At 40.3% G+C, this 72,089-nt stretch overlaps 3 protein-coding genes across 6 annotated transcripts; 1 reads left to right on the top strand and 2 right to left on the bottom strand.

Moving 5' to 3' along the window:
- Positions 1-13,198: 13,198 nt before the first annotated feature.
- On the bottom strand, positions 13,199-22,373 carry LOC115681810 (E3 ubiquitin-protein ligase SP1). Of its 4 annotated transcripts, none has more exons than XM_056314497.1 (12): positions 22,001-22,373; positions 21,746-21,798; positions 20,821-20,945; positions 20,632-20,727; positions 20,263-20,400; positions 20,079-20,144; positions 18,329-18,441; positions 18,138-18,248; positions 16,225-16,268; positions 16,043-16,151; positions 14,377-15,394; positions 13,199-14,300 (listed from the first exon to the last, which is right to left on the bottom strand). In XM_056314497.1, the coding sequence occupies exons 1-11, from the start codon at positions 22,072-22,074 to the stop codon at positions 15,292-15,294; spliced, it is 1,032 nt and encodes a 343-aa protein (XP_056170472.1). In that variant the 5' UTR covers positions 22,075-22,373; the 3' UTR covers positions 13,199-14,300; positions 14,377-15,291. The 4 variants fall into 4 exon arrangements, with proteins under 4 accessions (XP_056170472.1, XP_030461748.1, XP_030461753.1 ...); XM_030605888.2 differs by having other exon boundaries at positions 15,055-15,394; XM_030605893.2 differs by having other exon boundaries at positions 20,821-20,940; positions 22,001-22,089.
- A 10,430-nt stretch (positions 22,374-32,803) lies between these two features.
- LOC115682950 (elongation factor Tu, mitochondrial) lies at positions 32,804-36,998 on the top strand. The gene is made up of 12 exons (XM_030607320.2): positions 32,804-33,084; positions 33,966-34,041; positions 34,172-34,264; positions 34,393-34,467; positions 34,711-34,815; positions 34,933-35,023; positions 35,115-35,320; positions 35,618-35,701; positions 35,853-35,918; positions 35,995-36,057; positions 36,334-36,574; positions 36,683-36,998. The coding sequence occupies exons 1-12, from the start codon at positions 32,903-32,905 to the stop codon at positions 36,751-36,753; spliced, it is 1,353 nt and encodes a 450-aa protein (XP_030463180.1). The 5' UTR covers positions 32,804-32,902; the 3' UTR covers positions 36,754-36,998.
- Positions 36,999-45,242: 8,244 nt separating this feature from the next.
- On the bottom strand, positions 45,243-46,136 carry LOC115682459 (uncharacterized). Its single transcript, XM_030606690.2, has one exon. The coding sequence runs from the start codon at positions 46,038-46,040 to the stop codon at positions 45,537-45,539; it is 504 nt and encodes a 167-aa protein (XP_030462550.2). The 5' UTR covers positions 46,041-46,136; the 3' UTR covers positions 45,243-45,536.
- Positions 46,137-72,089: the final 25,953 nt, after the last annotated feature.

The raw sequence follows: 72,089 nt of genomic DNA, 5'->3' as shown, positions 1-72,089 counted from the left end.
AACTTACATTTGTTATGCTTGGGAAACATATATGCTGAGATGCATCATGACCGACGGAAATTAGTGCAAATTCATTTAATAAAGTATGACATCATAATTCAATATTAGTGGTATGACGAACATGCCTGTCACCGTGACGCCAAATATATATGACATTGTCTTGGACCCTTCTTCTTGGACATCCTGAAAATAGACTGCGCAATCCAAAGGATTAAAACTTCTAAGCTTTGGACTATTATAAGCATGTTATCGCTGCCATTTTCAGCCGCAAAGATAAGTTAATTGATCACAAAATTGGGTGGAAACTTTGCCCTTCCTAACTTAGTTGCTGCTGCTTTGCGAGACAATGTCCGCGAGGTTAGGGATTCTGAGGTGCACCGACGTTTATCATGCCTTCTTTTAGCTCCAACCCATTGGTAGATATTTGAGAACTTTTGCAGTGATTACCTTTGGAGCGGTCGTTCAATTATATCCAAGAATATAAAAGTTAATAAAGTGCAAGGATCAGACCGATCAAATAGGTGGGTCGGATCGGGTTTTGATGGGTCGAAAACAGGGTAGCCCAAATTGACATATGTAACGTATATTGACCCATTTTTACGTAATACAATTTCAACGATTTATACCCAACCCAAAAAATAAAAACAAAAAAGAAGAAGGAGAAATGTGATTCGATCTAAATCGGCTTTGAAAGGTGCTGAGCTCTGTTTCATCAATTTTGCATTCGATGCTCACCCATCCCCATCAATGGAGCTGCACCCACAAATAAAATAACACCTACTAGCACTAGTCAATTCCACAGTCACAAACGTTATCTTTTTCTTTTTCTTTTTTTGGACCTTTTTTCTTCGATAAATTAGAGAATGTTGTTTAGTTGTTGCCAATTCGGACACTGCAGCCATTGACATCAGCGTCCGTGATGGAAGCATGAATATAATATGAACGGTTTCTGGAACTTTAGTATGTGTACGTCTGAAACTGGACTCGTTCACTGTTTGAGTATTGCAATGCCTCATCTTCTTTGTTTTAAGGGACAAGAAAGTGTTTCTTCTCTCTCTCTCTCTCTGGTGCCATATCTTTGGCTGAAGGGGTATGGGGGAATCTCAGTCTTCCACCATTGAAATTGCTATCAATCTCCAAAGAATCTTAGCATCTCTCTCTCTCTCTCTCTCTCTCTCTCTTCAACTTTCTATTGTGACTTTTATTCTATACAAGTAGATTTTAGAGAATGACACTTATATTATCTGAACAGCAGAAGAAGTCCTCACGACTCTTTGGGACAGCGATTCTATCGAACATGTTAATTTCCCCTTCTTTGGAAAGGGCGACCAACCACGTTCGAATATGAAATTGCGAAAACAACCGAAGGGTGTGTTGTTCAATATACGCGTGTTTGTATGTACATATAAAGTAAAGTTGTTTGACAAACCTGAAATGAGTGATCCGAATTTGACGTTTGATCCGAGCCCAACGAATTCACGTTGTGTCCTTAAGACAATTTGTCCCCTCTACCGGTACCCAAAGGTCATTGAACAATTGCCTCCCAGGATAGAACGGATCGCCTTTCCTATGAAGCGGTACTTCTTCAAAGGAAATCTTCGAACGTAACTTTGCAGAAATAATCGCACAAAAGATGACAATATGAAGAATGAGAGTGCAGCAGAAAGCCGCGAAAAAAAAAAAATGTCAAGAGTACATGTGTTAATGAATAGTCACCAAGGAATTTCGGATATAGAAGGATGAAACCGAAGAGTCACCAACCGAACAATTTCGTTCGGTCATGTGAACAGTCACGAGCCGAGCCTTAAACCGGTTTGGTTCGTGAACAGGTCTTTCGTTCGGGCGAACCGAACCTCACGAACAGACATGTTTGTTTGTCCAAAAATAAATAAATAAATAAATAATTTCTAAACAACGTGTCTGTTCGAAAAATAAAAAAAATAAAAACTTGACGTAGGTCCTCTCTCTTCCACAAAAGTGGGGTACCCCTTGGGGCCCAAACCCATTTGTGGCTCAACTATTCAACCCATCTCCCATCTCTCTTCACCCTATGTGGACACTTTCAACCACACACTTCTCATTCAATTCTATGGTATTTTGTGCCAAAATCCCAACAATCCCCCACATGAATGAGAAGTTCAGATATCATGACTCTGCATGTATGCATGAGATGCAAGGTGCGATTATTCCATGAGAAAACGTTGCATCAGGATAAGTAGTCTGAGACTTTGAACTTTCCTTAGTGAAACCTATCGGACTTACTCACAATCGAGACTTGATGTCTTTGAACTGTCGACCTTTGGTGTAAGCCTAGACAATAGAAATCACACAATTTTTTTTCTCGAACAAAATTGGTTCTCACTGTTGTGTTCGTTTTGGCCATGAACACCGCCTGGTCTCATGAGTGTTTTAGAGAATTCAGCCTTTTCAATTCTCACAGAAGCGGCCCTCACTTCACACTCACATAGGTGATTTATGAACATATAGTATATCACATACTCAATTCAGAATCATTAAAAGCTTTTGCTTAACCTTCACATATTAGTACTGTCTTCATCCGGGAATGAGTAAAAATTTAACAACTCTTACACTCGTCTTCATAACTTAGTTGTCCCTTTGAACCTAGATCTTGGGATCTCCAAATCAACTAGGTAGGGTTTCCGCTATGATGACTTGTTTATAGGCCTTAAACCCATTCCCCTTGATGTTTTTGCAACCATCTCTCTAGTTAGGCCTTTTGTCAATGGATCCGCAATATTATCTTTTGACTTCACATAGTCAACGGTGATAATTCCACTAGAAAGAAGTTGTCTTACTGTGTCATGTCTTCGACGTATGTGTCGAGACTTACTGCTATACATGACATTCCTTGCCCTTCCTATTGCCGCTTGACTGTCACAATGTATACAAATAGCGGGCACTGGTTTAGGCCAATTAGGAATATCTTCCAAGAAATTTCGAAGCCACTCGCTTCTTCACCGGATTTATCCAAAGCAATAAATTCTGATTCCATAGTGGATCTAGCAATACAAGTTTGTTTGGATGATTTCCAAGACACTCGCCGCTCCCCAAGTGTGAATACATATCCACTTGTCGATTTTGTGTCTTTAGTGCCGGTTATCCAATTTGCATCACAAGATCCTTCAAGTACCGCTGGATATTCTGTGTAATGCAAAGCATAATCTTGAGTATGCTTTAAGTAGCCCAATAAACGTTTCATAGCTTTCCAATGATTTTCATTTGGACTAATAAATCGACTTAGCTTGCTAACCGCACAAGCTATGTCCGGCCTAGTACAGATTCATGACATACATTAAACGCCTAGTATACTAGCATACTCATTTTGAGCCTTACTTTCACCAAGATTCTTTGAAAGATGTAAATTAACATCTATCGGAATCTTTATCGGTACAATATCTAAATTCTTGTACTTTCCAAGAATCGTCTCGATATAATGGGATTGTGATAGAGCTAATCCTCCATATGTTTTATGGATTTTAACTCCTAAAATAACATCTGCAACCCCCATATCTTTCATATCAAATTTACTTGTGAGCATGCGTTTGGTCGCCTTAACAACCTCACTATCGCTGCCCATTATAAGCATGTCGTCTACATATAAGCACAAAATGGCAAAACCATTATGAGTGTTCTTAACATATACGCATTTATCACACTCATTGATCTTGAAACCATTCGACAACATGACTTGGTCGAATTTAGCATGCCATTGTTTCGGTGCTTGTTTCAATCCATAGAGTGACTTGATAAGCCGACATACTTTCTTCTCTTGACTTGGAACAATGAACCCTTCGGGTTGTTCCAAATATATTTCTTCTTCCAAATCCCCGTTTAAGAAGGCCGTCTTAACATCCATTTGATGGATTTCAAGCTTATACACCGCTAGAATTAGCATCCTTATAGATGTAATTCTAGTAACAGGTGAGTAAGTATCAAAATAATCAAGACCTTCTCGTTGCTTGTATCCTTTTACTACAAGCCTAGCCTTATATTTATCAATAGCACCATCTGCTTTCATTTTCCTCTTGAAAATCCACTTACATTGTAGTGGTTTATTACCAGGAGGAAGGTCAACCAATTCCCATGTATGGTTTGACAATATGGATTCAACTTCACTATTGATGGCTTCTTTCCGTAACGGGGCTTCGCGAAGTCACGCTTCTTTGAATGTCCGAGGCTCATTCTCTAACGTATACGTTAAGAAATCAGTCCAAAAGACGTGGAAGTCCTTTGTCTTTTACTACGTCTAGGTTCATCCTCCATTGGATCACTTCTAGATATAGTATCTCGAGGCCTCTTGTTATTATCAATTGGCTCATATACTATGTTATACGGAAATATATTTTCAAAGAACGAAACGTCCCTTGATTCAATAATCATATTAACATGTATATCCGGGATCTCGACTTGTGAACAAGAAAACGATATGCATTGCTATTCGAGCATATCCAATAAAGACACATCAACGTCTTTGGTCCTATCTTAACCTTTTAGGCTTAGGAACCGCAACTTTAGCCAAACACCCCCACACTTTGAGATAATTCAAGTTAGGCATTCTGCCTTTCCATTTCTCATAAGGAGTTTGTTGTGTCTTTCATGGGGTACTCTATTTAAAATAAAATTCGCCGTCAAAACACTTCCCCCACAAATTCTGTGGTAAACCGGAACTATTCAACAATGCATTCATTGTTTCCTTTAAAGACCGGTTTTTCCTTTCCGCCTACTCCATTAGATTGCGGCGTATAAGGAGGAGTCATTTGGTGAACGATACCAAACTCAAGCACAAATTTCCTCAAAAGGAAATTCATATTCACCTCCTCGTCACTTCTTATCATTTTAACTTTCTTATTCAACGAGTTTCAACTTCGGACTTATAAATTCTAAAAGCATTCACAGCCTCATCTTTGCTACTAAGCAAATAAACATAACAATACCTCGAGCAGTCATCTATAAATGTGATAAAATACTTATTACCACCTCTTGACGGTATTGATTTCATATCGCATATATCCGTGTGTATCAAATCTAAAGGTTCTCGAGACTCTATTGTCTACAGAATGAAAAGGAGGCTTAGAAAATTTAGATTCAACACACACTTGGCATTTCTCACTAGAACATTCGAATTTTGGCAATAATCCCATGTTCATTAATTTCTTTATCGACTTATAGTTAACGTGTCCTAATCTAGCATGCCATAAATTAGAGACTCAAGCACATAAGCAGAAACAACTTTATTCATAACATCATTGGGTACAACATTACATTCAACTTGAAAAGACCATCACCGAGGTAACCCTTTCCTACATACATCTCATTCTTAGAGAGTACAAACTTATCGGATACAAAAACCAACTTGAAGCCATTCTTGCTAAGAAGAGATCCGGACACTAAATTCTTGCGTATGTCTGGCACATGTAGCACATTATTTAGTGTCACAACTTTCCCAGATGTCATCTTTAGAGCAACCTTTCCAACACCTTCAACCTTAGAGGTCGATGAATTACCCATGTAGAGTTTTTCATCACCTTCCATAGGCATGTAAGATGAGAACATTGATTTATTGGCGTAAATATGACGAGTTGCTCCAAGATCAATCCACCACTCCTTGGGGTTTCCCACCATGTTACACTCGGATATCATAGCGTTAGATTGATATCATCAACACCATTGGAAATTTGTTCCACCACATTAGCCCGAGTTTTCTGTCTTTTCTTGGCTCTGCGATCTTTGGCTCGATGTCCAGACTTGCCACGTTGAAGCACTTGCCAACGAACTTCTTCAGGGCCTTGGGTGAATCCTCTCCGACTTGCTAGGCATTTTCCTCTTCTTGTTGGGTTTTGATCCTTCTTCAACAACATTGGCTCTTGAGACCGCCAAATTGCTGCCAACTTTCTTCTCGGAATTCCTATTGTCTTCCTCTATCCTCAATCGAACAATTAAATCTTCAAGTGATAATTCCTTTCTCTTGTGTTTGAGATAATTCTTGAAATCTTTCCAAGACGGCGGTAACTTTTCAATGAAAGCAGCCACTTGAAAAGATTCACTAATCATCATACCTTCAGCATGAATGTCATGCGTGATCACTTGAAGTTCTTGAACTTGACTTAAGACGGTTTTAGAATCTACCATCTTGAAGTCCAGAAATTTGCCGACGATGAATTTCTTCAATCCAGCATCTTCCGTTTTGTATTTCTTGTCCAAACTTTCCCACAACTCCTTAGCCGTTTTTAGCGGACTATAAACGTTGTAGAGGGAATTGTCCAGACCATTGAGGACGTAGTTGCGACACGAGAAAATCAGAATGTTTTCATGCATCTATAGCAGCAACCTTTTCCTTGTTTGTCTCTCCTTCATCCAACTTCGGAGCATCCTCCGTGAGGAACCTTGCCAAGTTCAATGTAGTGAGGTAGAACAACATCTTCTGTTGCCATCTCTTAAAATCAGCCCCATTGAACTTTTCCGGCTTCTCTCCATGAGTTGGAACAGACGCAATAGGCGTCGTCGATGTTGTAGCCATTTCGACACGAAGACAGAAATGATTGAGAATGTAACAACAAACACGATAATAAGCAAATTGTCTTAAGATTGTTGTTCAATATACGCGTGTTTGTATGTACATATAAAGTAAAGTTGTTTGACAAACCTGAAATGAGTGATCCGAATTTGACGTTTGATCCGAGCCCAACGACACGTTGTGTCCTTAAGACAATTTGTCCCCTCTACCGATACCCAAAGGTCGTTGAACAATTGCCTCCCAGGATAGAACGGATCGCCTTTCCTATGAAGCGGTACTTCTTCAAAGGAAATCTTCGAACGCAACTTTGCAGAATAATCGCACAAAAGATGACAGCGATGAAGAATGAGAGTGCAGCAGAAAGCCGCGAAAAAAAAAAATTGTCAAGAGTACATGTGTTAATGAATAGTCACCAAGGAATTTCGGATATAGAAGGATGAAATCGAAGAGTCACCAACCGAACAATTTCGTTCGGTCATGTGAACAGTCACGAGCCGAGCCTTAAACCGGTTTGGTTCGTGAACAGGCGCGAAGGGCTTCGGTTTTCGTTCGGGCGAACCGAACCTCACGAATGACATGTTTGTTTGTCCAAAAATAAATAAATAAATAAATAATTTCTAAACAACGTGTCTGTTCGAAAAATTAAAAAAAATAAAAACTTGACGTAGGTCCTCTCTCTTCCACAAAAGTGGGGTACCCCTTGGGGCCCAAACCTATTTGTGAGGCTCAACTATTTGAACCCATCTCCCATCTCTCTTCACCCTATGTGGGACACTTTCAACCACACACTTCTCATTCAATTCTATGGTATTTTGTGCCAAAATCCCAACAGGGTGATCAAACAAAGGCATGGAATGCAACTTGTCATGTGTGAGGAGGTGCCGTGCTTCTATGGTCCATCAGGGTTATTGATACCCCGTTGGTGATAACGTGCGTTCTGTACATGATATCATGATACATAAAGTTTCAAGAGACTTAAAGCGCGAACGAAAACCATTCTCTTTCCCGACCTAATTTCTAGCCAGAAATGGACTTTTTTTATTTGTTTTCGCTAGACGAGTTTCTGAGCAAAAACTAGCATTTGATAACGACATAAAATTTATGTTCCATAAATAAAAATTCGTTTGATAGTTTATTTTCAAATTTCCGTTCACGGCAGACGGCAGCGGGCGGCGGCAAAATTCTATCTACATGATTATTTTGGATCCTCGATAACACTTTTCTGAAAAGAGGATTATATTAGACTCAATTAGTTGTCCTGAAACCTGACGGGAAACACGTAGGTCAAGCTATACAAGTACTATTGCTCTAGCGGTAGCCGTGAATGTAGATCTAACAACTTCTCGGCATATGGATCAACTTCGATCAAACATACCCATTGAGCAATGTGGCAGCCGATGATCAGCACTGTGTTAGCTAAACGAGACGAAGCCATCACTGCGGCGCATATCAATAGTGCATAGATGCCATTCCCCGAACTTGGCCTCCAGGCGAACTAAGGTCATGTTCTGATACCATTTATTACGACCAAATCCATAAAACACAGGCCAAATCCTAAAAAGTATACTCGAGCGAAAACCTTGGAGCGAGTGTTTGAGTGCATGTTACTTTGCACTTATCGCTGCAGCCCCAGTGGAGTATGAGGTATCATCACAGCTGCAACAAAGGCAAGACTAGATGTCCCCGATTTAGTACATCAACGTTCGATGTTTGCTATATTGGGCGAAAGTAATGAATGAAACTGTCGAGTGACAACTTGCGACTTTCTTTTAAATTTTCAGAGTTTGAGTTGGAATTCGTTTGTGCAAAGTAAAATAGTGAGGCAGGGATGATGTAAGACAGATTGTTGGACCAGATGGGTGGTGGCTCTTTCTAGTGTGTCATATTACATCAGTTAGCGTGAAAGTTAGGTTTTGTGGATCGAGAGTCATGCGCCGTTGGACTTACATCGAAAAGAAAGTTCTCTTTTTTTGTGAAATCTCTTGCTGCTTCCTTCTTTTCATCTTTGAGATCTTCATGGATTGGCCTAATCAACTTGTGGATCTGGTTCATCTTGATATTTGGGGAAAAGCACCACGGGTGTTCGAGAAATTGCTTTGTCTTTATGTAGCTTTCAAAGCGAAACTTACGTGCAAAATCTCTGTAATAATGGCCATAGTTAACGGGCAAAAACCGGCCTATTTATCTTTGTATCGAACAAATTTTATGATCCGGCCAAACCCTTTAAAGGGTTTTCTTTTCTTTTCTTTTCTTTTTGCAGCACGGAAAAGAATATTCAAAGTTGACCCAACTGGTGATGCAAGTCTCTACTTATAAGTATCTTGATGAATATGCTCGATAGACATTCTAGACCCGAGTTTTAACAATTATTTTTTAGACAAAACGTTGGAACATTTAAATATTAAATGACACCTTCATCAAACAGCCCATACTTTGAAAACAGCCGACGGTGATCCACAAAATCTTTCATGATACCAAAGCAAGAGCAACCGAGTTCAAATCTTTCCGGACCCTTATTTGCCTCCCTTTCATATTACATATCGTGAAATCTAACGGTTCCGATCTAAACAAGAGACCTTCGTAACAATTGTCATCGCATACCATAACTTCATTCCGAGCTCAAAATTGTTCTGCCTGGTCGTATTGCCTCTGTTTTCAATTTAGGAAGCATGATGAATGGCTATTAGTATCTGAAGAAGGCTTGCGCAAGTCGGTTGACTTCCGGTGTTTTTCCCCTTCCCCATGTTTTTCAAAAGAAAACGAGATTTTCCATAAGATGACGTTATTTTTTTTATAAAGGTTTAAATAATTTGGCTACGCGTGCCATAGATAGATCAAGTCAGAACGTATGAAAATGCAAGAAATAATATTGAATCTGATCTAAAAGTGTGAGATTGCATCAGATGCTTCTTGAAGAAACTGGAGAGAAACGCAATTTGACTTTAATCAAGAGCGGCTTTCACACCACTGAGATATTTGAAGAGCGCATCCGGTGACATTGATAGAAGAATAAATATTTATGGGAGCAAATCTATCGCACACTTACTCAACAACGCATTCTTTAGTTAAATTATCCATCAATTTGCAAGTGCTTTTGTTGAAGTACAAGCTAGCAAAGCTATGGCGGAGAGACATGCCGTTCGCACGTTGGTTAATTCACCAACCAGGATAGCTTTTCGCACGCAGTCGGGTCAAAGACAGACTACCCACACCAAATTAGGAAACCTCAACGCGATTGTTATTCGTCCTTAAGAGGTTAAAAGATACTCATTGGTAAGGAAAACGCATAGAGAGAGATTACAATTACAATACATCAACAATCATTTTTCGGTAAACAAATCATCTACTACCAAGTTAGATGTGAGCATGCATGTTTTCGAATATCTCACGGCATCAGAATCTTCCTCGAACTAGAAGTGCACGTTTGTACCAAAATTATGTTATAAGAATGCAACTTTCATATGATGTAAGGAATGACATCTTATGTTTTCCCATTAGCTTTTAAGAAGTAGGTGACTCAATAGGAGATTCTATGCTCCAGGCCCAAGCCAACAATATATGAGACCAGAGATTTATGTAATTTAGACTGTTTGATAAATAAAAAAAATTTCCACGGCCGAATAATTTTAGAAAAATAGTAACTAAGAATCATTTTAAGGAAAACCGCCGAGTTTAAGATTGTTGATGTTGCTATTGATTAAGGATAATTAGGACATTTGAATGCAATTGCTAACTAATAGGGTTTTTAAGTTTACGGACTGTGAAGGAATGTTACGATAAGTTACTAAGAAGAGGAAAAGTTGAGGATAAATATATGGTGGTTATGATTATCATGGAAAGTTACAAAGGTTAGGATGTTCAATCTTACAAGATTTTGAGATAAATTACTACATATAAAGGATGGTGACTGTCTTGTCATTTACAAGTACTTGTTGAAAAATTACAAATATTGAAAGCAATTACTAAGTATAGCTACCTTCACTTATGATGCGTTTGTTTCGCGAAAAAGGAAAGATTCAGAAAATATTTTCGTAAAAGTGATCACTTCTATTGCTTATAAAAATAAACGAACAAAAATATTTACATCGTCCATGAAAATATTTAGACATAAATTGTTATCGATAATGATGATATTTTTATTAACTAATTATTTCAAGTGATACAAACATTCACTTTTACAGCTGATTTGTGCAGATATTATAACCAAAGTATGGTGTTTCATGAGCTATACTCCCCATAGCCAAACCAAGATCAAACAAGAAATCATCAACTAGTTCATATGAAACAGGCTATAGGATGAAATCATAATTCTCATACCTAATTCTACAATCTTCGAGCTGCACTTGCCCCATAATTCTCATGGTATAGAGAAGGTAATTATGACAATTTCAGGAAATTGCAGCTGGTCCCCTAACTTACCGGACCTAGGTGCACCCATATCTTTAGCATTTACTTGTGCGTGATTAGCTCTGCTCCTTTATGGAGTGGGGTGGGGACGTTTAGTTTTACGTTTGAGGTCCGACTTCCACGCTCTGTAAGGTAGAGTAAAAATCAAAGAGAGAAAAAGGAGTTATGGTAGAACAGAAAAAAAAAAAAAAAAAACCTATGCTCCTTTAACCAATTATATGAAGCTCTAATTCAACTTTTGGACCACTTGCCCTATCTACTAATTCCACCAATCTTTTATTGATTTGTCATGGCGGTGATAGCAAAACTGGTATGTTACAGAGTATACATGATCTTACTTCAACTAACAATAGAAATTCGATTTAGACTAATATGATACTGGAGTTGCATGCTACAATAATGTAAATTCTACCATTCTGCACGTAACAATCATTCGATCCCTTATTGTTGTTATCGCGTTGTTATGTAAAACGTCAGAAGCTGAAATCGAGCAAGAAATAAACAAGGAAAAAAAATATTTTTTTTTTGTTTATCCTACTCTAACTCTCAACTTATTCTCAAACTTTTGTCCTACCTTTTACAAGACATGGGAGTCAAAACCCATATCTGAAACTACACGTCCCCACCCTTAACCCCTCCTGAAAAGGTGGGGATTCGAAATCCCCACCTTCCCCTTCTCAAGTAAGAAGGGTGGCCAAGATTCAGCTGTGTGCCAACTCCATGGGATAGATCGACGAGATATTCCACGATAGTCAATATGCCAAGATTACAATTATTGCTTGAACTCTCTAATACTTAAAGTGTTTCCCTTACCTTAATTACACCTAAGTGCCCCATAATAATTAGTCAATGAAAAGCAAGTTTTCCTCACGGGCTCTCCCAAACAAATTAAGACTTGGGACGTTTTGAGCAAGTTAAGTCAAAATCCATGTCGGAACATCCGGCCCATCAAAATCTCTCTAACTTTTCTCAACATCAGGTCGGATGTCCATCGAGTCATGGTTGGTTAGCTTTGACCGGACGTCCGATCCTCCTCCTTGTGCATCCGAATCCAAATTTCAGACCTACAATAGCTAAGCCAATTTTTTCCTTGGTGACAATAGGATGTCTTTCTAACGTGGTCAGGCAACCCAAACATTTTCACTCGATCCAAGCGTCCTCGGACTTCAATCTTGAGTCGGTTCCTTACAGAACCGGGCCAAACTTCGAGCCACATTAACACGTGCTCGTATCGACCGACTGTTTGCTACATGATACGTGATGTGTTTTACATGTAAAGGCAAGCTTGCACCCGAGAGAGGGCGTGTTAAAGTATCTAATGTACATTGGAATTTCATTTTCAGAACTTTTTGGACAAAGGATCATCTAACCTTTACTTTATAAGTTTTGTTGGGCCAGCTGAGGCAATGATGGTTGGCCCGAATTTGCAGACAAGGTTCTCTGACATATTACGATGCTGGTCTTCTTTTGTTTTCCGGATCATTTTCAAGAGTTAGCCCAAGTCACTGCCAATGTTGCCCTTTTCATGGTTCTGATAACAATTAACTTAAAGGGGTCATCAATCAAACTTGTTGTATTATGCATCAACTACCTGCCAAATTGGCCGTTAATTAACTTAACTCATGTGAAAAATCCCTTTAATTATGAGCTTTAAGATTGCGTCATGCATGAGCAATCATGAACATCTCGACAACATAAGATTCGGCATAGTTATTTCTTAACCCGGTTCGATGCCTACTACAGGATAAACTGTCCAATTAGTCCTAAACTTATTGTATAGATGCCAATTCAATCATAAACTTTTCAATCCTTCAAGCCAATTTTTGCTGAAAATCGCTGACGTGGTGGTGTGCCAACGATGACTAGACCGCTATGTCAGCCGTCTTACGTGGTGGCATCGATTTCCTACAAATATGACCGGAAGTACTACATTCGAATTTTACATAAAGGTTTAGGACTACATTAACAAAATTAAAAAGTTTAAGACTAAATTGGTAACGGTATAATAAGTTTAGGACTGATTAGGTAATTTTTCCGCCTACTATAGTTTAGCGGTTTCTTAAACCAAGTGCGAACTTGAAGGCGGTTTAATATGTACTCCTCAGTGCGGCTAAGAATCGGCATGAATGAGGGCAATCTCTTGATCTAGTTTTCCTTTCCCTGTAACCATTGAATTGAATTCAAATGCGCCGGGTGTTTTCCCTTTCAATTGTGTGGTTAATTGGATGGTCATGTATTTACAGAGAAAGCAACTGATTTGGCACAAAAAGGCAATCTATTTTGGCAATTTGAAACTGAAACAAACCACACCACTAGAAGTAAACAGAAGCTTGTTCTTATAGTACTTACATCCAATACATATTTCTAGTTCCTGATGAGCAACCATGGCCGAGCATCACGCGCTGAATTATTTAGTACCGGTAAAGGCGCTATCAGTTAGACTTTAGCGGCCTCACTTAGGTTGAGCATTATTGTCACCACCGATGCCGGACATTGTTCTGATCTTCATCTTAGCTCGTTGAATATAGTTCCCGAAATGATCGGTCCCGCTGTCCTTATGCCCGGCACCCTGCGTTCCTCCAGCAGTGGACATGGTTCTGAGTCTAATCTTGGCGCGACTGATGTAATTGGACACTCGGTTGTTGACGTCCTCTCCTTTCTCCTTTGCTGCCCTACTTTGATCTTTCCTCGGGGCATTTCTTGGTTCCCCAGAAGTCTTCGGGGTCGGGACTTTCTCGGATTTGGGCTTAACTTTCTCCTCAACTTTCCTTGCGCCGGAGGTTTGGCCGACGGCTAGCTTCGAAGGAGATGCCATCTCTGTTCTAGGCGTTGCTTTCTCTACGACAGCGACAGCAGATGCTCCTGGTTCGGTCTTTATTGCAACTTCGACTGCGAGGTCTTTTGAAGGGAATACCTCCTTCTGCGTCAACAGGCCACGTCCCTGGTGAGATTCAAAGACCAGCGTCTCGACCGAGTTGGACTTTGCCTTGGTCTTGGTCATTTCAGGAGACGATTGCCTCGCAGGCTCGACCATGGTGGGCATCATTCCCACCTGATTGTTCTTGTGAATAGGCACCTCGACGCCAGACGATGCTTCTTTATTGTTCGCTGGATTCGGCGGATTCGCATACACAAACTCGATGGCAACCGCTTCGGGAGCGGCAACAGATAGCGGGTACATCGGGGCACGACGAATGTCTTGGAGATGGGAGGTTGAGTAGGAGTGGTTCCTTTCCATCTATAGGCGTTTGAAGGGAATGAAGAAGGCCGAGTGTGTGATATGTGAACAGAAGACGGGGAGGGCCGGAGAGCTCTACATTCCAAGTGCTTGTTCAGGCGTGTTATATACCCGAGTCATCTGAGGAAAAATAAGGCCTAAAGATTAAACCACCTTAATGAGAAAGGAACATAGAGTGTGATGATGCAGACAGCACTTGGTTGCGTGAAAGATCAACAAGATGATCAAAACGAGAATTAAACACAAGAATATCAGCAAGAGAGCTGGCTTTTCCCGTATTTCACAGTGATTTGACGGTTTAGGATCAAATTCCCACTTTATTTGCCCATTAGCTATCCAGGAAAACTAGAAGGGGAATCTAACAAAAGCATTCTAACACAGCAAACTTGGGATTGGCGGACCTGTTGCTACCGCTTTGGTCACAGCAACCTACTAGAAACCGTGCACAGATGAAAGGAGTCAAAAAGCGATTCCGATAACGATGACAAGCAAAAATGAGATTCTGAGTTGGCACCAGACGCATCGTCAATCTAACGAATAAATTGTCTATTTATTCCGACTGTACCAGAGGCATCAAACTCAGAATCAGTGGATTAAATGGCTGAGTAGCTTCAAGTTCACCCTCGCAAAAGCAACATTTTGCAGGTGCAACTCTTACATCAGGAATGTATTCAAGTTCACTGCTGACAATGTCTAATAATAAGGCCATGTTAATAAGTTACAGCCCATGAACAGCCACCAATATGATAAAATTGTCGGGATAAGCAAATTGTAGAGGATGGAACAGATAGTCCCAAAATGGTAGAAGCAACAGAGACCCGCACAATTGCTGCTGGTGACTGCATCAAATATACAAAGACAAGCAACAACTAACCTCGGACTTACTTACAATAGCGGAGGTTACCAATAGATTTCTTGTTGAGAGACATAATGTGGGAGTCGCTGTGACATCCAAGAAGCTGGCCTTTTAACCACCAGCATAATGCAAGAATTCTGTAGTATGAAAATTTTTACATGGCAAGATGAGAAGCGATGCGGCCAGAACGGAATTTAGCCTTCTGAACCTTGATTACATCCGAGTTTATGAGATCCAAACTGCAATACAATTATTTCAATGGCGGAAGGTTTTCACAGCTTGCTCAATCCGCCGCCGACAAAGTGGACAATTTGTCAAGTGCGATGAGCATGTTGTACAGCAACACATATGCCCACACCTGTTGAAGAAATGCATGTAGCATGCTAAGTACAAGTTAAGAAGTCAACCAGAAGAAGCAAAGACGAAACATCTCAGAAGGGTCAATTCTACTCCAACATGCGCTACGGGAGAGATGCTTGTTTTTTAGGTCATGGAAAAAAGTTAAATGCCTCCGACAGGGATTTATTTCTTTTTATATTTTTTATAGATACCTCCGACAGAGATTTATAATGTTGAGTATAATGGAGCAATTGCCCATAGCATATTGCCAATTAGGACCCCAGAAAACATCAGAGGCCAAAACTTAAAACACAAAAGTTGGCAGAATAAAGCTGGAGCATCGGTGTATTACAAAGCTACTATAATTGTTACAAGAGTACACAGTTATGTACATGCTATCTAATTAATATTGTGCACTGCAAAACCTGCACATGGAAATTAACCAATAAAACTTTTTCCAGGACAATGAAAATCAAATCAAAGCTTTTCCTCCTCTTCACGGAGCACAGCCACCTAGACCCCCCGAGGCTCGCAGTGGCCATGGAAGAGTGGAACCATCTGGTTGGTAATGGTATGTAGGGTCATTCCAATAGCAAGAAAAGATGCAAATGCACCATCTACAGCAAACTCCAATAACATTCTAACTAATAAAGAAAAGATTGCTTACGGGACAAAGACGGAATTGTACTCCTGCTCAAGGCATATGACACAGAGATCTGGCATTGAACGGTCTCTCTTAGCATTGTCTGGTGCACTTTTGGTCTTTTCATCTGTACCTGAGAAAAAATCATAACCATCACTATGCGAATAGATCATTGTTTTAAGTAACAATTATGTAACACAAGTTACCGTCAGTATCTTGTCCTGCTCTCCTAGCAGCAGCTGCAAGAACCCTGCATGGAGAAGACTTAATCAACATTATGCAGAAAGAGAGAACAATAACCGAGATATGCTACTGATAATCAATCAGTCTCCAGAAGGAAAATCATCTGATTGGTTACCAATGGAAAAGAAAACAAAAAATCTCATGTAAAACTAGGAAATAAATCAAGAAAATAAATAAGAGGAGAGACATTCAGAATAAGTAGAAGAGCCATTTGACAACAAACCAGAGACCACCCAGCAAAGATAGCAATTTGAGCTAGATAAAAAAAAAAGGTAGAATATTTGAAAATCAATCGGTGTGAGGAATAAATGTCAAAACTTCTAGCAATTGTCTTGAACGATAACTTCTTGATTTCATATTAAACATAAAGGTCCTGTCATCCACGACCGGATTTAAGACAAAAACAAGTGTGTAAGCTGACAAAATGAATGTAAGCAACGTCATATTCGACAGAAGCGTTGAAGAAACAAAGACACCTTCTGCTTCCTCAAACAACGAAGATAAGATTGTGTGAGAACATGACTTTATCATTGCAGCAAACTGTACTGCATCACCCCACGGTGCTCCACTCTGGTTGCTTAATAAAGGTGTGTTTGACTCCAACGCTCACAGACACCCAAAAACTTGACAGCGATTTTGCTAGGCAAGGATGCTCACAATCGAAGATGAGTCTCACAAAGGAAGACATTCACAGTAGATGTTGTTAAGGTTTTAAAGGACCAAAACTGGGACATTTTGCTAAAGACAAATGATGACAAACACTGAAATGAATGGGATGTGCTCGTCAGAGACAAATGTGGAGGATGAGCTCATGACCAGAAGGACTGCTTGCGATGATGATGACGGAAGGCTGACCGAGATGAAGAAGAACAATGGCCCACAAGAGAGAAATCGTAACTGACAGAGGAAGGTCATCCAGTAGCGAATGGTGGCGATGAGCATAGCAGAACGCATGACTCTCCAGATCTGGATGACCTGGGTTCGCAAGGAGCTCCTCCTGATGACGGGAAGAAATCGAAAAGGAGAGAAGACAGCAAGGGACAAAGCTTGAGTCCTTGCCAGAGAAGAAGATTTTGATGTGTTACCGAAGACAGGCTCGAAAAAAGTAACAGCGAACGACTGAGTAGAGCTTGCAACAAAAGGACATGATAGTTGGCTTAATGGAGAAGACAAAAACCCTTCTTCTTTTCTTATGACTAACAGCAAGAAAAAACAGTTGTGTTTTGGCATACTAGGGTCATGATTTGGGTCCCTCTCTCTTGGTGACTCTAATACCATAGAAATATTTTAGGATCTTCAAGAGAGAGCGAGAGAAATTCACAGGGTACATCTTTACAAAATAGATTGACGAAAGGGTACATAATATAGCTCGATTTATAGAGCACAAGAGTTGCTAACAAAATCCTAATTTCCGTATTCATGACCACCTAGTAACTCCTGACAAATATCCATAAATATAGTTCAACAAAATCCATGTAGCCAAGAATAACATAAGTTGAGAAGAAGAGGAAGCAACAAAGACCAGTCATCAGATAAAACTTTGATGTTAACTAATAGAATGGAAAGTGCAAAGAGAAGGAAATAGCTAAATATATCTCCACCCAAAAGTCCAGTGTTGAACAAAATAAAAAGACATAAGAAGGCTAAGATTGGCCTAGGATTTTGTGAGATGCAAAAAATAGCCATCCAATCTTAGTCACTCGCACAGAACTTAAGGCTAACAGTTATTATCTGTATGAGTATGGCAGATCCATGATATGTCCAGTCCATCAAATACTTCAGAGCAAGTTTAGACAAATGAAGAAGCACCAATGAATGATAATTTTGACAAATCAATGCTTTCCATTTCTTAAAATACAAGCTTCACTAAATATACCTTCGCTGCAATTCCCAGCGTCGCTTTCTCTCCATGATGTATTGGATAGCTCGTTTTGCAATCAAACAAATGCCGAATACTGTAAACCCAAAGGAAGCATACCTATACCACCTGTTCAAACTTCTAGTTAGCTTGCATAAGAAAGAAAGAGAGAAATTATTGAGGCCACAGTTGTTCACTAGTATAATTACCTAGCCCATTTGCCAAGATTTGAAATGAGCTGGTCAATAGTTTTAGGAGATACATAAAAGGGCCCCTTGTGTGGTCTCTGGATCCGCACCGTCCCAATATCATCTTTGACGGCCTGACTTCAAGCAAAGAAGCAAACATGGTCAATTCATAGAAGAAACAATACCAAATGGAGTTGGAGTGAGAAATGCCTTGACAAAGTAGACAATTTGAATCCTATACTCCGAAATTGTTTGCACATGTACAGGTAGCACCCCCTGGTACTCTTAATGAATCTGCCCCAGTTCATCAATATATATAGGGGACGACTTTTTGTTGTTTGATAGGTATATAAGTATAGAACTTGAAGTACTGGATTTAAAATTTGAAGCATTCAGGAGCAACAATTCAAACATCTCACTTAAGACAACCTAAACTCATAAAAGTGTCGCCATACTATACATGATGACTACACCTGATGCAGTGACTTGATTCTTCAGACGCTTAAAATGCTCACACACAGACAGAAGTGACATTTTTCTAGAGTGTGTTAGTAATTTCTCAGTTGCTCCATTAGTTTGTGCTTTCTCAGTTATTGGCTTTAGCTATTGAGTTCAAGCCTGCCCATTGGAGGGGCTTAAAATGTAAGTTAACTTTACTGCATTGCTCATTAGCGATTAATTTAGAGAAAAGCCACTGGCTGGTTATTAGCTAAGTAACACAAATCCTCACGAAGATCTACATGCGTCATATTTCAATAAACTGCTGATTTTCCTAATAAGTGGCTATTTTTATCCTAATGATGGTACAATCAATTGACAGTAACATTCCTTTTTAAGGAGGAGACAGGAGGATGTACATTAATTCTCTCAAAGCTGCCAACTACACAAATTTGATGATTTAACTTAGTATGAAATTGTGATTAGTCAGACTCGGTCAGAAATCAGCTCAAGAGCATAATAAATGTAAGATTTATGGGGGATACTTTTTTTGTAGTAGAAACAAATCTACACAATCAGTGACCCTTACTCCCATCATATTCATTTTGTAAAAAGGTTTTCTTGGTGAGGTTAATGGAGCGCATTATACAGACCACCATAGGCTCTAACTACCAACTTAAACAAGTTCAATAAATCAAATTTAGCATAAATTTGCAGCTGGCTCTATACAATGCTCATAAAATCATGTGCCCTGAAGTCCGAGAAATTGATGTCTTTTTCATGGGAGGCAAAATCAGCATTATCAACTGAACAATACAGTGAAGAGCATACTAGCATAATGTTAGTTACTAACTCACAGTTTAAATACTTCTGAGTATACAAGTTGGTTTTACTACATCACAGGCTTAACAAGATTTTTTTTATCGTTTGTGTTAACATTATGAATTCGTATTCAGCAGCAGCTACCAGTTATCACACAGCATCCAGGTTACAAATTGGCAACCTAACATTGACCCAATCTTATTCAGCAGCAGAACCATTGAACTGCAGTTCATCCTAAAGCATTGAAGTTACAAACAATACGGTCCTTCACAACACTGTTTTCAGTCGCTTGATTGATACTCAATCACATCCAATATTTCACATCAATACTCATGTCATTAGAAACGACACCAAGTACTACTTGAAATGCCCAATAAAACTGCTTATCAAATGACAACATGTTGGTCAATCCATCATTATCAAACAAGTAGCTGCTAAGTTACCAATGTTTCATCTTTAAGCATATAACAGCATGAGCTCATTAAACTACACAAGATGGCAGAAAACCTACCTCACCAACAACAGTCAAGGAGGAACCAACAGGTAGAACGCGCTCAATCCTCTTGACCCCAAGCATCTGGAATAAAAACAGAAGATGAATAGATGGAAAAAGAATCAAGTGAATCCTGAATAAGCTTGGCTTATGGTCCATCAACAAAGTCTTGGCTAAACAGGAAGCCATGAGACAGACAAACCTTGAGACCCTGAAGATAATCTAATGTTCCTCGTACAAGAGATCTTCCGGACTCTTCAAACACTTCACTTGCAATGTTTAGTTCAAAACCTGAGGCTCCTCGGGCCCCCACTACATGCACACGGCTAGTACCATCATCCTACGCATATGAATAAGACATAATCAAGGCCTATTTTTAGATCATCATTTGGACATAGAACAGAAAGCAAGATGTTCTCAAAAAGTAGAAGAGAAAGACTCCAATCTTTCTAGACAAGACAAGCTCGCAACTAGTCAGCTATGCAATCAGTATTAAGCAAACTTACTTGGACCACCAAATAAAAGTGAACAAGAAAGTTAAGAAAAGCATGAGACATCAGCCATTCCTCACCAGGAACCAGGGAACTTCTTTACTCATAGATAGCATCAACGCAGAGTCTTGAATCCAAGAACCAGCATCATTGTGCTTCAGAAAGTGTTGCTCTGCCTGAGAACAAGTCAACAACATAAGTATCACATAGGAAAGAGTATAACAAATGACCAAATAAGTAAGTATTACAATCAAGTGAAAGCTCATTACCGTCTCCTCCACTATCACACCTCGTAGACCACTATACTCACAATTAATTGGCATGTCAGAGCCAACTCTTCCAGAAAGTGTAACAACCAAAGGTAACACCTTACATTCCGTATCCAAAAGCTGTGCTGTTCCAGGCAAGGGGAATGTAAAAACCATTTTTCAGATAAGTTTAAGTAAACAGGAACCAAGTCATTTCAGCTATTATACACACTTGTGCAGGTAAGCAGAATGGAATTGCACTCAGAAGTCACTGCTCTTTCACTTCATGACAGGAATATAACCATATGACAGAGAAAGTACACAACGCCACAACTAGAGAAAAGTAAATATGGAAAATGAGGTATGTTGAATTCTCAGAGCTTGTTTCCTGATTTCTTGATCCAAAATATGTTCAGAGTACTCCAATGACTACAACAGCAGCTACTAGAAAATGACATAGTATTTCAAAAGCATGTAGGCTGGATGATGGAAGTTTCCCTCCTCCCTTCCAGTCATGACTGACTGACTGACTGACTGAGGGCTTAACAGGGCCCTCCAACCACACCCCCCCCCCCCCCCCCACACCCGAGGTGGCCAATTGTGCAAGATATACAAATTCATACTTTTTATGCGTTGCCCCAAGTCCCGTGTCAGGTAAATGCAAAATTTATTGATATCACCCCAAACCGAACTTTCTAGGTTCACCACTCCTTTAGGCCTCAAATACTCGCAGAAATTTAACAAAAGAGATAGCCATTTCCAAAATGCTGCAGTCATAAAATTTCCAAATTACTTCGTTGGAGCACCGCGGCAAGAATGCTGGAAAATGAAGCCGAAATGCCCATCAAATTCACGAGGTGTCATAAACCACTCGGTGCAGGAGAGGCAATAAGAGCAAGGAGGAAGAGACAGAGCTCATTCTCCAAGACCTTGAACGTGCGCTCACCTAATTCCTTCAATTGGTTCACCCGAAGAACACACTTTAAAGCCTCCGCATCCCTGCGACAAGATTCAAAATCCAAACTTTAACCAACCCAATGAAAACCCTCAACAGCACATCGACAAGCAGTCACAGAACCTTCTCTTTATCAGACTCCCAGAACTTAGCTCAGCACGACATCCATAAAACTCAAACAGATTGCTAAAAAAAAACTCTACTTTATCCGAGGTGATTCGGCAGCGCACTGGAAGTACACATTACCTTCCACTGCTTCTGCCGAGAACGTACAGAGCCGCCGCGCTCAGGCAACAGCTCAGACCACCCCAGGGAATCATGTGGACGGAAGCAATCGCGAACCCTCCGTCCTCGACGCGAACGAAAACGAAGCCCAGAAACCCCGAGCAGGATCAGCCCGGAACGAGCCAGAAGACCATGAGACCTCCGGATTTCGAGGCGGCGAGAGAGCGAAGCCGGCACGAGCGAGCTCGTCGAGCGCGACGGCAGCGAGGTCGCAGGGATCAAGGAAGAAGAAGAAGAAGCAATCGAAGGATTCAGCGGGGAGAGAGAACCGGATACAAGGAGTGGAGGTGAGGATGAAGGAACTGTAGAGAGAGAGAGAGAGTATCTTGTGATGCACGTAGGGGTGAGCATCGGTCCAGAGTCAACCCTGGCCCGGCCCAACTCCGATTTATAGGGAGACTGGATCGGTCCTTGATCTGGGATCTCTGGATCAGCATTGTGTGGATTGGTCCTCGATCCAGGTAATTTAGGATCGGTCCAATCCAGATCAACCCGAACTATATATATTATATATAATATATCTAAAATATATATTATATATTATATATTTAATATATTATTTATAATTTTTTTTATGTAGAGAACCCAAGTGAAACTGTGAAATGGCGTGAAAAACTGACCAAAAAAGAAAAAGCGGGAAACAGCTCTTACGCGTCCAAAACGGCGTTACTCACGGCGTCATCCTCCGGTACTTGACAACTTCTTCTCTTTAGTCTTCCCTGTACAGTCTCTCTTCAGTCTTTTTTCACGCGTCCAAAACAGCATTACTCACGGCGTCCTCAGTCCTCCTCTAATACTGACAACTTCTTCTCTTTAGTCTTCCTTGTACAGTCTCTCTTTAGTCTTCAGACTCTTCACTTTGCCAAAATTGAAGAAAAAAACTTCCCACTCGCCCCGTTCGGCGCTCGCCTCTGGTCGCTCGAAGCTTGCGCCGCTCGCGCCCCGTTCGGTGCTCGCCTCTGGCCGCTCACCTCGCTCGCCTCGCTCACCGCTCGCCTCACTCGCCGCTTGTCGCTCGCCTTTCTTCGCCTTGCTTTCCAAACCCATGTATGTTCTTGATTTATGTTGGATTATTATTTTTCCACTTTTACTTCACGTATCTAGAGCTGGGTTTGTGGGCCTACTCTGGTGCACTCTTCTCACCTTAACTAGAACGAAGAGCTGATTAACGGACAATGCAAAGCTTTTTTTGAGCTAGAACATGCCTACTTTGACCCCCAGTGAGTTTCTTGGTTCAAAATTTTCTCATTTCTTTCAAAATCTCACTCTTTTCCCGGCTCGCGACCAAACCTCCAACACTTCTCAGGTTTTTACCTTTGCTCACCAAGAGGGTACCCTTGGGGGGGGGGGGGATTTTGGGTGCCTTCCCGATCGTTTGGGACGCGCGATCTATGGTTGGAAAGATCGTCGCGTACTTCCACTCTCTAGTTGAAGGTTTTGGCTATTTTTCGCTGGAAATTTGTGAAAAATTCATTTTCTCTCAAAAGGGTGAGTATGGAGTTTATGGGTTGAAGCTGGTTTTTTTTTAGTTGATTGTTGGGGTCATTGAGAACTCTCTCAAGTGCATCTTGTCTCCAAAGTTGTATGCTTCAAAAGAGTGCTTTATTGTGCTTGTCTACTGAATTAATCTAGATTTTGGTCGGTTCTTTCCCACACACCAAGGCTGCCAACTTAGCTGCTTCACCAACTTTCTGACTTTGTCTGATTTTCAAACTTGTATAGTTGCTAAATTGGTTGATTTAGTTGAGATTTCCGTTCCCCTTCACCAACTTATCCATGGCCAAATTTTGTCTGTTTGTACATCTAATGATTTCCTTTCACCTTAGCCAGAGATTAGGCTGATTGGGCAGCTGAATAGGATATGGTGGGGCAACGAAGTTGCTAAGCAGCTTTGAATTGTGGCCAACCTCATGACGTTCTTTATAATAGGACAGAAATTTTACAAAAGAGATACACCCAAATTTGACGAGAGGCGAATGCGATTGGCTCTAAATTGACATGACTTAACTATTTTATGATGCATTTGTCATCGTGATTAGAATTGCATAGGATGCACTTGTGAATTTTTACCATTTTGTCCTTATTCTATTGTTTGCTGCATATAGTTTGATGAATAGCTATTTGATGTTGCCACCTCAAAAATGAAACCGTAGCTGATATTTGTTGTTTTGTCAGTGAGTGCAGTGCTGAAGCTTACACGCCGGTACTTAAATATTCAGGTGAACTTGATGAATTTAGATAATATGTCATTTGAAGTGGAGGGATGTCACGAGATCAATCCCATGATAGAATCACCTAGCCATGGATGTGAAGAAGACTTAAAAGAGTCAACCAAGGTATCCACTAATCATCCTCCTCTTTGTAAGAAGCGAAAAACAGATAAATCAAAATTTATTGTGTGGGATAATTTTTCGAGAGTCATAGATAAGAAGACCCCAAAAACATGTTTGGTTAAGTGCATTCATTGTGGGAAGGAGTACTCATACACTGTTAATAATGGTACTTCAACAATGTTGAAGCACTTGAAAAGGTGCAACAAGTATCCTCCCAATATAGATAAGAGGCAAAAATTGTTTGCACCATGTGATGCAAATGTGCTTGCCAAGTTAGGGGGAGATACCGGTGTTGGTATCGATAGTGGTAATGTCTTAACGACATGGAAATTTGATCAAGACCGATCTAGGTACATGCTTGCTCGAATGATCATCGTCGATGAACAACCATTTTCTATGGTTGAGCGTGTTGGGTTTCGTGATTTTGTTACTAAGATACAACCTCTCTTCACACATTTGTCACGATTTACAGTGGCTAGGGATTGCATGAAGTTGTATATGAGTGAAAGAAGTTGTTTGAAGACTTTCTTTGGTAAGCTCAGGTCAAGGATTGCACTGACGACCGATACATGGACTTCCATTCAAAATCTGAACTATTTATGTCTTAGTGCACATTTTATTGATGAAGACTGGAAATTGCATAAAAGGATCATCAATTTTGTGGTGATACATAGTCACAAGGGTAGGGAGATTGAGAAAATAGTTGAAAAATGCATATATGAATGGGGAATAGAAAAAAAACGTGTCTACAATCACAGTGGATAATGCTAGTGTGAATGATGTTGCCATTGATTATTTGAAGGATAAATTTTCAAGAGATGGGTCATTGGTCTTAGCTGGTGAGGCTTTATACATGAGGTGCACTGCTCATATATTGAACTTGATTGTAAAAGATGGCTTGTTTGAGGTACGTGATTCTATTGCATGTATCCGAAACATTGTTAGATATGTGAGGAGTTCTCCCATGAGAGCTAAAGTATTCCAATCTTGCATTGAGGCTAAAAGAATCACTTACAAGGGGTTCGGTTTGTCTAGATGTTGCCACTAGATAGAACTCCACTTATCTCATATTAGACACGGCCATAAAGTTCAGAAAAGCTTTTGAAATGATGGTAGAAGATAATTTGTCTTTCGAAACTGAGTTTAACAATGATTCTCCTAAAAATGAAGATTGGGAAAATGCCATTGTTCTTTCCAAATTTCTGAAACAGTTTTATGATGCTACCAATCAAATGTTAGGGAGTTTATATACTACTTCGAATGATTATTTTGAGGGGATAGCTTTTTGTATAAATATTTGAAAGATGCGAATAATGCTTTGGATCCTAAGCTTAGAGCTATGGGTATGAAGATGAAGGATAAGTTTGATAAATACTATGGGAGTTTGGATAAAGTAAACATGATAGTTTTGGTTGCGGTGGCATTAGATCCTACAAAAAAGTTGCATTATGTGAAGTATTGTTATGAGTAAATTTATGATAATGAAGCAAAAATTGATGAGATGTATTAATAGGTAAATTACGTGTTGGAGCGTTTGTATGCATTTTATGAGCAATTTTTTCTTGGTCATGGTCATCGATATTTGGGTGGTCAAAATATGACTATTAGTAGTAGCAGTGCTTCCAATACCGATGGAAATGATGGGAGCGATGAGGTTAACATCAAAGTTTGGCGGAAAAACTTTTTCCATAAAAAAAAAGGGGGCGTGATGACAACAAATCGGAGCTTGAATGGTATCTTGAAGAGGAATCTAAAGATATTCTTGATCTTGACATTTTGATGTGGTGGAAGAGTACTGGTTCGAAATATAAAATCTTATCTTTAATAGCTCGGATGTTTTGTCTATTCCTATTACTACCGTTGCTTCAAAGTCAGCTTTTAGTATTTCGGGCCGTGTGCTTGATGGTTTTCAAAGTTCTTTGACTCCCAGAGTGGTGGAAGCTTTAATTTGTACTCGAGACTGGTTGAGAGCTGCTCGCATGCCTATTAATGTTGAAGAGTGCATTGAAAATGCTGAAAAGTTTGAATTAGGTAAGCTTAAATTATGCATATTTCTTTTTACTTGTTAATTCTTTTGTATATCTAATGAACAAATTCTTTTTTTTAGATATGGATTGTCTTACCGAGGAGATTACCATCAATAAATAGAGCTTGCACATTGAAGTTGAATGGATATAATGGTGAGATGTTCTATCAATAGCACTAATAGTAATTTCAATTTAAAACTTTTGTCAAGTATTAATTATGCGAGTCGTTTGTTTTGTTTCCAGGTGTTCAGAAGTTGAAGTGAATTAACAAGAAGAGAAGTTGTGTATTCATGGTTTATATTAAGTGTTTTGAATTTCTTATGGTTTAATTGTATTTCACTAGTAAGTTTCAGCTGCACTTTGCTTTTCAGTTTGTGTTAAATGGTAGAAGTTTTTGAAGAGTAGAATTGCAGTTGCTACGATGATTTGCTAGTCAAGTGGTGTGAAGTTCATTTTTTGGTTGATTGGACTCTCCTTGATCGAATGCAGGAAAACGTTTTTGCATATGGTGTTACGAGTATTATTGACGGATGATTACATGGACTTCCCATCTTGTCCCATATTTCTATGAGCGGTCTTAATCGTTTTTATGGTTTCTTGCTTTTAGTATATGTGAAATTTCTATTGTTGCCTTTATCTTAAATTTGTTAAATATGTACTGGTATTTATATTTTGGTTGTACAATGCCGCATTGTCGATGGATATGTAATTTGAAATAGTAGGTTTGCTTTTTCAAGGAGTACAAAAAATGAAACAAAAAAATTATCGGTTGGTCCCGAATTGACCCTGGAACCTGACCGAACCCATTGGGTCGGTCCGGTCCTCGGTCCCAGGCTCAATTGGGTCGGTCCTCGGTCCCAAAAATTGAGGACCAACACTGTGCGGGTTGGTCCTAGGGTTAGGGGGTGGACCGGCACAACCGGACCATGCTCACCCCTAGATGCACGAACAAGAGGGGACACGAAGTTACAAAGCACATCAAACTACGAACGTTAGATAATTTCCTTGATTATGCCCAAGAAAAAAAAAACCATACTTCTAACGGGGAGGACAAACGACGAAAAGGCCGATGATCGCCTTGCACGAACACCGATAAAACATAATCAAGGGAAGATGATATAAATGTTCTCTGAATTTTGGTCTCATGTGCAATGTGATTCATGGACTTTTAATTTGTTCGATGTGGTCCATAAACTTTACTCCGATGCGCAATATGGCCCATGAACTTTTGATTTATTCAATGTGGTTCCTAAACCTTTGATACATATTCAATCTAAATTCCTACACTTTATGAAAATGTTCAATGTTGTCCCTGAACTTGAATTAATGGAATGATGATATTGAACATTTCATGTAATTCAAGGACTACTAGGGACCACATTGAACATATTAAAAGTTCATGGACCACATTGCACACTGGGGTAAAGTTTAGGGATCATATTGAAGAAATTAAGAATTCAGGAATCACATTATATATTAAGCCAAAGTTTAGAAACCATTTGTGTCATTATCTCGATAATTAAAGATAGAATTGAGGCCTTCAATCTATCGATTAGTTTTCCGTTATCCAAGCACTGAAAAATTGAAAAACAATTTTTCGAAAACAGTTTTCCTTCAAACAAATGGACCCTTAGTTTTCTAATATTAGCTTTTGTCGTTATTTAACAAGAAAAGTGTTGCATTTTATTTTTGGCATATTTTCTTTATTTTTGTTGTATATTTAAAGTTGGAATTAGGGTTATGCAAACTAAGTTTCATGTTGAGAGCACCGTTCCGTTTGAGTGATTGGTAACTTTGTCTCCTAGGGTTTGCATGTTCAAATATCATTTTAAAGAATTTGTAAGATTTAATACTCGATTCAATCTTATTAATCCGATCTTGGGGACCCTTCAACGATCTTACATGGAATCGATTCTTATAACCTCTTAGGGTCCGTCCATGCATCACAACCATGAACCATCTATATATTATAGTTAAAAGAGACTTTATGCATAGTTATTACACTAATATTAGACTTTCTTTTCCGAATAGAAGTGTAAGAGTTTCGTCAAGAAAATCAAAAGTTCGCAAGAAAATCTTTTGAGATTAATCTAGCATTTACTATGTTTTGATTTTTATATGCGGCAAGATCGATTCTTGAACAATGGTTATGTGGTGGACAGAAATACTTCGAAAATATGCAAGTCTTTCATAATTCATTACAATAATAATAATACTTATTTTGTTTTTGGGTTAATACCACGAAAAACCCTAAACTGGTACACATTTACCCCAAACTATTTTTTTGACCATAAAAAACCCCAAACTGGTATACCTGTTACAATTTTACCCCGAACTATTTTTTTGACCATCAAAAACCCCAAACTGGTACATCTGTGACAATTTTACCCTGAACTTACCACAAAAAACCCCAAACTGGTACATATGTGACAATTTTACCCTGAATTAAAATTTTAATATTATTTTTTATTTTTTTTCGAATATTTAATTATTTTTTTCCTTTTTTTATTGTTTTTTCTTTATCTTCAACCTCGCCGGTCGCCGGTCCTGGCACGGCCAGGCGGAAGCCGACGAGGGCCGCCCTCGCCGCGCGTCTGGGCGAGGCCGTCCTCGCCTCGGATCCGGCGAGAGGCGACCTTCGCCGATATCGGGCGAGGCTGCCCTCGCTCATCGCGGCGAGGGCCGCGCATCGTGGCTGGCCTCGGGCGAAAGCCGTCCTCGCCCGCCCAGGGCAAGGGCGATCCTCGCCCGACTCAGTGAGGCGCCTCGCCGCATCGGCGAGGGCCTCACGATCTGGGCGAGGGCCACCCTTGCTCGGGACCTCGCGGCTGCGGCGACCCCCTCGCCCGACTCGGGCGCAGGTCGCCGCCTCGCCGGCTTCGGCGAGGCAGCCATCGCCTGGGCGGGCGAGGACGGCCCTCGCCTGGGCGGGCGAGGACGGCCCTCGCCTGAGTCGGGCGAGGGCGGCCCTCGCTAGATCCGGTGAGGGTCGCCCTTGCCGAGTCGAGCGAGGGCGGCCCTTGCCGGCCAGAGGTTGAAGTGAAGAAAAAAAAAAGAAAAGAAAAGAAAAAAGAAAAAAGAAAAAAGAAAAAAAATTCAAAAAAATAATATTAAAAATTAGTTGGGGTAAAATTGTCACATATGTACCAGTTTGGGGTTTTTTGGGTATGTTCGAGGTAAAATTGTCACAGGTGTACCAGTTTGGGGTTTTTTATGGTCAAAAAAATAGTTTGGGGTAAATATGTCACAAGTGTACCAGTTTAGGGTTTTTCGTGGTATTAACCCTTTTTTTTTTCTTCACTTCAACCTCTAGCCGGTCGCCGATCCGGCGACCGGCCAGAGGCGAAAGCCGGCGAGGGCCGCCCTCGGCAGCCGCTGGCGAGGGCCGCCCTCGCTCGACTCGGCAAAGGGCGACCTCGCCGGATCTAGCGAGGGCGACCTCGCCCGACTCAAAGCTAGGGCCGTCCTCGCCCGCCCGTGCGAAGGGCCGCCGCGCCGACGCAGGCGAGGGTCGCCCTCGCCGTATCCGGCGAGGGCAGCCTCGCCCGAAAGTCGGGCGAGGATCGCCCTTGCCCTGGGCGAGCGAGGACAGCCTTCGCCCGACGCTGGCGAGGGCGGCCCTCACTCGACACAGGCGAGGGCAGCCCTCGCCCGATATCGGCGAGGGTCGCCCTCGCCGGATCTGGCGAGGACGGCCCTCGCCGGATGCCGGCTAGGGCGGCCCTCGCCGGCTTCCGCCTCTGGCCGGTCGCCGGACCGGCCACCGGCCAAAGGTTGAAGATAAAGAAAAAAAAATAAAAGGAAAAAAATAAATAAATAAATAAAAATTCGAAAAAAATAAAAAATAATATTAAAATTTTAATTCATGGTAAAATTGTCACATATGTACCAGTTTGAGATTTTTTGTGGTAAGTTCAGGGTAAAATTGTCACAGATGTACCAGTTTGGGATTTTTGATAGTCAAAAAAATAGTTCGTGGTAAAATTGTCACAGGTGTACCAGTTTGGGGTTTTTTATGGTCAAAAAAATAGTTTGGGGTAAATGTGTCATAAGTGTACCAGTTTAGGGTTTTTCGTGGTATTAACCCTTTGTTTTTCATGAATTCTCTCCGCGTTTTTCGGTATTTAATAGGTATGAATCTCTCTACCACACCATCAAGTGAGTTTTCCACGACCAAATCACCATAATGTCCCATTTAATACTTAGAAATGCATATTTCTAGATCGTGGGATGCCATGATGAGACTGAAATTAAAATAGCCATTACAAATAGACCATTGTAAAGTTGAAATGATGCTAGAAAATTTCTCAATATAACGTATCGTGATATTGCTTACTTGAATACTTGAATGTTCAATTAAATTATGTTGTCGTGATGCTGGCTTACTCATGGGTCGTAATACATAATGTATGATATCGGGAAATTATAAGGCATCTTAACGCCGTGCACATATAACCGATGACTGTTAATTTGTCCTCGGAAGCTCCAAATCCGACTTGCTTGTTAGGAAGTAAAGGCCCGTTCAAGATTGTGCATGGAGCGTTCGCCTCTTACGGCTCCTCTAGGGATGGAGGTAGGCCTAGCCTGGACTTGTGCAGTGTCGATTGTTGCAGATGTGTGAGCAAAGGCCCCGTGCTATTCTTCACACGTCATATGTCATTTTTAGTCATTACGTCGTGGTCACACACACCATGTCATTCGCATGCATTGCCTTTATTTGCTACATCAATCTGCCACACTATTTGCATGTAATTTTACATTTTACATATTCATTCGCTGCATATAGCAAAAATCCACGATCACATAGCAAATGGAGTCGCTACTGTTTAAGGAACATGACATGAAAAACAGGCTCTGAAAAATTTATAATCATCTATTATTTGGGTTGTCACTGAATTAATATCATTTTGTCCAACCCTCAAAGAAATTAAGACATTGATCAAACTCGCTTGGGTTTTTTCCGATTAAAAAGAATTACCCGTCACATTTTAGATAGAATTTATCGGGAAAGATTGATTTTATATGCATTGCGGATTCATTTCCAAAGAGATTGAATTTTTCCCCCCCTTAAAAATGGTTGTCTATCATACTAAGCCGAGCTTCTCGATGCTCTCTAATGTTCGTTCTCTATGTTTGTTATTTTGCTTGTTTTCCTTTAATTGTCCGATTGACATGGTTGTGTTTACATTCGAATAATGGAAATGTTCCTATCTCGCCAGTTTTAGGTTCGCTTAACTAGAGGGAAAAGACTACTAAGTACGGTTTACATACATAGTTTTCATACGTTAGACTTGGATTTTATGCATTAAAATGTGTTAAGAAATATGTTGTGGGATATGCCTTTTGACAACCTGATTTTCAGAAAAGTGTTTTTTTTAATGGAATTAATAGAGCATGTTGAGCAAGTGGAAGCCCAAGTGGTCAAACCAAAAAGGGCAATTCTATTAGAAAAAGGAAAAACAAATATCGAGAACAATTATATTAGGTATATCGAAATTTATTCAATAAATGGATATATTAAGTAATTCAAAAACCAGTGCCGATTATTTTTTTTGGGAGTTGGATCTACATAGAACGATCTATCAAAATCGTTAATCATAGGCAAATCCATGCAAGTCCCATAAAAATTAATTTTTTCCAACTGCTCGTGACCAATTGACCATGTTCTTACCTAATTCTTACTTTTCCGGAAGCTAATTGTACCTTACGCATTGTTCATTTTAGCAAGAAAAAGAGTAAGAAAGTAAGAAATTAGGGCCATTTATTTACCGTTAACGAAAAGTTAAAAACAAATTCAAAGATCTGTATAATATTTAAATTAGAAAACATTATAGGCGAACTATCAATTCCGACCAAAAAAAAATATCTATCAACATTATGAAAGTTCAGGGCATTATTGAATAGAAAAAAGTGAGTCAGAATATTTTGGATTAATACTACGAAAAACTCCAAACTGCTACATCTGTGACAAATTTAACGTAAATCAATTTTTTGATCACAAAAAATACAAAACTGGTACACTTGCAACAAATTTACCTTCTGTTAGTTTTTGTTAAATTGAATTAATATCACAAAAAATCCCAAATTATAGTACACTCGTCAATTATCATGTACCATCTAACACAACAATTGACGGTAAAATTTAACAGAAACTACCGGGTGGTAAGGTGGTAAATTCATCACAGGTGCACGAGTTTGAAGTTTTTGATGGTCAAAAAGTTAGTTTGGGGTAAATTTATCACGAATGTACCGGTGTGAAGTTTTTCGTGGTATTAATCTAAATTTTTTTTATTTAAGTAAAAAAATCAAAGGCAATTCCGTAATTTCCTGGACAAACTTGGTCTCTTTCTCTCTCTCCCCCTTAAACCCTCCGAAGCAGCAGCATAGGCAAAAAGCAAAACGAGGAGGAGAGAGCGGAGCCACTCCCCCAGCTAAAACCCCTCTCGCTGCTCCGCCGCACGCCGTCGCGCTCTCTCCGTCCCTCTCTCGCTCCGCCGATTTCAATGGCGACCGCTGCCCTGAGACGCCGCAGTCCGACGCACCTCTCGCCGCTTCCCCCCCGAATCTACTCCTGCTGCCGGGGGATCGTCGCCGGCCGCTCAATCGCCGATTCGCTCCCCGCCGATGGCCACCGGTCCGGCGCCTCGCCCCCGTGGTGGAGATCCATGGCCACCTTCACCCGGACGTGAGTTTCGCGCTCTCCATTTGCCCGTTTCTTTCGCAATCTGGGGGATGTTATTTTATCTTCGTCATGGTTTGTTCGTTTGTTCTGGAGCTTGTCCTTCTGTTTCGATGGAACTTGTAAATCTCTCTCCTTGACATTCTGCAAGAGAATGACCGTTGTTGAACAATAGGGATCTTGACTTGGCCTGGTTGAAAAAGAAGCTTCTTTTGTTTATGCTTTGCGAGAAGGGAAGAAAATGATAGGAAAAGGGTAAGGAAAGGATGATTGTTTTTTTTTAAGAAAATGGAAGCAATTGGTGGAAGTGCTAGACTTTAATCTTCTTGTCCATGGTTAGAGGTCGGGATGATGTTGGGGCGACAGAGTGTTTGGTGAATTCGTTTAGGTACAAGTATGTATTACACTGGGAACAGTGAGCTTGAATGTGTACTGAGGTTATTGAATGGCAACTAGTGTGCGTGCTGCTATCATCTTCGAGGGAGAAATATGGCTGATCCTCACAGTGGAGACCTGTTAATGGCAGACCACGATATTGGGATTTTAGTGCATAAATTTGAATGCGGAATGGCTTTATTGTCTGTGTGTTGTTTGATCTTCTTTAGCTGATTCACTTGACATAAATCGACTTACCTACAGTGCTTTATCATTATTTTTGTGACCTGCTTTTAAATTCCTCAGAAACACAACTCTTGCCCTGCTTAGAAGTTATTTCCATTACGATATTGTCTGTTTTCCTTTTCACTGTCTTAGCTATCAATATCAAAATATGTTCTTGGTAAAAAATATGCTGCGGGCATTTTTCAGTGATGAGAGGAGAAAGATGAGCTGTTAGATTTTTTTGCAGTACAGCTTGAATTTACTTTTATAATTTTCTTTTCCTACAGAAAACCTCATGTAAATGTGGGTACAATTGGCCATGTCGATCATGGAAAAACTACGCTTACTGCTGCAATTACAAAGGTGGGTTGGGTGGAATTGCTTATGTCATCCTCTTTCACATTTCTCCTTTGTTTATTTAAAGATTGATTTTGAAAGCCTCGAATCATAAAGATGAGAAGTGGCCTAAGTTTTTCGACAATGGTATGTTTAGGTGCTGGCAGAAGAAGGAAAAGCAAAAGCTGTTGCCTTTGATGAAATCGACAAGGCTCCAGAAGAGAAGAAAAGAGGGATTACTATTGCGACAGTAAGATATCAACTGCTTGCTTAATTTACGGGCATGATTTGAGCTCTTTTATGCATCTTGATTTACTTTGCAGTTTTTTTATTTATAAACTGCATGCTGTCTGTTTAACATTGGACATGATTTTGCAGGCCCACGTAGAGTATGAGACCGCCAAGCGACACTATGCACATGTCGATTGCCCAGGACATGCTGATTACGTTAAAGTAAGATGTGAATGGACCGAACTTTTCGGTTGGAATGAATTTGGTTAAGTGTGAGAGCTATGAGAGGTTACTTTTTCAGCAAGGATATATCTCATATAAGTTCAATGTGTTTTTTGGTTGTACTAGAGAGAGAATGGTTTTAATGTCAATATTGTTGACTATTTGATATATTAATTTATAGATGGGAATTTTGTGTTTGCCATTATTCCTTGCAATATTCAACAAGTTGTTTTCATCTTGTAGAACATGATAACTGGAGCTGCTCAAATGGATGGTGGTATTCTTGTTGTATCTGCCCCTGATGGTCCCATGCCTCAGACAAAGGAGCATATTCTTTTGGCACGTCAGGTCTGTATTTTGCTTGTAAAAGCTGTATACATATCCAGCAGATTTTGAGCATGTGTGTCATTTAATATTTCTTGAGCAGCAGTATGAATAATAAGCATTTGTTATTGCATTGAGCAGGTTGGGGTGCCATCTCTTGTGTGTTTCTTAAATAAGGTCGATGCTGTTGATGATCCAGAGCTCTTGGAGCTTGTTGAAATGGAACTTAGGGGTAGGGTGCTTATGGAAGTTCTCTTGTTGGATATCTACTCTTTTCTGTTGTTGAGCTAGAAAGGTTTTACATGAACTTCAATGTTTTCCAGAGCTTCTTAGCTTCTACAAGTTCCCTGGGGATGAAATTCCTATTGTCCGTGGTTCGGCATTGTCCGCTTTACAGGGGACAAATGAAGACATAGGCAAGAAAGCTATTTTGAAGTTGATGGAGGCTGTTGATGAGTACATTCCTGATCCTGTGCGTCAACTTGATAAACCTTTCCTCATGCCAATTGAAGACGTTTTCTCAATCCAGGTGAAGTAGAAGTTCACTTGTCATCGACATAATATTGTTTGATGTTGTCTTACATCTTTACAAGAGACTACATTTATAAATATTTTAAACCCAAACCCCCACCATGAATTATGTTTGTGCACTTTGAACATTTGAAAGAAGATGCTGCTCATTTCTTTCACCTATTTAGCTGGCCGTTAAGATCACAGTACTCACTCTTTTTCAGCATAGATGCTTTTGGTCTTGAATTCCCTTTCTATGCCACCAAAAGGGGAAGTGTTACTGTTTGCTAATCTTGCAACTCTGGTTGTGTTTCAGGGACGTGGGACTGTTGCAACTGGCCGTGTTGAACAGGGAATTGTTAAAGTTGGTGATGAAGTTGAGATTTTGGGTTTAATGCAGGTGAAAATCAGGATAAATCTTCTCCTTCTTCATCTATTCTAGAGCTATTTTATGTCAGTATGACATATCATGGGTGATTGTGCTTAAATTGACCTCATCTCATCAATCAGTAAGAGGAAAGTTTGAGCCTGATGCTAAGCTTTTTGTGTAGGGTGCCCCTCTGAAAACTACAGTGACTGGTGTTGAGATGTTCAAGAAGTTGTTGGATCAGGGACAGGTGAGGTTCCGGTTCTTTCCAGACCTCTGGAGAACCTTATGCAGCAATGTTTCTGATACATCCTGTCAAATTGCAGGCTGGTGACAATGTTGGCCTCCTTCTTCGTGGTTTGAAGCGGGATGATGTGCAGCGTGGTCAGGTAAGTAATTGGGCTTAAATTATTTAACCTGGAGTTTTAATTGATAAGTTAAGTGATGTAGCATACATTCTTGTTATGCTCTAGTGATGGCTATATATTGTTGCCATTATTGTATGTGTGACCTACAGATGGGCGATTTAGAAATGATGTCGAGGCTTGTACTTAGCTCTAAATGTGTAGAATTACTTTCGTCAAAGTAGGATATAAACAATCAGATGTGACGTTATTGAGGATATGCTTTGGAGAGAAAGTGATTAGTTTCCTCTCTTTGAATAGGTCATTGCGAAACCTGGTAGTGTCAAAACATACAAGAGATTTGAAGCAGAAATATACGTCCTAACAAAAGATGAAGGTGGACGCCACACTGCCTTCTTTTCAAATTACAGGCCTCAGTTTTACTTGAGAACTGCAGATGTCACGGGAAAAGTTGAACTACCTGAAGAAGTTAAGATGGTTATGCCCGGAGACAATGTGACGGCAGTTTTCGAGCTTATTTCATCAGTTCCGCTTGAAGCAGGTATGTGGAACTCATGTTTCAATTTTACTATTCGTTGTGATTTTCATTGTAGCCGAGAACTTGGAATATGATTTCTCATTGAGCTTCTTATTAATCAATGTTCGACAGGACAAAGATTTGCCTTGAGAGAGGGAGGTAGGACAGTCGGTGCAGGTGTAGTGTCAAAAGTGATTAGCTGAGCTGAGATTCTCAAAGTCTGAATTCGTGAAAGCAAATCCTGAGTTTTGAGACGCAAAGTGCGGCAATTACTTTCATAGCCTGCGGGTTTACTTCTGATGTTTTTGCCTAGCACTATTTATAGCAATTGCTAGTGGTGTGATAAAGTGGACTAGGAGGAAGCTCAACTGAAATGTTAGTTTCATTGCAAAGCTTAGTTAGTTGCACATGATTTTGCTCTTCCAATAATTTATAACCGCATTTGTCCTGTCTAAACAACGTTTTTCTTTGAGTTGTAGCATGGATGTGGCTCTGGAAGATATATCTCTCCAGAGCTACATTCGTTGGCTAGTGGAAATTTCGAGACCACTAGGCAAGTGTGTTCTAATAATAAATTGCATCGATCTCATGGTTATTATTCGTTGGTTAGTATTTCGATGAATAGGGCAAGTGAGCTTGTGGCGATACAGCTCAGGGTACGCGCCGCCACCCACAGGATTCCAATTATTCTTATTATGATGGTCGGGGGCATTGTTATTCTCGTGGCTTGTCAATCTCACTAATCGCTTTTGTGACGATGCACCGGGTTCATTGGAGTATTCACTGCCCGATGCAAGCTTTCTAGCATAGCCCTCCTCGGGTGGAAACTCCTTTATAGTGTGAGTTGCCATATAATATAGTGAGGGCATGTTTTGTGTTTATTAATTTTTGAGATTAATGTATTGGAAGTTTTAAAATTTGTCACGAAAATGCGATTTCGTTTTAAAACTTTTAAAAAGTATAATCAAGTCCTAAAACTTGTTACGAAAGAGCAATCGGGTCTTGAAACTTACAGAGAAAGTGAAGTGAAGCAAGAGTTAGAAACAGAGTAAGAGAGGGACCGAGACAGAGAGAGTGAAGTGAAGCGGAGCGGTGGATTTGAACAAAAACAGAGTTTAAGAGAGAGCGACGGCAGGAGAGCGTGAGTTCAGAGCAACAGCTTCAGCCTTAGAACATTGCAAAAAGCTTCTACAACCAAATTATAGAAAGAAAGACCCAGCAAAAACTTCTGACTCCACTATACGTAATATGATAATTTGACATGTTAATCTTTTTTCATAAACATCCATCAAGTTAATTTAAGATACGTGATCCGAATTCAGATTTACCAAGCATGTGCATAACATGGCAAAGATCATCTAAAAACACCTCGAATCGAGCACGTGCGAACGAAATAAATAGTACTACGAAAGGCCTTTACTCATATATAACTAGTTACAAGGACCGCTTTTGCACGGGTACTGCACGTGCAATTGCTAGCCTGCGGGTTTACTTCTAATGTTTATGCAGATCACTAAAGGTAGCAAATTGCTTGTGGTGTGATGAAGTGAACTAGGAGGAAGCTCAACTGAAATGTTAGTTTTATTGCAAAGTTAGTTGCACATGATTTTGCTCTTCTAATAATTTATAACTGCATTTGTCCCATGTAAACGACGTTTTTCTTTGAGCTGTAGCATGGATAAATATCTCTCCGGAGCTACACTCGTTTGTTAAAGGAGTCCGTCGATTGAATTGAACAATTATGCAGATGCGAACAAAGCTGCGATAGCAGTCAACGAGTGAAATTTCATTTAGTATGCACAAGTGATGATGCATCCAAATGACTCGTATGTAGACGATTTAAGTTAGGATCAAACTATTCAGCACATCCTAATGACTACCACGCTCATAATTTAGTTAATATCATACTATTCAGCGTATCCAAATGACTACCATGTACATGGTATGGTTAGAATCAAGCCCTTCAATGCTCACTCTGACTAAGGAGGACGGCATTGTTCGGAAAAGTGTTAGAAAAGTCCTAAACTTTTTGCATTTGTACTAATTTAGTCATAAACCATTTTTTTTGTGTCAATTGAGTTCTAAACATATTGTCTTTGTGCCAATTCGCCCTCACCAGTAGGCCTATGTGGCTCCTCCGGTGCTAATGTGGACAACTATTAATAGTATTTTAATATTTTTTGATTTTTTCTTTCTTTTTCTTTTGTTTTCCTCTTCTCCCTCCTTACTCCAGCCGATTGTCAGACCGGTGACCAGCTAGGGCACCCTAGTCGGATGGCCACGAGGACTAGCCTTGCTAGCCTAGCACGAGGCCGCCCTTGCCAGAGATGACGAAGGCAAGCCTTGCCCAGCCGCTGGCGAGGTCGAACCTTGCCCAGCTATGGTGAGGCTCACCTTCGCCGTCATTGGTGAGGGCAAGCCTCGCCGACCAGGAGTGAGGTCGCCCTCGTGGCCATCCGGCGAGCTTCGCCAGTGGTTGGCTTGGCTTGCCAGAGGCTGGCGAGGTTTGGCCTTTGGCTAGTCACTGGTCCGGCGATCGGCTAGAGCAAGGAGGGAGAAGAGGAAAAAAGAAAAGAAAAAGAAAGAAATAAAGAAAAAAATAATAAAAAATTAAAATATTATTAAAAATTATCCATATTAGCATTGGCGGTGCTATGTAGGCCGATCGATATCCACGTTAGTAATATCTGGTCAAAATTAGCCGGAAAGACTGAATTGATACGTAGACAAAATATTTAGAACTTAATTAATATAAAAAAAATTTAGGATTAAATTGGTAGACTTTTTTTTTTTTGACACTTTTCCTGCATTGTTGGCTATGACCTTCGTGCTAATGAATCCTCTGACACCGAGCAGAATTGAAAGAAGCAAAGTCGACACGTTAATTTACCATGCCACTGGAGCTCCTCAAATACCACTAACTTCCAAAGTCTCAGTCAGTAGGAATAATGATTTAGCGAGTAATTCTCTTGGAAAAAGGGAACCCTAGGTTTGTGCAATTGGTTGAGGCGTTAAGAGGGTTTTCAACTCAATAACCGGTAGTCCCTCTTTCGATCTCATCAATTGCGTGTAAACTGTTCGTGGGCTAGAGTCATTTCTATAGACTAAAGGCTAGGACTTAACTGGTAGAGATTGCAGGATGTTTCATAGCCCTCCAAGTAGTCGGACCTCCACACTTGCGCCTCTAGATCATTAAAAAGAAAAGAAAAAAAAAAGAGGGTCTTCGGCAAGATGACTTTATCTTGCCTTGTTTGTTGGTGATGGCTATTTAAGGTCCTATCGAGGTTGTTAGAGCAGCTGCTAACGAAGGGAGCCTGAAGTTTAAGACTTTTTGTTGCGAAATTCACCTCACACACTTAGGCTTTGCTGATGACCTCGTGATGTTTATGAATGGCGATGTACATTCTTCACAAGTTCCGTTTATCTTTAGCTGGTTCCAAAGCTGTCTCGTTCAAGCATTAATAAACTGAAACAGAGGTATTTCTATTCCGGGATTTCTGACGAAATACTTTGGTCTCAAAAGGATTATATGATGGATTAGAACTTATGTTATCCACACTATATTTGGTTGGTCTATGGTCAAGCTGTTTTTATTTGGGGTTTTGTGGCTAAATTGCGACAAATTGAAGGATAAATACTCTTGGACTCTTAACTGTTCCATCTAATGCTTCTCTTACTTGGAGAAAGAATTCGAAGACTTGAAGAGCATTGCCGGACTCTTTATATAAAAACCATCTTATTGCCGATGGAAAACTTTCCTTTTTGTGGCATGATCATTTGCATCCATTTGCTCCTAATTTCTTCGGAGAAATTCTCTAGTAGAATGACACACTATTCCACTTTTCCACTTTTGACTCAAAAGCAGTCATAGTGCATAAAGCATATTTTAACAAGTGTATTACCATTGAATCATATATACATACATGTGACATTGGAACGCTGTTGACTTTCTACTAGCCTTCGCAATATTCATTTCGAGTCAAACTAGCCATTGCAGCCCGGCCTGCGATGATTTGGGTCGGGCCCAGCATCACCCATTTGTTGGGAAAATGACCAAAAAAGTCTCAAACTTATTGCTATTGTACTAATTTAGTCCTACACTTTTTATTTTTACCAATTCAGTCCTAAACCTTCTAAATTTGTGCAAATTCAGTCTATCAGGCCAATTTTGACCGGCCGACACTGGCGTGGACGCTAGTCGATGCTGGTTGTCCTACGAGGCATGGCCGATACTGACGTGGATAATCTTTAATAATATTTTTTTTTCTTTTCTTTCTTCTTTCTTTTTTTTTGTTCCCACAATGGCCAGTGAGGCTCGCCAGCTATTAGGCGAGGCTTGGGGGCCATGAGCAAGGCCAGCTCGCCATGGCCTCGTCAGCCGCCGGCGAAGGCGGCCTCGCCCTTAGTTGGCAAGGTTAGCCACACGCTCAGATCACGAGGCCTGGCTGCGGGCGAGGGGTCGCTATCGATGAGGGCTTCGCGGCCCTTGCCCAGTGGCCAACAAGCCTTGCCAGCCACTATGGGGAAGAAAAAAGAAAAGGAAAAAAGAAAAAGAAAAAGAAAAAGAAAAAGAAAAAATCTAATTATTCTAACACCGTCACTGGTTGATGTAGCATGGAGTTAGTTAGATAGATATGTGTTCCAATCCCACGATGGAGACGCGATACTAGTCCAAACAACAAATTTAGGGAAAATTACCCAATCAGCTCTAAACCTATTGTATAAATGCCAATTCAGTCATAAACTTTCAATTTTGCTAATTTGGTCCTAAAATTTAGTGCGAAATTCCAATGTAGTCATCTGATTAATTTTCGCCGGAAATCGCTGACGTAGCAGTCCAATCATCACAGGCCGTAAATTGATTTTATGATTAATTACTCGACTGAAACCTAGATCAATTATTTGAGAACTTTAATAATCAACCAAGTTTTCCTCAAGGAAAAAAGTGGTGAGACTCTGTGGTGTTTAATTAATGCAATGCAATTGTGCATCAATTATTTGATAATCAAAATCCCATCAATCTCTCCCCCCCATCCACCTTAACGTGGGTCCTTATAATAATACTAAGCTAACTAATAAAGCTAATACAATTAACTGAAAGGCCAACCACCTCACGGCATGAGTAATGACAACTAGGAACCAACTAATTGACATTAAGGGTGTGTTTGTTTCGGTGAAAGTGTTTTTCGGATTTTCACCCGTTTAGTTCTCCGAAAATGAATTTATGTGAATGTGTGAGCGAAAGGGAAATTTGAGAAGGATAATATGAAAAAGAAACCCTCGAATCAACCAGCGAAAGGTTCTCCATATGTGCTTGTTATCATGGTTGGTCTTACAACAGCAAGCGATACATTCCAGTTGAGAACATGTTTAGATTAAGAGAACGATGATGGCGGCACCGAGTAATAGAATTTCGCCAATATAGGCCTAAGCGTGTGTGACCTCGTTGTTTTATCAGGCAAAATAATTTCCTTACTAGCTCTCATGAAAAAACATTGTTCTCAAAAAATTCCAGATGGAACACGTACGAAAGTCGGGCTTCACACATGGATCACAATAGCTATAAGCAAATAGCCGCATCAAATCAACAACCAGATTAGAGAACAGAGACACGATAACCAGAAAAGAGAGAACCTCACATTGTAGCTCATGAATTGACTCTGCTACTATGTTAGAAAGCCGCTAATTTATCCCAAGAACTTTGTTGACACCTATTTTAAGTTTGCCCAAAATTAATTTTGCAAAATTTAGGGGTTAATGTCCTTAATTCCTAAACCAAAAAAAATTATTATTTCTAATTGCATTGCATGTAGACATTAGGCACATTTGCATTAATAGGGCCTATTAGAGCATATTTTCTTAATTAATTTTCAAAAAAAATTTAAAAAATTAAAATTTGATGGGGCCGGGTCAGGACCGGTCCGACCTGGCCCTCTCTTCTCCTTCTCGTGTGGGACTGGGCTCGACCCAGCCTATCCCGGCATTTTTCTTTCTCCCATGCAGGAGCCGGCTCGACCCATTCCGGCCCCCTTTTTTCTTCCCCCCGCGAGCGAGCCCAACCTCTCTCTCTCCTTTTCCCCTCCTCTGTTCTGCCTTGTTCTTGATCGTCGAACAATGGACGATGGAGTGACCATCGCTACCCCCTTAAGCAGAAGATGGATAGGGAAACACGGCAAGGGGGCTCGCATTGATGGCCAGTCCCCTCCTTCCTCCTTTCCCGGTCTCTCCTCTCTCCTCCTTCCTCTCTCTCCCCCGAGCCAAAACAGACCCCCTGCACCGGCCTAAACGGGCCACAATAGTCCTCGGTAGGTCTAGGCCGGTGTAGGCTATTAATGGAGGAGATGGGAGTAGAGGTGAGTGGCCGGCGTCGGCCATATAAGCCGGCGATGTTGAGAGAGAAAGGGTCGGTCCCTTTGAATAGAAAATCGAAGTAGAGAGAACAGAGAGAACAGAGAGAAAGAGAGCGTATCGAGGGTTCATAGGTCGCAAGAAGGGAACCAATAGCCTCACCGTCGCCCGCAGATCAGCCAGAAACCCCCTAGATGCGTCGTCGACCGGTGAGACTTCCCGGTCTCATCAACTACCCTATTTTCCCCTTGTTTTTGTGTGTGGTTTAGCCAGGACTCGCGCCGGCCATTTTGCACGAATCCCGGCCCATCTCGTTGTTCCCCGTAGCCTATACGTCGTCGCCAAAGGTAAGCCCAAGTCGCTAGAGGACGCTAGAGCCTCGAAACAGGTCAAAGTTGTTTCGTTTTAGCTGTGCACACCAGGTGTTTGTGAAATGCCTCAATGAGGCTGATTTGGTTTTGGTCGCTGGCCAACAAGTGGGTGGTCGGACAGCGAACTAGGTAGCTGTGGGGGCTTTGTGGTGGTCCTTAGGGGTGAAAACCAGGTCGGAGCCGGCCTACCAAGGCCAAATCTCCCTCGGCCGGTGACCCCGTGTGCAAAAGCATGCGGGAGCCGACCCAACTCAGTTCAGGACCCGGGTCAACCACCCGGGTTGACTCCTGACCCGGTTTGGATTTGAAGATCCGTTCCAGGTCAACGCTTTGGGTCGAATCCGTTGACCTGGGTCGGATTTAACCCGATCCGGGTCCGCCGACCCGACGCGGTTGATTATTAAATTAATATTTTATTATTTAAATTAAAAATTATTTCTTTAAAAAAAAATATTTTTTAAATCGTGTTTATTATTAGTATTATTTCTAAAAAAATATATAAAAAAATCTTTTTTTTATATATTTCTTTTAAAATTAGGAAATAGTTTAGAAATTAGTACTTTTGAATATTTTTCTAAATTATGTGAATTATTTGATTAATAATCATGTTTAAATCGGATAAGCCTATAGGGCTATATGGTAGGATTTTCGTGTGTTATTTTTACCATTATTGTATTATTATTCTACATGTTATTTCTAATTAGAATATAATTGCATAAATTGTCATGATTTGAATGTTGTTGCCTTAGTTAGGGTTAGAAACCTAGACTGCATATTTATCTTGACTGCTAATCGTTAATGATTGTGCACTCGTTTAATCATTTCACATGTTAGGAGATAGGGCATAAAATCAATCAAAATTGCCTGACAAATATTTTCTGAAATGAACAGGGTAAAAAGGTACCAAAAGGGCACTAGTCACCCAACTAGTGTAACCAAGTCTCCGAACTCATTTAATCTCTGGTTCTTAGGAGTAGGGTGATTTTCCAGTCACCTTACTTAGATTTCTAAACGACTCACTCCAAACCGATTAGTAGCGACTCCTAGATAAAAATCACTTGTAGGTTAAAAAAAATCTAAACCATAAGTCGTGATATGGTATGGGCTTGGGAGAGACCGAGTTAAGTCCCAGACCTAAACTTAACGCTTACCAGACGAGACCCCCCTTTTCCCTTTGAAAATCGGAGGTAAGTCGCGACAAACTTAAATTGCCCCGAAAATAGGCTCACCATGTACATATCAAGCGTATTCGCGCGTTCTCTTATTTATTTGTTCTAGATGAAAAATAATACTTTGTGAGTGGGGTAGGACGCCGCAATGCTTTCAGGATAAGGCTCCACAATTTCTCCGGAAAAGGCGACCAACAGCCGTCCTTGAACTCCACCTACGCTGCCTTCTTGAAGGAGAAAATGTGCAAAACCCTAACTGACGACACCGCTTTCGTGCCGACGGAGCCACTCAGCCCTCTAGTTTCAACAATAACTACTACGTCATCCTCAAACAGCACATGGGCCTCTTTGAATCCACCGCGCTGCTCATGAACCCCACCTCGGCCGGGATCGCGCGGGAGATGCTCAGCTCGCTCTGAGTTCTTTGGAGATTTCAGGAAGTCGATCAAGAGGATGAGGGGGGAGATCGGCGTCCTCACTGGGAAATCTGGGGTGCTCAGGAAAGCCTGTAGTAAGGTCAACTAAGTCCTCATGCTCAAGGAAGCGATCTTCATGAATCAATAAGGGTTAAGCGTGTCATGAAGCGATCCCTCAGTCGTCGCCAATTGCAGTTGTTGTTGGCTAAGGTTGTGGTGATTAACGATAAAGGGAATGTACTCTGATTCCTATGTCGTTGATGATGTTGAGAAAGTCAGAGAAGGTTGCAATTGGGTTTTTCTCTTTGTTGCGAGGGCTTTAACAATTTGCAGCAGTTTCATTTGTTCGATTCGTTAATAGAGAAACAAGCTCGACTCATATGCAAAATTTGTGAAACAATTGAATATAATCCACCTTGCATTTCTCACTTGCTTAGCAGAAACATGCAAAAAGAATTACTAAGCGTTAAAGGAAGATTAAACAGGATATGCCACATCAAGAGCCGTCAACTATACGTATTTCCCAGCAAGGAAAGCTATTATAGCGTCAGAAAAAGCTCCTATATTGGTCCCCATGCACAATTCCAAGCTATAAAAACTAGGAGACAATCAAACCCTACTAAACAAAAATAGGAACATCAAATACCAGGAGACAGTCAGGGGAAAAATGGGTAAATCGAAGTTATGATGCTAGGCAAGCCTCCCAAAACAACCTACTCTTCTCCATCTCACTCAGATGCACTTCGCTTGACACGATTCCACTAGGCTTCTTGCTAATCTCCTTGTCGTCGTCAAAACTATTGATTTCCTCCGAAACACACGGCTCCTCGGCTTCCAGCCACCGTCGCTGCTTAACACGTTCATTTTTCCCTGTTTTGCCAATCCACTGCCACCGATCGCTCTCGTCTGCGCCGTCACATGCTTTGGTGTCGCCGCAGTCTAAATCTCGGACATCGTGGTTATTATAGGGCTCGTAAGAAGACCACTCGCTGCTACAAGATTCCGAGTCCTCGTCGTGGCCACCATCGCCGCCGCCGCCGTTGCCATCACTGCCGTCGTATGCCGTGCTGCTAGTGAGGCCAGGATCGCGCGTTGTGGCCGGATCGGAGTCAACCTCCTCCGAGTCGCCGGTGGCTTCGATGAACAAGAAAGGTGAGACGTCGACGACCATGTTCTTTCTCTCCATCTTGTCGTGCTTTTCTTTTTCCCAAAGCCCGACCCTATCTGTCTCTCTCTTTAGAAAGTGATCCAGTGGGCAAGTTTTTCTTGGAAAATCTCGTCTTTGTCGCATGGAACTTTGTATTTATAGTGTCAACCTGGGATCTTTTGTGTGGATAGAACGTGGGCTGTCCCTGTTTCTTGTTTCACACTCTGTATTACGTGGTGGGCGGCCTCCAATGCAAAGAATAAACTACCTATTCTAGACTCCACTCTTTTAGGGAAAATCAACCCCCTTTTAGAAAAGAATTTCATAACTTGGACCATCTATATTGCTTATAGTACGTCAATCGAATTTTTCTTTCATAATAACAACTAATCTATGCCTGAATACATTCCTTGGTAATGAAAAGATCGAATCCTGTAAAAATGTTTATAAATTATTGAATTTCCGCGAGATAAAAAGAGTCTTCTAACATGAATGTTTAATTCGATTTATTTGCACAAATTGACATAAATTGGGAAAGGCAAGACTCTATCCATGAAACGGCGAGCACAAATTTCAAATGAGAACGCTGCAATTCGAACACAAAATCCATCCCGTCCAAATCAAATGCTCGGCGATGACCAGCTTGAGGGTTAAGAACAATTTCATTCATATTTTCCAGGTAATTTATTACGAGGAGAATCAGATGTTGGGAGGATAGAGAGACACAGATCATACGAGGTCGAGCCCACCAACCTTCTAGATGAAATCTAACTAGAGGCCAATGATGAATGCGTATGTGCGAAAGCATTTCAATGCATGAAGCCAAGGTCTTCTAGAAGAGAAGAGGGCAAAATAATTATCGATGAGACGTGACCGACCCAGCCTTCTCTATCCGAGGAGATTAGGGGGTTCTTTATCTTTTTGACCCTCACTTTTTTCTCCTTTTTCCGACATCTGTCCTGCAAAGCCTTAAAAGTTTTCATCATCCACCCTCCATTTTACTAATCAACAATTCCAAAACATCCCATTTCCGCAACTTTCCACCCCCCTCACCCTTTAAATTTTTGGATTAAAATCATAAAAACCTTAAACTGATATATTTATAAAAAAATTATCATTTATTAATTTCTGTTAAATTTTATTATTAAATTATTGGGTTAAATAACACGTGATAATTAACGGGTGTATCAATTTAAGTTTTAGGCCTCAGTTTGTCACAGATTTATGAGTTTGTGATTTTTCGTGATATTAATCTAATTTAACGAAGGGTAAATTTATCATAAATGTATAAGTTTGGGGTTTTTGATGGTTAAAAAATTGATTTTGGATAAATTTGTCACAGGTATATCAGTTTAGGGTTTTTTGTGGTAAAAAAATTAATTATGAACAAATTTATCACAAGTATACCAATTTAGGGTTTTTTGTAGTATTAATCCTAAATTTTTTCTACCGCGTCCTTCTTTTTCTTGTCTAATTTTGGAGCCACTCCGATTGACTGATTTCCCCTTTTTCAATCTTCTCCAAATTTTCCCCTTTTTTTCTCTGATCGATTTCTCACTCGCAGCAGTAGATTGGAGCACCACTGGAGATGAGGATGTGCACCGTGGGTTTGACATGTGAATAGGAATGCTGGTGTTGCCAATGCCACGATAGATTGAACTAAAGTAAACGGTGTGAATAAAGAAGAGAATGGTCTTCTCATACTCTAAGGCAAAACATCTAGGCTATAACACAAAAGACTAGCCATGGCCACAAATGTGAGATTCGATTCTTTACCTTTACATATAGTCTTGTTTCTACCTCTCTTCTTTCATTATCCTTCGTCGTGGCCGAATTTTCTAGGGTGACTTATCTAGACATCTACCACGAGTAAAACCAATTTTGTACTCGTTGGCTGCTGCATCAGTCTATGTAAATTGCATAATGGGAAAAATGCAATCCATCTATTCATTCAACTTTCCTTGGGATATTACGGAACTATGTCATCTAATTCTCCCAGAAAAATGGATGGAGACTATTTCGAACATAAAGTACAGAGACTAATTTCACCAAATCGGAAGTATTGGGTACCCGCTTTTTTTCTGGGTGTGCAAGAGAAGATACAATTTTTAGAGGAGAAAGTAAAATTTGATTATGCTTAGAAGAAGTAAGATTGTGGGAGCTAAAGAAGAAGTTGCGGTTTTTGGATCAAGATTTACAGGTGCACTAACAAACGTGCACGGAAATTAGGGTAGCCCCCCCTTTGGATTGGATTAGATTGCTTTTTTGCCTTTTAATTGCCGGAACGTGCCACGATCGACCACGTCTCTATCTGAAATATGCCAGATCTTCCTTTTCCTAGGCACATCCTGACCGATCATTCAAGGAGATCGTTTTTTTTCCCTTCTAGAAGCGAACCCGATTTCATTTGTCCTCCTCTTGAATTAATATCACAAAAAATCTAAAATTGTGTCCACTACACCGTAAATACCCCGAATTTTCTTTGTGTCGCTAAAAACTTTAAATTTACCTATTGTGACATAAATACCCAAACTTTTTTTTGTGTTATAAAAAACCCCGAACTTATACCGTTATCGCAAATATACCTTGGATAAAATTGAATAAAGGGTATATATGTTACACATATATAAGTTAAGGTTTTTTAGTGACACAAAAAAACATAGGGGCATTTGTGTAACGGTGGGAAAGTTTATGATTTTTGGTGACACAAAAAAACATAAAAGGCATTTGTGTCACAATGGGCGTAGTTCGAGGTTTTTTATGGTATTACCCTTTAATGTTTTGCTTGCTAATAGGATTAGTACTATCTCACAAGCAATCCTCACTGGTGTTTGTTCGACACCTCAAGTAGACATAGACCTCTTTTAAGGTATCGGCCGGCGATGGAACGAATTGGGTCTTCGAAGATGATATCAAAGTGACAACTTTTAAATAGATGTGTAGTTCCAGAGCAGATTGGACTTGTATCAAATTAGACATGGGCAGGGAATGATGTATACAACGAGAGGGCTCGGACAAGGTATGACTCCTATCAAGCTTCTAGAATGGTAAGGAAAGTAAAAATGGATCGAATAACCAATTAAATAGGAGGAATATCAATGAGCGGATAAGCCAAAATTGACGGTGAAGCCGACTTTTTTAAGCGGGAGACCTCATAACACCCTAGAATTGCACATCAAACGAGAGAGACTCTTCTACGTGATTCATAAAATAAGTTCCTGACCGAGTAAGGTGTGAAGAAAAACTCTAGGTGGATAACTCAAACATAAAAATATTTATACCCGGCAACATAATAAATAAAACGGTATCGTCCACTTGGTCGATACACAAGTCCGTTCGATAACCACTAAGCTAGTCCAAGGGTCCGCTGCAGGTACTTAGTGCGTAACATGCAGAACGCAAAAATGACAAGCATCAAATCACCTACAAGAACCCAAATGATCCACTTTAACCTACCTTTAAGGTAGCCATCCCATTCCCCATTTCCATCTCCAACACCACCAATACATAGATTAGGTTTCCAATTCGTGGATGAACATTTATAGCTTGTGCTTAAGGACTATTGAAAAACATAAGACGCTGACACCTGTCGACGCGAATTAAGACGACTTCTCACTTCAACAAACACGATGGGGTCCTTCCAGCTGTGACCATGACGATGCAGTGCGGTTCGGACCTACTCATGTCGATTTTCTCACGCTTTCGCGTCATCTTGCATGAAATCTCAGACAAGAAAGACGTAACGTGACACGGTGCTCCAACTCCCAGAACCAGAACGAGATCTCATGTAAATCAAGGGAGGTTGGACACGCCATGAACAATCTTGTTGAGGCATCCGTCGGAGCAGGGTACCTCCCCGTGTCGGCCCATCGGTGCTTCGTTCCCTTCTAAATCATCTTCAGACGGGGAGTTGATCCGAGTTTCCTTTCTACTGAACTTAATTCTGGTTGATGTTTAGCCATGATTGCAGTTATTTATGCAAATAAGGAAAGGCCTCACAGCAAGGAAATACCACTGTATACGATTTCCGAGAGAGAGACGATGAATATTCACGAGTATATGCATCTCAAGCTATACAGGGAAAGATAACTATCCAAAGCAAAAATCCAAGCAGAAAGATTTCATGATTAACGTTCACATTTGCATATCTGGAGCTACCCTAGCAAAACATATCGTCCTTTGTAGGTATCCGCAACATCAATCATCGCATTAAGCTTGAACAATGCACAATCAGCAGGCACATTTTAAGTGTGTTAGTTCATGAATATCACGTATGTCTCCACAGACACAAATCTCTCCTCTTTCGTTGATGAATGATTCATTGCCGTAGAGATAATCACAATGTTGACTGTGCATATCATCTGCCAACGCCCTAACAAGCTTACCAAACCTGGAACTTGCACTCGAATGTCGACAAACAAAACAATAATAGACAGGTTTTACTTCCAGAGACACAGCATTATTAGTTGTGCAACAAGCACTAGTTGTGCATAGGAGGACCAGTTCCCGGTTTCTGGAACCGGGGACCAGACCAGATCACTTTGGGACCGGGAACCGGTCACTTATTGTACATAACTTAGAATAACTGTTGCAATTTATGTTCACATCAAGTTTCTTCCTGCTTATAACGGCTAGGTATGTACCTTTTCCCTCTTTGAAATCAGTCCGAAAGTATTGTAATTTTGTAGTAATTGTTCTAGTGAGAATAGCTTATAGACAAGTTAAATTTGTTCGTGTTACTACTGAAAACAATGTAACTTTTGGAAATTTTTGGGAGGACTAAATTTCACTTAAGATTTCACTTTACTTTACGTAATTTTATGAAGAAAGTAAAATATATATAGTCGGTCCAGTCTGATTAGTTCGGTTCGGATCCCCTTTGGAATCGGGAATTGGACTGCCCAGACCCCAGTTCCACTTTTAGGAACCGAACCGGACAGGCACTCCCGGGAACCGGACCCTTTTCCTATCTTTTTGCTTGGGCTTTTGTATTGTCTCGACTTGTAGTTATGATCAAGCTCCGGGTTTTCTTATCTCACTCTTGACTCGGTTTGCTGTATTTAGGGGAAACCTATTTCTCATAAAAAAGTATCCTAGATGATCAAAAGACGAAAGGCCTTATCATCTGTCGTTGGTGATAGGAACAGAGGATATGCAGGGCGATTTGAATCTACGGCTTTCGGTTCATTTGGCCTGCAAAGAAAAGAAAAGAGGGGTTTCGATTTCACGGGACAGCAGGTATCTCTCATGAAATCTCAACTGATAATTTAGATGCTTGGACTCTTTTATCTCCTTGTATTTTACTGTTATGTTGATATGATATTGTTGTTCCCTATGACAGTCACAAACTGAACCTAGGAACATCCAAGATTCAGCTTTTCTCAATGCTGTCGTTGAGGTAGACTATGTGTTGGACTTCATTTTTGACGTCTTTGTTTTTCTCCCAAAAGCTAAACATTATTTGTTAGAATCCGCCTATCTCAATTTCTCTGTTGATCTCATCATGAATTTTTTACGTGCATCAAGTGGAATCTGTTGCTGCATGTCCGAATAACAAGTACTTTTATTTGAATTCTTCGAGTCGTTGTTGACCCTATCATATTTTGTTAATGAAATTGTTATATGATTATATCTAGATATATTTTATTTAAAAAAGGTGACAATGATGATACTTGAGTATCCTTTTGAGTTGACAATTGCAGTGTAATATACTTGTGTTTGATCTCCCTTTATGAATATCAGGTGTGTTGCACTCATACGGAACCCGACTATTCTCTTCCCTGGCAAAAGCAAAGACAATATACAAGTACCGGAAGGTAGGTATTCTTGCAATAGTTCTCCCATTTTGTATCATTTTTCGGCAATCGCTCTTTCTAAATGCAAGAGTTGAACTTCCAGTAAATTGACTATTCACTCTTTATCTTGCTCTAGCGTTATTATGATTGGTGATGTAAAGCTCATGACAAATGCACATCATGTCGAACATTATATGCTAATAATCTACTCATTTGTCTACCGAAAGTTTATTCATTATTCGATAGATATCCATGGGGGTTTGAGTCTGCTCTAGTTGTTTCTGTAGCAAACTAGCTTCTACAGGCCATATAGTTAGATATCGGACGACATTATGCAGATTTAGAAAATGATTCCTGATTGTTCTTGGAAGAGATTTTCCGAATGTCGCAATGGTATATTGGTTATGGCATTCAATACCACAAGATTTGTACTTGCCTACAACCCCGACTTAGATACTTTCCAGTAATATATGGCATCAGATGAAATAGTGCTTGGCCATGGTTTGCCTAGTGGTGATGTTCTCGAATGGATTCAAGATGGGTGATGAAGGATTTGGGCATAGGCATCTGGGTGGCCATAGTTCCTATGGCGAGTGATGATACGACAGAGTACAGGAAATGGAGTAATAACAACAGAAATTAAAAAGAACATGACTGATTCTTATGACTGCTATATACATAAATTTGGTCAATATCAAACTATCCAATGCCACATGACTGATTCTTCCTAAATGACTACTATGTACATAATGTGTGTTGAAAGAGTAGTTTAGTCTTCTTCATAATTAGTGAGCCCTAATGCTCACTCTATATATATAGATGATGTAATTTGAAAAAGTAAATGACGATTATGTTTTTCATCATGGTATCAAAGCCTACGATCGTCACCAAAATCCTTCTCCGTTTTCAATAAAAAAAAAAAACCTAGATCCAAAGTGGCCGGCGTTGCCCAATGCCACCTGGCATTGCTCAACGCCGCCCAACCCTAGATCCAAAGCGGCCGGCGTTGCCCGATGCAGCCCAGATCCGGCGTCACCCAACCCTATCCAGTGTCACCGAATGTCCAAATCCGGTGAAGCATCGCCGACCAACGTTGCCCTACGCTTGGCACCATCGCCCATCTCGCGCGAGTCCCTACATCGAGGCTCGATAAAACACAGGGCAAGAACTGAACAAGGAGAGATTAGGCACAGGTTGCATCAATTGCAAAAGACCTAATGCTATCAGCAATAGATATTCTACCCCTGCCGCTCCCCTTATTGTATAGACAAGCCATTGAAGAAGGTTCACCAGTCTCAGGAGACACAAATCTCGTGGCAGAGCTGGAACTTTTCTTAAGCTTTGATGAAAAACAACTGCCTATTCCCTTGGCAAGTATGCCTGAGTCGTCCGCATTATCGCCTAGTTTTTAGTTTGCCAACAAGACTTATCAACGGCACCGATCTGTTCAACGTGTGGTAGTACAGTCGCCGCCTGCATTGGATATGCATGATTCGCCACCGGTCAATGTCCCGTCTATTACTGACATTCTAGTACTGACATTCCCATTGCATTGTGCAAATGTACACGTTCTTGTTTTGGTCAACCCAATCCTCAGTTTACTCCCTACAGTGGTTTATCTTATCATACACATAATCACTACCTTCTTTCTTGGTTTTTATCCTACGATTGTCTTTCTCCTACATATTTCTCGTTTGTTGCTTCTTTATCTACTGTGTCTATGCCAAGTACTGTTGCAAAGGCTCTTGTTCATCCAGGTTGACAACATGCTATGGAGGATGAAATGTAGGCGCTACAGGATTATGGGACATGGCAACTTACATTGTTACCTACTGGGAAATAGGCTGTGGAGTGCCGTTAGATTTTCACAGTGAAGTTTCAACCAGATGGCACTATTGAGCGTCCGAAGGCACGTCTAGTTGCCAAAGGTTCCACCCAGACATATGGAGTTGATTATGAAGATACATTCTCTCCTGTAGTAAAGATAACCTTCTGTTCGTGTTTTCATCTCTCTTGATGTCCATTATGGTTGGACTCTTCACCAACTTGATGTTAAGAATGCCTTTCTTCATGGGGACTTGGCAGAGGAGGTATAGATGGAGCAACCCCCGGGGTTCATTGATTAGGGGGAGTCTACCAGTGTTTGTTGCCTACGCAAGGCATTATATGGGTTGAAACAGTCTCCTCGTGCCTGATTTGGTCGTTTTAGTGATGCAGTTATTCGGTTTGGTTTGCGACGTTGTACTGTAGATCATTCTGTATTTAGCTCTACTTCCCTTGCTGGGTGTGTTCTCCTGGTTGTGTATGTGGATGATATTATCATTACTGGTAGTGATTCTGTGGGCATAAAAAAATTGAAATAGTTTTTACAAGCAGAGTTTAGCACAAAAGATATGGGTTGTTTGCAGTATTTCTTAGGCATTGAGATGGCCTACTCACGTGATGATATCTCATTATCACAGTGGAAATATGTACTGGATATTCTCAGTGAAGTTGGTTTTATTGGAGCGAAGCCTATTAATACTCCGATGGATCCTAATGTGAAGCTTGATGCAGAACATTGCAAATTACTTCATGATCTAAGTATCAGAGACTAGTGGGTAAGCTCAATTATTTAATTGTTACCCGACTAGATATCTCTTTTGCTGTTAGTACTGTTAGTCAATTTATAAGTACTTCGCGTACTACACATTGGGAGACAGTGCTACGTATAGTTAAATACTTGAAGGGAGCATCAGGTAAAGGGATATTGTTCAAGAATCATGGACATCTTGATATTATTAGCTACTCTGATGCTAATTGGGCTGGTCGTCCCTTTGATAGGCGATCAACTTCTGGTTACTGCGTATTCTTGGGAGGCAATCTTGTGAGTTGGAAAAGTAAGAAACAACAGATGATGTCTCGATCGAGTGTTGAGGTGGAATATCGGGCCATGGCTCATGTGGCTAGTGAGTTGATTTGGTTGAGGATGCTCTTATCCGAACTTAGTATGTCACCTTTAGCTCCCTTAGTTCTGTGTTGTGATAGCCAGTCTGCTATGCATATCGCTTCAAATCTAGTTTTTCATGAGCGCACGAAGCATATTGAAGTAGATTGCCATTTTGTGCGAGAAAATATTCAAAAGAAGGACATAACACTTCAATACAGACGGACTGAATACCAGCTTGCTAATCTTTGCACTAAGTCATTACAAGACAGTAGAGTGATTACTTTGTGTAACAAGTTGGGGCTCTTTGATGTTTATGCCCCAACTTGAGAGGGAGTGTTGAAAGGGTAATTTAGTCTTCTCTATTATTCTAACAGTTGCGACGACTGGGAGCACCTCTTGGAGCCCTTGCACTCGCTCCTCCGGTAATAGATTGTCTGGTACGGCGAGTTTGTGTCTGCGTGCTATCTCGCGTTTGACCTCGACCAAGTTTATGGGATCGGAGAGACAGGGTCAACCTCAGTTCAGTTGATGTCCAGCCTTTTTTGGAGATTGAGGGCATGTGTCGCGCGATCTGGTCCCCTCCCTGACGAAGCTGCCATTAACAGACGATTTTTGGGGTCCCCTCAGATGCAGTGAGCCTGACCAAGTTTCTGGAATTGGAGAGATTGGGGTCAACCTCAGTTCAGTTGATGTCCACCCATTTTTCGCGCGACGTGGTCCCCTCCCTGGCTAAGCTGCCATTAACAGACGATTTTTGGGGCCGGCAGGGGATTAATGCTGCCAATTCCCCCATCGATCTCTCGCTCTATTTGCTTTAGAAGTCGCCTCCTCCTCTGCTAATATCTTTATAGAACTTTTGAGGACTACCTCGTTTTCTTCATTGAAGTAAATATCACAGACCGTTGACACCTCAATTTTTTTAAAATAATAATAATAATAATAATCAGAAAAATAATAAAAACATAATAAAAAAGCAAAAAATACAAAAGTAGCACAATAATAAAGAGCATGTAAATAAAGGGGGCGACAAATATAATAGAAATAGCAATTTTCGAAAAACTTTTAATGGGTCACCAAGGATGCTAGAGCTGAAACCCACGTCTCGAGATTGTGCGTATTCTCAAGATTGCACATATATTGCACGATTGTGCAATAAAGCCTATAAATAGGCTCATGTATTCTTGTAAGGACAATCGTGCAAGATCCGTGCAACGTTCGTGCCAGATTCGTGCAATCTTGAGAGATGTGTAATTGATTGCTTATGAACTTAAACTGAATCCTAATGTAGATTTTGAGCATTCTTTGCACACATACTGATTGGTTAATGATTTCTTCACTCTATTAGTACTTTCCTCATCAATTGCATTTTTACAAAAGATCAAATGGAATTCAAATTCATAGATGCCATTCACGAATTCTGAAAAACCATAAAATTTTCAATTAGCCTCCGTTTTGCTATTAAGGGAATCCAATTAACCAATTTATCATAAACATAGAGGAAACTCAAGTAAACCAATTTATCAAAATTTTGGGGCTTTTTTTTTAAGAGCTCTCTTCTAGTGCCACTCTTGATCTCCTTGAGCGGTTCTTTGGATTTTGAGTGGAACTGGCACCATTTTCCTTGATTTGAATGGACATTACTTCCACATTGGTCTTGAGCTTTTCTTCAAGGTAGACGACAGGCTTGTCAATATCCAGTATTCCTGTCACCCCTATATCTGAAAACCAAAATCCAGTAATTAATAGAAGAACAGTAAGACCAAGTCTTAGATCCAAGCTGGGTATCAATGAATGGTAACACAAGTGAATAAGAAGATTAAACTAGCTTGGTAGCTCAGTTGTTTAAAGAGACTCGCAATGATAGGTAACATATCACAAAATTAATTATATAATAAAGGCAGATGGTAGATATATCTCTAATGTTTTAACCCAATACTAAGAAATCACATCTCCTGCACTAAATCGATAAATTCTAACTATAGATCCTGATTGCAACTTTCATGCTCCTGCATTAGTTATCAAATCTTACACGGACTCAATTTGAATATCAACAAGATGCAACTAAACATTATCTCAGATACCATCAGTGGCTTTAGAAGTCACCTCCTCCTCTACTCGTTTCTCAGCAGAACTTTTGTGGAATGCTTCGTCTTCTTCATCAAAGGAAATGTCGCAGATGAGGACCATCTTTTCACTGTTTGTTGAGTTTTTGCCTCGCTTGATATTGCTATCAGGGCGTCAACAATTCGCTATTAGAATGAGGGGACATCACCAACCATTGATTGTGATGGGGCTTGCAACACGAATTCTGTGAGGAGAGAGATGAGCGATGGAGAGGCCACTGATGATTATTGACACCTCATTTTAAAAAAAAAAGCGAAAAATACAAAAATAGCACAATAATAAAGAGCATGAGCATGTAAATAAAGGAGGCCACAAATATAATAGAAATAGAAACTTTCGAAAAGAAACAAAAAGGGGAAACCGGGTTGGACCGGTTCGACCCGGTCCATTTAAGGCTGCTCAGGCCAGACCTCTTTCTCTTTTCCCTCATCTGGGCCAAATCCGGCCCTTTTCTCTTTTCTCTTTTTCGTTTCCTTTCCTTCTGGCCCAGTCTCGCCCTTTCCTCTCTTGTTTACTTGTCAGCCCATCTCTTTTCCCAGCCCAACAACCTTACACCGGTGGTCTTCTTCGAAAACGCACGCCTGTGAGCGCGAGCGCTCCGGTTCCTTTACGGTCGCCGGCAAATCCCCGTCCCCTTCTCAGTCACTCACTCGTCGTGGTCGTCCGTACGCCGGTGGGAGCCACCCGTTTCGACGGGCGGCTCTTTTGGGAATCGTCCATTTTGGTCTCGAATCGTCGAAGAAATCGCACTTTGGCCGCCATGAACGAGCAAACCCAACCACGTTCCTCGTCGCCGTTATCGATTTCGCTTCATTCTCGAATCAGGTATGCTTCTCTCTTCTCTGCTTTTTTTTCCCCTGTTTTATTAAAGCCTAGAATGCCTAATTCCATTGATGAAATCGCGAACATATGATCTGAAATCGAGGCTATTTTGTGATGAGTGATGCTGATTTAGAGGTTCATATACCGTATCTAGGTGGAGAATCGCATGAAATCAGAAACGGAACTCGCATTCTGAACCGCACATCAGCTGTTCGAAAAAAAATGCTTGAACGAAGAACTGAATTGATTTTCGCGGAATCGATGCTTGGAATTAGTTCTCATATTTGTCGATTGGCGACTCAATCTGTGTTTTTTCTTGGTTTTGTGGCATAGACATCGTTTTCCCGAGTCGGCCATGGTTCAATACCTCACTGGAGACTTTCCCCGCACCGGCAAAGCCTGCGGATTGAGGCCGCTCCAGTCAGTCCACCTTTCTTCGTTCAATATGCATTACGTGATTTCAATGCTAGAATTGTTTTTACGTGATCTCGAACATGGAAATCGCCGGTCAACTAATGATCGGCTTCGTATGTACCTATTACATAGCATTTTGTAACTTTTCTTAAAGGGTGTAATTTGCCTTTAGTGGTTATAAATCTTTTAGATCCTATAGTTTGTAATTATCCGCAAGGATATTAATTTACTTAAGTTAATAGTAATTTTCTTCTGTGATATTGATAGACAAACATCTAATTCATTGTAACTTTCCTTTACACTTCGTGAAGTTTTGCAGCTTGGGCATTAGTAATTTTCTTTACTCATTGTAACTTTTCTTAATCAAATGTAAGTTTCATCTTTAACGACAATATGTTATGATAGAAAATTGATTTTACAAGATTCGACGGACCATGTTTTTTCCCTTTTATCCAACGATCCACGTTGAATATGGGAATGGTACTATAAAAACAATCGCGAGATGGTAGAATTTCGAGAAAATTGTCTAAAAAGTCATAAACCTATTATATGGAGGCCAATTCAATTCTAAACATTTCAATCGTACCAATTTAGTTCTAAATCTTTTAATTATGCCAATGTAGTCCTAAACATTCTGATAATTTGCCAATTTAGTCCTAAACCCTAAAATTCCAAATAATATCAGCTCTCTCTCTTTTACAAGATATTCCCATGGTAAATCCTAAAACCCCAAATCCTAAAACCTTATACCCAATACCCAAATCCTAAAACCCGAAACCCAAAATCTCCAAAACCCTAAAATCCTAAACCCTAAAACCCGAATCTTAAAACCATAAACCCTAACCCTCAACCCCAAAACCCCAAATTCGAAACCCTAAACCCTAAGCCCCAAAACCTAAACCATAAAACCATAACCTCAATCCCTAAAACCCTAAATCACAAAATCCCGAACCCTAAACTATAAACCCCAAACTCCAAAACCCCAAAACCTTAAATTCTAAATCCTAAACTCAAATCCCTAAAACCATAAACCCTACGCCAAAACCCCAAAACCCAAACCCTAAAATCTCAAACTCAAAACCCAAAACCCAAAACACTAAACCCCTAAAACCATAAACCCAAACCCCAAAATCCGAAATCCCAAAATCCTAACACTAAAACTCTAAACCCTAAACCCTAAACTGCAATTTTCTTGACCACTATTCAGTATTTATTTTGTCTATAAAGAGTAATGAAGACATTGAAAATGGGGACCAAGGATAACCTGATTACGGTTGCCCCCAACCCTTTCCATGAATACTAGAGATAGTTTACCTTGCCTCTTGGAGTCTCTGGAGAGAGGTGAACCGAGCGAAGTGCACCTCCGTGAGAAGAAAGGAACAAAGACCGAGTCCTTTGCTCCATGGGAGAAAGCTTAGAGATGAAAGGTTAAAGACGATTGTCGAAAATACAGTGAAAGGTGTGATTTTTGTGATGATGCGCAATCTAAATATTAGATCGCCCTAGTGGAATGACATGGTGTGAAATGGAATGATAAGGGATGTGGAACAAAGCCGTCGAAAAATAGGAAGTGAGAAAGTACGATAATTAAATGTATATCTTTTCCCGCCTTATAGATAATGATTGCTTGGGGATAATTAAAAGAACCGCAAAGCTTTCTATTCTTTAAAAAGAGGCATATGTTAGACACCCAAAATTGCCCAAATCACTCACGGTTGACTTTGGACTAAACAAGATCGAGCAGGACATGACTAAGATAAAATTTGCTAAGTCCTATGGTCGGCAACTATAAGTAATCGACATCAACAGAGGGGATGAGAAATTGCCGACAGGCGATGTAAGCGAAAAATTATTAAGTGTTGAACCATGAGGTGTAGGTAAGTAAAACTTGGTCAACAAAAGAGCTGAAGTTGAAGTGAAGATCGATGAATCAAAAGAAAGATAAGTATTCAAGTCATGAGGCCAATGATTTCTAAAATCTGTCAATTAGCTCAATTAAGTTCAAAATCTTTTTCAACAAGGGTACTCATATCCTTTCCATGGACAACATCTAAACTTATGTGACATATAGGTGATTTTAGATGCCTCCAATCCTTAAATTGCACTTTTCCATTAAAGAGTTCATGACTCAATTACATTACGTATATAAGATTTAGGACTGTCTTACAATTTTCCTGCTCAACAATTGAGGATTGTTATCAGAGATGATTGAAAGTGTGTACCATCCTTAACCTTGAAAAGTAGAGCTAAGAGATGGATGCTGATTTGTTCGAATTGGAGGTACTTTAATCCCATATTCAATCTTATCGATTTGAAAATATACAATTTAAACCCAAAACAAAATCAATCAAAAACACTTAATTGGTGGTGGTGATACAACAAAAGTCAAAGCAGCGGAGTCACGACCCTGGAATATTTTCGATAATACCCATTACTTTCAAGAATTTATCATGTTAACCCAATGCTTTGCGAGCTACAACGACGCCCTACGAGCCCATTGTATAATGTTATATGTATACAAATAAAAATAATGGTATCTTAGTCCATAGGCTTTCGTTCGTTTTTTTGCATTGAATATGGTCCACCATTGTTGTTGTACCTTGCATTAAACCTCAGGGATCTTTTCAGATCGACTTTATATTGCCAATTTCGATCGAGTAACATTTTCGTTACACTTTACTTCAAAAAAAATAAATTATTTCGGGCAGTACACTTTAGGTCAAGCCACGTGCAAGAATTGTGACCAAAAATAAAATAAATAGAAGATTTAGTCGCAATCGGAATCGGGGGCAAAATAACAATAAAGGAACTTTAGGGTCGCCTTCCTTGTTTCCCAATGGACAAAGGGGCCTATTTCCGCGTCCAATCAGTCATAAATCTATTATATGGAAGTAAATTCAGTTTTAAACTATTTAATTTTATTAATTTAGTTGTAAATCTTTGTGCAAAATTTCAATATGGTCATTACGACCAATTTTCGTCGAAAATCGCTAAAGCAGCAATGTGCCATGTAGGACTGCCAGTGATGACTGAACCGTCATGTCAGAGATTTCTGGCAAAAATTGTTACACAAAAGTTTATGACTAAATTGATAAAATTGAAAATTTTAGGAATGAAAAAAATTGATATCCGAATGATAGGTATTGGATAATTTTTCTTAATTTCAAGTCTAGTAACTTAGAGCGACCTCGAGAGTCGGAGTATCATATATACTCATTAGGAATGGGACAAAAAAATTGTCATCAATCGTATGGATTACTTGGATGCTCCAAAAGGTTTGATCGTTCAAGATTCAATTTAGATTCATTTGTCCTGGCAATTTTTGTTATTGTTTTTCTAGTTGTATAGTTGAAAAATCGAGTTAATGACGAATATTGGGACGTAATTGTGTCAAGCGATACTGACCAACAAGAAAAACAAAATGAAATTCACTTACAAGCTGGGATGGCACTCGTTCAACTCTGCAAAGAACGAATTTGACCCTATGTTAAAGAAAATTGAACTTGATAAACCCAAATTAAAGGGAGAAAAAGCCCAAATTATAGTAGCTGACTATGTTAAACAGAAACCAAAAGAATTGAAAGTTCAGGTCTTTCGGTTAATTGCGGGTGGTAGTATTCCAGAAAGTTTTAAACACATCAATTTCAAGCCCCAATACCTTTAGAGTAAAAACCGATGCCTAAAATAAAAAAATTTCTTAGACCCAATATAAGTAAAAAGAAGTGAAATTCGAAAGTAATATACCATATGCCCTAGCTATACTGATTAAAAAAAAATATTATATCCCTAGTTCATCATGTAATTCATTAAAAATCAAATGGCAACTATAGCAGCTCACATCACAACGCAATTCGTGTTGTCGCGAGAAGCCTGTGGCGGTGATGACAATGGGTTCCGGTAACTTTGCGGCGGCGGGCCATACTCCAATGGCGGCATGTCACAGTAATAATAACTGGACCTTGGTGGTGGCGGGTCGTACTCCAATGACGGCATGTCGTCGAATAAGCTTAGTGGCAGCTCTCGATGATGATACTCTCTCCCACCACCGCCATTTGAGATGCTCAGCCGAGACTTCGGGGGCGGATTCCCCCTCTGGCTCCTGACCGAGGCCACCTTGAACCACGTCGATGAAAATCCGTGGCTGTTTGACAAGGGGAGACGGAGACGGTACTTGGCTGCGCTCGCAGCGATGCTGCCGCTCAGTGCTCCCGGAGGGTATCCCCATTCGCTTCCTGAGGAGGAGGAGGAGGGACTTTGATTCGAAGTCGGAGACCGAGACCTCCGTCTCGATTGGCTCTTCTTGTACGCCCTCCATTTTTGGGAGAACTCCACCGCCGAGCCCCTCAGCTTCTTGTCCGATTCATTGCTGTTGGATGCCATTGAAGCGACTTTTGAATCTCCAAAAAAACTTAGCTAAATAGGGATATGAGTGCCAACTTGTGTGTGCGTACATATATATATGTATGACATATTTTGGAGATTGTTGAAATATTAAGTTTCCCGATGGCACGTTATGGACGAGGCAATGGATAAATATCAAGCCATACTTCAATATTCTATAGTTAAAATAAAGGCAATCGAAGGAAAGTTAAATAATGAAGGGATAGGTCTATTTAATTATTTACGCATCAAATTGGAAATGTGACATAATACGGTCATATATTTCTTTGCGAATGTATACTTATCACTTTACATTAGGAGAGATTAGATATATATATATATATATATATATATATATATATATATATATATATATATATTCTGTTTGCGTATGTAATGAACTTATTTCTTACCTCTTTCATGCTTATGGTGCGATAGCTAGTGGATTCACATGAAGAAAATTACATACATGCAAAGCAAAGATACCATTCATATATCATAATAATATTCGAGAGATATATATAAGGCTTTCCCAACTAGCAAATCCCAAATGACCGCATAACAAAGCAAAAGCCATAAAGCATATAACAAAGCACAGTCTGCAGCTAAAAGCACACTCTTGTCCCTCAAGAATAAATCTATCACCCTAAATGATTGACGGTCAATCACCAAATTCACTGACGAGTACACGCCGATATCTCTCACTCCATTTACAACGGCTTGCGGTGCGCGTCTAGGTTCAATGTTTTCATCACCATCATTTTGCAGAGACACCAACATCAAAATATTGAAAGAACACCGATCAAAAACTTGTAAGGAGCTCCCTTATCTATATCTAGAGAGAGTAAAAACCCTAAAACTTGAGCTAAATCTAAATCGGGAGAGAAGAGTGGCCCAATCTCTAAGAGGTTGTGAAGCTATAATACAAACATCCTCCTCATTGACTGTCTACTAGACAAATGGCCGAAAGATCGGTTGTAGAAATTTATTTATACACATAAACTCTTAGAACAGATGGGGAGAGAAAAGAAAAATAGAGAGCTATAAAAGAGGAGAGAGAGAGAGAGAGAGAGAGAGAGAGAGAGAGAGAGAGAGAGAGTCTCCCTCAGGGATGGCACTGCAGAGAGGCGGCAGCTTCAACTAGGGAAAGGAGAGGAAACCCAAACTTAGGGAAAAGAAAGGAGTAATTGGGTGATACGAGGGTACTTTCAATGAGTGGTTCTAATATTAGCTTATTTGACCAGTGCTGGGTACGGAATTGTAATTATGTATTAATAATATTATAAAATGTATTTTCTTATATATATCAAACAGAAAAGTCTGGGCAAAATAAAATTTAATTATGTCAAATTGATCCAAAGTTAAGTCAGTATATGACTAATTTGTGAAGAATTAGCTTCCAACGCAAAGAGAATCAAGCTTTTCGAATAATTATAGTAAGAGTGGAATGTAACTATACTAATTGACAATCAAAAAAATTCTAGACTTTATTATTATTTTCTTTTTCGAAACTATTTTCCATAAAACTACTTAAGTAATGCACATATATTTCATGTAATATATATTTTGACATAGTATTCAGGTAAAGCAACTTGATGGCATTCCATTAGAGTAATCGAACAACCGTAAATGCAATTTGTAAATTCACGTAAATATAGTTAGTCGAGCATATGAGAGTGCTTTTTTTTTTACTTCACCTTTAATAATCTCGAGTTCGTGCATTCTTATGATTAATAACCTTTGAAAATATTTCTTCATGTCCAAACAAGGCATGTAGATCAATCGAATTAGAATCATTCATAAGTTTGGCGGTCCAACGACGGCCAAGCCAACAAAAGGCCCATGACACAAATAGAACCAGCCTAAGCAAGCAATTTACTTTATATCTTGGACCAGTCGAAGCCTAATTATTTTATAAATTTATGGATAGATTTAATACTCATTACATGTTGCCCCTGAGCAAGGACTCTTAGGCCAAGTATTTGGTTCAAACTAGCTAGTAATCCGATTTCTCCCAAATAATATATGAGTTCGTGAGCGATTCAAGATGTAGCTATGATGTAGCCCAGCTTCAAGACCAACTCGTTCAGTTAAGAAGATTGGCTCGTATTCAAGATCGACAAATCGACAAGAATCTCATCGATAAGATATTGACAAATCGACAAGAGTCTCATCGATAAGTGAAAAGCCTCATTTTTGACTTTGTCATTTTCCATGCATCGAAGCTTGCATCAAGACTCCTAGACACGGCCACTAGCATTGGAAATATTATACATTTAATAGTTCCTAGTTTCTAAGTGCTTCTAATTTCTATGTACTTTAATAGCTTATGGTTTCTAGGTTTAGCCTTTTGCTCTTCTTCTATTTTTGTATAAAAGGGCCTCAAGTCCATGTAAAAAGGAGACTGAATTTGATTAATGAAAATTGCCTAGTGCAATTCCCTTGGACCTCGAAGAGTTCAAACTCCTTGAAAACCTATAAGAGTTGTCACTCCGTCCTTGAAGAGTCCGAGAGTTCAAACCCTTTCAAGTCTGCATCCTTAAAGAGTTGCAGCCATCCATATAAAAGAATTTGTGTCCTTTCAACTTCCTTGGAGGCCTAGAAGAGCATCCTTGAAGTTCCTTTCCTTTCCCGCATTCTGACTAGTCACAACCGTCCACTTCCTTTGAATTCGACAACTCTACAGTATTTATCTGAGAAAACTCAAAAAACAAAAGTTGTAGATTCAGGAGTCCTTGTTCTTTTGGCTTTGGAATCAGGTCATTCCGATCTGATTCGACAGAGTTATGCTCATTTTCTCAAATTAGCGCAGAACTGAAATTTCTGCTCGATTTTGTGACGGAGTTTCCATGTTTGCTAGTCACTCTCCCGATCCTATTATTCGAGTAGTCGACTTTGGGCTTCATCATTTGGTATCAGAGCCTTGGAGGAGAGGACAATGCCTCCAAGACAAGCAAGACATCGAGGTGGCAGGCCCATTCCATTAGACGAAGTGCACACACTTGCAGAGAACTTATAGCAACCTATGCAACAACAAATTGATCACTTGACTAGAGAAGTTCAGCATCTGAGGGCTGAAGCAAACAATCCTCCGCCCCATTCCAAAACCGGAGAATCCAGTGGTGATTCTTGTTCTTCAGAAAGTGTGCAATCTTTTCCCCGTAGGACGAATGCTCCATATCGCGCACAAGAAGTTCATGAACCAGATTTGGAAAAGGAAATCAAGAGAGATATTCTAGAATTTTCAAGTACCGATTCTGCTGATAAAATTGTCGATTGGTCGACACTTGTCAATGAAGTTTTTGAGCATAAGAATGACCCGGATGATCGTCAAGTTGGCATTATTGCTATGCGATTCCAAGGCAAGGCTATAGCTTGGTGGAGATGTGAGTAGCAAACTCGTCAATCTGTTAGCAAGACTCCAATCACTTCATGGAGAAAAATGGAGGATAAGATTCGAAAGTACTTCCTTCTCGAAGGATACAGGAGAGAACTCTACCAAAGGTACCAAAATCTGAGATAAGGTACGCGAAAGGTAGACCAATACACCAACGAATTCAATGAGTTAGTGATTCGCAACAACATTCAAGATCCGGAAGAGATGCTTGTAAACAAATACTTGAATAGTCTTTTTTTTGGTCGAAAAGGAACGCTTCGATTGAAACTTAAGAGTTCTTGGATCTACAACCCGACAGGGGAGAATCAAAACATAATAACTCCCATAAAGGATGGGGGGACGCATGAGCCAAGACGAAAAAAGAGATTTTTGACGTTGTGTCTTAGCGATCCAATCAGCAGCTTGGTTGGCGGTTCGGTTGCAATGGGCCATAGTTATCTTGCTATAGTGGGCCAAACGGATTTGGGCTTCGTGGACAGCAGCTTCATCTTCCCAGCCAACTTGACCTTGCTCATTCAACATCTTGACAATCAAAAGACTGTCCGTCTCCAGCACTATGTGCTCGTTTCTCCAGGCGACGAAAGCTTGGAGCGCTTGCAGTAGCGCTTGCAGTTCTGTGTGTAGCGGTGAAGTCGCCGGAACTGTCCCGACGAAGCCGTCAAGCAAAGTTCCAGTCGCGTCTCTGAGGATCCCGGCTACTACTCCTTCTGTTGCATGTTCAAGGAAAGATCCATCAATATTGATTTTGAAGGAGTTCTTCGTCGGTGGGTTCCAGTGCTGAGGTAACAGTCTCTGTTCAGTATACAGATTTGAGCTTTGTTGATTCCACCTGCTATAGTTTTGAGTCATAATCCTTGCCGACTCAATTAAGGTTCTCGGATTTGGGGGTTTTCTTCGAAAGACAAACTCATTTCTGGCCTTCCATATTAACCACAGGATAATAGCAATCTCATCTAGTGATAGCAATTTGTGAGGCTGTTGTTGATATTTTTGAATCCATACCTCAATTCGTGTGATTTCCTTGCGTGCAATTTTGATGTGAACTGATGGGTCTGTCCAAATTGCTGCTGTCCAGGGGCAAATTAGAAAGAGGTGCTCCACTGATTCAGCTTCTTGATTTCAGAAAGGGCAAGCTGGATGAGGTAATATTTTCCTCTTGTAGAGGTTTTCTGTCGTGGGGAGGGCGTTTTGGCATGCACTCCATAGAAAATGTCTTACCTTGGGGGGAATTGTTAATTTCTAGATTCGGCACCACAATTTGGGGGACGGCTGGAAAGATGATGATGCTTGCCTTTCTTTCTGTGGGAATTCTCTGTCACGGATTTGGTTGTATGCGCTCTTCACCGTAAATTCTCCCGACTTTGTGGCTGTCCATACTAGTTTATCTTCTGTTGCTCTCCTGCACAGCGGTATTGCTAGCACCTCATGGACGATCTGATCTTCAAATATTCTTGTCAACTTATCTACATCCCATGATCTGTCCTCGTGATTAATTAGGTCTGCAACTTTAGCCGGTTCTTGACTGGTTGCTGGTCCTCCTATTATTCCTCTTTTGAGCCACCTATCTTCCCGAATACTGATTTTGTCCCCTGTGCAAACTGACCACATGACTGAACTTGATATTTTCTCCCTGCCCATCAGTATGCTCTGCCATCCCCAAGAGGGTCGAGTCCCCTTCCCAGCCTGCCAGAATGATCTTGTAGGGAAATAAATTCCTTTTAGAATTTGGCTCCATAATGATGATTGGTTTTGAGATAGTCTCCATGCTTGTTTACCAAGCATTGCTCTATTGAAAGATGTTAGATCTCTAAATCCCAAACCCCCTCTATCTTTTCTGGTTTTTAGAACTTCCCACCTCTTCCAATGAAGACCTTTCCTTGCTTCAGAATTTTTCCACCAGAATGCTGCAACCCTTCTTTCTATGGACCAACAAATTGAAACTGGAATTTTGAATATTGACATAGCATATTGAGGAAGAGCTTGAACAACAATTTTAATCAGTGTTTCTTTTCCTGCCTTTGAAATGAATTTTTCCTTCCAACCTTCCAGTTTTATATTGATTCTTGCTAAAATCCAACTAAACATTTGTTTCTTCGATTCTCCCCAATCCGAAGGAATCCCTAAGTATTTGCTAGTCTTCTTGATCTCTGAAACCCTAAGTTCAGCAGCCATATTGTCTCTTAAGTTCTGTGGACAGCAGGAGCTAAAGAATATACCAGATTTGTTTAAGTTGATTGCTTGGCCAGATGCATAGCAATATTGATTTAGGATCAATGCAAGATTTTGACATTCAGTAAGCTTGCCATCTAAGAAGAAGATGGAATCATCAGCAAAGAGGAGATGAGATAGAGTTGGGCAGTACCTGTTTAATTTAATTCCAGAGATTGTGCCATCTTGTATTGCCTTTCTCATCAAGGCCGAGAGTGTGTTTGCTATCATTATGAACAAATAGGGAGATATGGGGTCCCCTTGTCGTATTCCACGTGTTGGCTTAAAATAGGGCAATGGTTCCCCATTCATTTTTACACTGAAGGAGACAGAAGTTACACATTGCATTATTCTCTTTACCCACCATTCGCTGAAACCCATTTTGAACATGCTTGCTTCAAGAAAACCCCACTCTACCCTGTCATAGGCTTTTTTCATATCAAGTTTCAAAACCGCCTGAAATTTTCTTCTTCTTTTTCTGATTCTCAATTGATGGAGGACTTCTTGAACAATCAGAATATTGTCTTGGATTTGTCTTCCGGCCACAAATGCACTCTGTTCTCCTCCTATTATAACCGGTAGCCACTTTTTCAATCTATTTGCCAAGACTTTCGAAATAATTTTGTATGCAAAATTGCATAGGCTTATTGGTCTGAACTGATCCAAGCTTTCTGGGTTAGGAACTTTCGGGATCAAGGTGATATGAGTTCTGTTTAGTTCTGGATTCAGATTTCCAGAATGGAAAAATTTCTTCACTTCATCATAAACACCACTTTTTACAGCATCCCAGTTTCTTTGATAAAACTGGCCATTCAAACCATCCGGTCCCGGTGCCTTCAAAGAGCCCAATTGAAAAGCTGCTGTATGGATCTCCTCCATTGTGACTTGAGCCATCAGTTCTTGGTTCATTTCAGCCGTGACAAGAGTTGAACATTGTTGCAAAACAGGTTGAAATTCTTGGGGCCCCTCTAAACTATATAGCTGTTGGAAAAATTCCATTGTCATCTCTTTTAGTGTTTGGGTATCACGAATCCACATATTGTCAGCATTTTTGAGAATAGATATTCTGTTCCTCTGTCTTCTCTGAATGGTCGTCGCATGGAAGTATTTTGTGTTTTTGTCTCCCCATTTCAGCCAATTGATTCGAGACCGTATGCCCCAGTACATTTCCTCCTGTCTCCACAATGTTTCAATCTGTTCAGTTATATCCCTCTTTCTATTCTGATTGTCATACAGAGTCTGATCATTTGTCAAGGCCATTAGCTATTGTTGCAATGCATTGATTTGCTTGTGGTTGTTGTGGAAATTTTTCCTACTCCATCTGGTCAATTCGATTGAGACTGCTTGTATTTTTTGCACTAGGTTAGATTGTTGTAACCTGTTCTGATTCCAGCTTTGGCTGATTAACCTCCCACAATCCTCATTTTCCATCCAAAAAGCTTCAAATCTAAACATCTTGTTTCTTCTAGTTGGTTCGGCTGATAAGGCTAGTACAATGGGGCTATGATCAGATCCGATAGCCGGTAAAGCGAAAACTTCAGCTTGAGGGAAACATATTCTCCATTCAATATTGCAAACTGCTCTGTCCAGTCTTTCTTGAACATAATCCTGGCCTTCTCGATTATTAGCCCAAGTAAATGCGCAACCTTTGCTTTCTAAATCTATTAATCCACAGGCATTGAGGAAATCTCTAAATGCATTCATTCTATATTGTTGCGGAGGCCGCTTCCCCAGTTTTTCCCAATAATTCAAGATTTCATTGAAGTCCCCAATAAACAACCAAGGCAAGTTGTTCTGTATACTCAGTTGTTTCAACTCTTTCCATAATTGTATTTTGTCTTGAAACATTGTTGGTGCATGCACAAAAGTAGCCCTGAATTGTTGGGCCATCTCATTATCCTGAAGGGTAATATCGATGAACTCATTTGTGGCTGAATTGATAGTTAATGAAATCCCACTCTTCCATAGCAGAGCCAAACCCCCCCCCCCCCCAATCCTTACTGGATTAACAGTAAAACAGTTCTGAAAGTTTAAAATTCTGCTTAAACGACGTACTAGATGTTCTTGATTCTTGGTCTCCATAAGAAATACCACATTGGGTCTTTCTTGGGCCATAATGGCCCTTTAGGCTTGAACCGTCAAGGGTGGACCCAACCCCTGACAGTTCCAACAGAAAAGCTTCACTTGTAACCCGGTGGCTTATTAGGGCTAGCCACCAGAGCCCATTGTTCAGGTTCTTTTGCAAAGTGCACCGGAGTTTCTAAGAGCCGTGCTTCATCTAGCATTTGTCCTTTGGGACTCATCTGATCATACGGTTCATATCTTCTGCCTTTCTTGTAATTTCTTACCTTTAGCTTTTCTATTTTTGCTTTGCAGTCCAGCACTCATTGTCTGTGATGATGCTAGTTTGATTTGCAGTGGGATAGCTGAATCAGGATGAGCATCTTCTTCTAATTCCTGATTGTATGCTATGTTGATAAGTTCCTTTTCAGTAAGTTTCCTCTTTCCCCTATCCTCTTGTCTGTTGTTCAGTCTGGTATATGAGCTACTTGCAACATTCTGAACCAAAGTAATTTATCCAGCATTTTGTGGAGTGTCCTGCACCATCTCCTACTCCATCCCCTGCCCTTCTTCCCCTTCCAGAATATCCCCATAAAAACCCTTCCAAAAGGGGTTGATAGAGGCCTATTCAGCTTTGAGCTAGGGTCCATAAAACAGTTTTTGATCAGTGGAAATGAAGTCTTCAACATAGGGCACCAGTTCACAATTTTTTGCATAATGCCCTATTATCCCACAGGAGTAGCAAAAGTGGGAAAGTCTTTCATATTTAAAATCTAGCCAATGCTCCTTATCTCTAAAGCTGGATAGCATGCCCGATGAGAGGAGAGTTGATAATTTTAACACAACTCGAGCTCTCCCCACCACAATTGATGCATATCCTTTTGTTTCTATTCGCACTTCTGAAACTTCCCCTATATTTTCAGCAATTTCTCTAATTGCTTCTTCAGTTGTTCCTTCAATAGGTAGGCCATGAATTTGAACCCAAAAGGTACATGACTCAATTCTAATACATTGTGGTGGCATGCTTGGCTCCCATAGTTTAATCACCAACAAATGGCTTGAGAACGACCATGGTCCAGAATTCAGTATTTTATTGCTTTCCTGAATAGATTCAAACTCAAAGGAAAACAGACCAGGTTGTAGATGCTTACAGATGACTGTGTTTGTTTTCCAGGCTTTCTTCATAGTGGCTTGGAAAGCTTGGAAGTTGACAGAAGGACTTCCATGGAGTTTGCCAAAGACAGTACGTTCACACTCTTGCGGTTTTGCTTTCGTCACAACATTGTCTAAGGCAACAATCTTCCTGCCTGTCCATAGATGTCCTAACCTTCTACATAATGCTGCCATCCTGAGGTCCCGTTCTCTGTTTTCTTCCATAATGCTGAACTTGTAAGTCTAAGATGACCTAACATAAGTGTCAGGCGCTTTCCTTATATCTATGTTACTTACGTAGGTACCCCAAAGCATTGCATCACCAAGGGGACTGGGGATCCTACCAGAATCACCTTTTAGACCCTGCTCGACAACCCTTTTGCTGCGATCATGATTTCCTTCTACAGAGTTGTTTTTGCTGCTTGCGACCTCCGGAAGGAAAGTGACGGTCTCCTTATAAGTGTGGAGTGGCGTGTCGCAAGAGGGGGGGGACAGGTATTCCTTCCACCGGCGCCGAGGTCGGAAAGTGGGTATTTAGCTGCAGTAGTGTCGTTCTTCTTCGCTGTAGTTTGTTGGACTCTTGAGCCTCGACATTGTGAGCGATTTTCGGTTTATGGGAGGGTTTGGGGATGATGTAAGGGAAGTGGAAAACGAGAAAGCATTTGCTGTGATGTGAAGATGGATTCTTGGGTTTTGAAGGAAAAAGGGAGTTAGGGCAAAGCTATCCAAGTGATAGAGAGAGGCTCTTCAGACGAGAGAGCTTTTTGGAGAGGTTCTTTATATCTTCTTAGTACTTGAATAGTCTT

Source organism: Syzygium oleosum, unplaced genomic scaffold, assembly GCF_021117445.2.
Source record: "Syzygium oleosum isolate NSW1041296 unplaced genomic scaffold, Sole_v2.1 Sole_v2.01, whole genome shotgun sequence".
In the NCBI taxonomy this organism is placed as follows: Eukaryota; Viridiplantae; Streptophyta; class Magnoliopsida; order Myrtales; family Myrtaceae; genus Syzygium; species Syzygium oleosum.
This window is presented reverse-complemented; position numbering and strand designations above follow the sequence as displayed.

Excerpts from the sequence above, each read along its gene's own strand:
- LOC115681810 (XM_056314497.1), bottom strand. The coding sequence starts at position 22,074 with ATGATTCCCTGGGGTGGTCTGAGCTGTTGCCTGAGCGCGGCGGCTCTG. Across the intron at positions 21,799-22,000 it reads CTCGGCAGAAGCAGTGGAAG|GGATGCGGAGGCTTTAAAGT; the intron begins GTAATGTGTACT and ends ATCTTGTCGCAG. Across the intron at positions 20,728-20,820 it reads GTGTGATAGTGGAGGAGACG|GCAGAGCAACACTTTCTGAA; the intron begins GTAATGAGCTTT and ends ACTTGTTCTCAG.
- LOC115682950 (XM_030607320.2), top strand. The coding sequence starts at position 32,903 with ATGGCGACCGCTGCCCTGAGACGCCGCAGTCCGACGCACCTCTCGCCG. Across the intron at positions 34,816-34,932 it reads ATATTCTTTTGGCACGTCAG|GTTGGGGTGCCATCTCTTGT; the intron begins GTCTGTATTTTG and ends TGCATTGAGCAG. Across the intron at positions 35,321-35,617 it reads AAGACGTTTTCTCAATCCAG|GGACGTGGGACTGTTGCAAC; the intron begins GTGAAGTAGAAG and ends GTTGTGTTTCAG.
- LOC115682459 (XM_030606690.2), bottom strand. The coding sequence starts at position 46,040 with ATGGAGAGAAAGAACATGGTCGTCGACGTCTCACCTTTCTTGTTCATC.